This window comes from Schistocerca gregaria, chromosome 10 (assembly GCF_023897955.1).
Source record: "Schistocerca gregaria isolate iqSchGreg1 chromosome 10, iqSchGreg1.2, whole genome shotgun sequence".
Classification (NCBI taxonomy): Eukaryota; Metazoa; Arthropoda; class Insecta; order Orthoptera; family Acrididae; genus Schistocerca; species Schistocerca gregaria.
Window position 1 is genome coordinate 224,650,892 of NC_064929.1, and position 68,897 is coordinate 224,719,788.

General features: G+C 37.8%; 1 protein-coding gene across 1 annotated transcript; it reads right to left on the reverse strand.

Annotated features, from left to right (window-relative positions):
• Positions 1–9,802: 9,802 nt before the first annotated feature.
• On the reverse strand, positions 9,803–60,489 carry LOC126293260 (transcription activator BRG1-like). The gene is made up of 9 exons (XM_049986376.1): positions 60,380–60,489; positions 55,712–55,838; positions 55,100–55,288; positions 37,118–37,210; positions 25,528–25,641; positions 25,170–25,399; positions 14,219–14,345; positions 10,505–10,682; positions 9,803–10,204 (listed from the first exon to the last, which is right to left on the reverse strand). Exons 1-9 carry the CDS (start codon positions 60,487–60,489, stop codon positions 10,029–10,031), a joined length of 1,344 nt encoding a protein of 447 aa, XP_049842333.1. The 3' UTR covers positions 9,803–10,028.
• Between the last annotated feature and the right edge of the window lie 8,408 nt (positions 60,490–68,897).

Genomic DNA, 68,897 nt, shown 5'->3' on the forward strand with positions numbered 1-68,897 from the left:
CTAAAAAGGGATGACTGTTTGGTGCACTCTATAATTAATAAATCACATAACAGTCACTAAGTGCATCCACTTTCCGAGTGGAAGCCAGCCTGATTGTTATAACTGAATTATTTGGACTATCAATGATTGTTTTATGAGATATTTTAACACAAAATCAAATATAAAGAAAATTAACTTCATTTTCAACAAAATATACTTGAAAATATTTTGAATCTGATGTAAAATGCTAAATTCATTGTAGACTTGGTCCATTAAAGTCAACATACGACAGTCTAGCTTTTGGAATTATTCAAATAGATAGCACAATGCTTAACACAAAAACACCGGGAATAGACTGCTGTTATCTTCAGTCAAAAATACCATAATACAGAAATAATTACAAATGCTTCTGATATCAAAGTTTTTTATGCAGCAAAAGACAGTGTCAGGTTGCAGAAAGAAGGTCTATTAATGGTTCAAGTAAATATTTGTTCAGGACTTGGGTGTTGTGGACCCTCTGAACCTTGTGGCTTATGGTCAGCAAAAATGTTGCTTTTCAATATTTTTAATGACTCTATGGCATCAATACAGTGAACAAAAACAATTGCAAGTCAGCATCCATGGCTTGGCAAACAGAATATGTATTTATACAGTTAGTGAAACAACAGTGTGATGCCATCTCTTTTCTGTACACAATATATGAGAACCACAGAGTAGCCAGCATATAAACCTTATTTTCATTATTATATTTTGAGGTGCATGCATCCACATGCATGAAACTTTCTATTATATGCAAACCAATGCAGGTCTTCTGGTTCACATCACCATCTGTTTCAATATACTACAACAACTTCCTCATATTTAAATGTGTATAAATATTGGCCACATGTTTATGGTGGCAAAGCACCAACCAGTCATAAAAACTGAGATTCCTCTTCTGTTAGTTAATTTATGATTGAGACACAATATAAGTTACAAATCTTCTTTTTTCACGTTTTGTATGATTTGTGTCACTAGCTAGCTTCATTCAAAGTTTGTCATTCATAAAACATCCATAACTGATAAAATTTATAATATTGAAGTGTTAAAGAACCATTAACTGAAGACAATTCTGTTCAGTAGCTGAAGAAATGCTGCAGAACACTCCAGAATTCAACAGGATAACATACTGGATTGTCTTCTGTATCATTGCTTGCATAGGTTATTAGTACTTCTGGAGGTGCTGCCACATTACCAAGTAAATTAGATTCCACATAATGTAGCATCACCTGCAAAGATTTTACGAAGTTATACTGCCAAGAAGAAATTTCTTTTCTACAGTTTATAACTAGGTTTCATTCTAAATCTGCTGCAAAGCCCTCTTTCATGCACTAACGCTAGACACACTACAGTATGATTGCTGTGTTAAGATAAAATAAAAGGGTGTAATGAAGGAAATGTAATGATAAAAAAGCTAACCATTATTCAAGAAGCATTAGTACAGGTCTGTTACTTAGCTGACACTGATAGAGAAAATAAACATATCTACAACTACACCAAAACCAGTGAGAGTAAAGGCTCTGAAATTTGTAAGTGATAAATAAACAAATTTCTTTCTTCTGGAAATACACTAACTACAGTGTGAGGTGATATCTGGTACTCAAAACATTTACATTTATAGCAATCTCTTCATTCCTTATTAAATAAAAATGCTTAGTTGTACAATAAGCAGTGAACTAAATAAACATTCCAGATAAATAATATGTTGCAATTTGCAACTGCTACTAAATTACAAGTCATTATTGCTAAAATTCTGTAGAAATATATAAAAATTGCAGTACATACAATCATATTTTTAAGTTCATCCCTCTACCTCAGAGTATACTGTCTAACACAAAGTTTTTGTGATCGGCACCCAAAATTAGCTGTTTCATTTGGTACTGTACAAGAATAGTTACACCTTTATAAGCTACAACTATTACATAGATATTTTTATAGACCACTTACAATTTGAATACTTATGCCACCATTCACAGCACATAATTAACTTTCGATATTCCTCAGAGGTTTGTTACACATGAAAAGACTGGGAAACAAAGAAAAACTAAATGAGGTTCTTCCTAATGACTAATCTCTGATGTAGTCACATCAGTTAACTCACAGGAATAATGGAATGTTGGCCAGAATAGGTGAGCAATTAATTAGGACACAAAAAAGAATTTTAACAACTGAAAGAGTGTAGTTAGGACAGTTAGCCAATAATCCTCCAGCAACAACGTAGAGACAAATGAATCAAAGTAATACTTTACACCATGCCTTCGGCAAACTTGAGAAAATTATTTGAACTATTTACATAGTTATTGTTTAGCACTTATAATTACATTTGAAGTTGTAGTTGTGTTGGTGGTGGTTGTGGTGACATTAAAATAATACTTGTGTTGGCAATGGTAGAAAGGAACCTCCATCAACAAGTTTAACATTATACACAGTTTCATAAAAATGAGCAAGCAACTAGTGGCTATTGTCTACAATAAATATTACATAACATTCCTTATGTCTTAAGCTGAATTACTTGGGTGGCTGACATAAACAGATGTGGCAGGTATAGTTCCAGCAGAACTCATTTACTCTCATACTATGAGTTTTTATGCATATAAAGTTTCATTTCAGTTTCTTATAAGTTCCAATTTAGTTTTAAAAGAAGAATCACGACTGAACAAATGTTGTGTGTGATTGAATTAAAAACTAACGTATCACCAAGTAATGCTGTGGCTGAATATGGATATAAAGCAAGTTATAATAGGATTATGTAACAATAATAAAATCTTTATGAATTGTGGGGGAATACTATTCCTAGATGACATAACAATAGGTTGGTTCTTCAGTGAGATAGGCAGGAATTGGTGAATGAGGGGGTGATTGTTTTTTTGGATGGGGAGGGGAGGAGTGAGAGCAGCACATTGTGCATAGAGGTGATTCCTTCTTGCCCTAGCTTTGATAACTGCACTCCCCCCCACCCCACCCACCCACCCACCCCCACAAAAAAACTGCTTCACCCAACTAGCCCCCCTTCTCAACCCTGAAAAAGTACCCAGGATTCTCATGATCTTTCTTATGTTTCTATTGACATTATAGGGAACAGTACCGCCTGAAGGTAAGTATTGGCCACTCTTTCCACTTCTTTGTGATTTTAATAGTTTTATGATTTGAACTTCCCTCTTTAAACAGCTGTAAGCTTACAGTGTAACAACCTGCTTATATAGAGGTGGTCATTACAGTTGGGCCCCAAGACTAGTCAAAGATGTATAGAGAAAGGAACCAACCAATGCTTGTTGAAGGAACTATGCCAGCGTTCAAGATAGTGCATCTCTGTTAATTTTTTAAATGACTTAATGCAAATGGTACATGAATTATTGCGCTATCAGCATTACTTGATAAACAAAATTGGGAATGCCAAATGAGAAATATTAAAATAAAACAATACACAAAACAAAATGCCTTAACTTCTAGAAACTCATCAACTGCAAAGTATAGTGAACTCTTCATGTTTCTAACCTTGCAACAAAACTACAGGATCACACTTTTCATCTTGACCACTGTACACACTTTACGTATTTAAGCAAATGATACAATATTGTAACTTTTTTTGTTCATAGTGGTTTTCTCTGCTTTCATTAGTTACAAATAATTACATGTGAATATATCTTTAGGAACATAATATACATAGTAATGCCACACATAACAACTAAGATATGTCCATATCTTTCTTGCATTACTTTCTTATTTCACCATAAAGTAAAGCTATTATCAACTGAAAGGTTAGTTTGAACACTCCAATGCTTCAGTAGGCATGGTCCTGTCAGTGATGGTGTGCCCTTGCCTTCCTCTGACCTTTAACCCTTTCAGACCCCTGGTTACAGTCATGTACATAAATTTTTACTGTGTCTTAGTTGCTACAGAAGAATTTTTTCCAATGAAAACCTGAGGTACACATTTGTGAATGTTCAACCTTTTCATCATGTGCATCAGCAGTGCGCAGCAGCTCATGACCAGCACATTACACAGACGTGATTGGTTTGCTATATTCCACTGTATAATGAATACTGTTATCGTTATTTTGCATGGTAATTACTGAATGACCATTTTACTATTTTTTACAATACAGAATATTTTGTAATTAGTTATTTTAGTTCCTAAAATAAAGCCAAGTATACAAAGTATGTTTTAAAAATGGGTACATATTTTTGTATAAATCTTGCATCTGAAATTATTAAAAAATACCAGACAAAATTCAGGTCTGAAAGGGTTAAACTGACATACACAGCCAGTTATAGGGATAACTACAGTTTAATACAGATTCTATACCATGGTGCACTGTGCATTTTTCACAATAACAAATTGCTGTCAGAGTCGATGTGTGACAGAAAAAAAATGTTGCAGTCAACTGAGGGATTGGACACGTATGACCAAGCAACATCATATCAAAGGAAATGGTTAATGCCATACATTCCGTGTGGATGCCTGCAGCCAATTCAATAAATGATTTTTCTGAATGTAGATAGTGTCCCGCCTAACTTACAAAACCCTAATATTTCATAATGATTCTGGAAACCTCTTAGAACAAGATAAAAATGAGAAGATATATAGATACATAAACTGGACATATCTCATAAAGATTTAATTAACTGATGAGATGACACAATGCAAATCAAAAGTTATGCAACCATTATTATCCACAAGTTAATTTTCTCGATGGACAGCATGCCATGACAGGTCAATATACTGTGGGTAGGTCTGCCAGAAGTTCCACTGCAATTTGCAACTTCCTGAGAAAGCAGTACTCTGGTCTAGTTGATTGACCTTCAGGGGTAGTGGACTGAAGGAACTCTGGCAATGGTTTTAAGCCATAAGTTATGCCCAGTTACTATTATATCTGCAATTTGCTACATGAAGTTGGCCTTAATAAACAATAAAACAGACCTTACAATCACTGCTGCGTCTACTAATTTTATTTAGTAGCAATAAGTGTCGCAAAAAATGATAACCAACTCGAATTAAAAGCAGAGCATATGTCATATTATAGGGAGAGAATATTCAGGTGAGTTTTATTGTAAATGTGAAAAACAAAAACAATATCACAGAATCTGAAGGAATATCAGTGTCTACAAATACTTGGGAGTTTCACGACGAGTACTGGCGCACACGTTCCAAGTTACTGGTGCTGTGCACACAAGTCCATTCAAATACTTTTTAAGTAAAATGTGTGATCTGTCATTAAGTTTATTAAGATCTCACTAGTCATATATGTCAGACCCAGAAAACATTGAAGATGAGTGTGTCTCATAGAATAACGGCAAATATCCAGGAAAATAAATTTTGTCAAAATATGGATGCAGACTATTTAAAGAGTGCAAAACCTCATAATCTTGATGGAATCCTTGCAATGAGCACACACAGACCACTGTATTGGACCACCTCAAGAAGACGACTATGCCAGTCAAAATACTCTCCCAGAAAATGAGAAAAGAACACCTTGACCCAAGTGACCAAGGTGTGTCACACTTGCACAGGACACTACAAGAGGACAGTGAAGTCAATGATCAAACATACTGAGGACAAACCAGGAACTGTGTTTTCAACTGTGGAATTTTGCAATATTTACAACAATTGCTCACTTCCAGAGCCAGTAGCTGCCAGTTTTCCATGGCATACGGAGCTCCACGTGTGTCTGCAAACACTGTTAGCATGCTGCAGCGTGAACGTGAACTGTTTGTGCAATTGATGGAGTTTGCGTGAGGGATTATAATGGGTCTGTGGAAGGCTGGGTGGTTATACCACAGAACTAGACTATATGTGGGGAAAGAGATCTCCACTATGTACAAGTGTTGTCGCCAGTGATCAGCAGAAGGCGCCCATGCCTGTCAGTTTCAGTCCAGACAGCAGCAGTGCCCAGATGCACACCAAGACCGTCACATCTTACAAAGTGCTGTATCAGACTGCACCATGACTTCACAGCAAATTAGTGACACTGTTGCTTTGGGGGTATCAGTAAGGATCATTCGCAACCGTCTCCGTGAAACAGCGCTATAATCCTTCGTGAAGTTCAGATGTCTTTCACTCGTGCCTCAATATTGTGCAGCCCACCTCCAGTGGTATTGTGACAGGCACTTACGGAAGGATGAATGGAGACTTGTCTGTATCAGATGCACATAGGGCCAACACCCAGTGTCATGGTGTTGGGAGCCATATATTACAATGACTGTTCTCCTCTCATGATCATACAGGGAACATTGAACAGTGCATGCTACAACCTAAACATCATTCAATCTGTCATGCTACCCTTTGTGTACCAACAAGGCGATGTGCTTTTCCAACATGATAATGCACATTCACATGTATTCCATGCCACCCAACTTGCACTTCAAGGTGTATGTCAACTACCCTGGCAAGCATGAGCCCCATATCTGTCCTCTACTGAGCATGTTTGGGACTCGATGAAACATCATCATCTTGTGTGGTCTGCAAGATTAGTGGGAAATCTCGACCAATTGAGGCACCAGGTGGAAACTGCACAGCAGGCCATTCTCCAAGACTACGTTCATCACCATGGGAGAACTGCGGCCTGCATTGCTGCAAAAGGAGGGTATACAGGGTGCTAGTGCTGACATTTCGCACGTCCTGTTGACTGTACTCAGATGCGTATCGCTCTGTCAGTGTGATCATTTGTTGTATACATCCTAAAGTGTGTGTCAATAAAATTTCACCCTGTTAGGTTGATGAATTCATGGTGATGTTTTTTAATTTTTCAGTAATGTCTCAGAATCATTAGCTTGCATGCAGATTCAAAAAAACAGCATCAAAACTTTTTATGCCACTGAACGTATTTGGCAATTTCTATACTAAATTTAGTATAATTTGAATAGTCACAAGAAAGTTTTCAACATCAGCATACTTCAGACCTCGCAATCTGCTGATTAATAATGTTCCATATACCATGTTCACATAAAGGATGTGACCTATTTCCTTACTACAGAATCAATTTATTATATAAATGCACTAGCCCCTAATATTAAGTGAGAAGGGTAAGTGTGAACATCTATTCATCCTAATGATGAATATTTAATCACTGATGAAGATTTCATGAATTGAGAAATGTAAGAAATTTCAATGCAGACAGCTCAGACATGTCAGATACTAAGCATATTATCACCTACCTGGAAGTAAAAATCTGAGATGCAGCTGTTACAAAAGTAGAAAGTAGAAGTTAGCACTTCATTTCAGAAAATCAGATAAAATTGTCATGTTTAAAAAAATTGTTTGATAAAGATTCATGAGTTTGTCTTATTAAGAAGTGTTAAAAACACAATCGTGGAAAGAAAGAAACATGAGTGATTCTGAGATGAAGTTTACGAAAGTAATCATAACAATCGGAAACTTTTATTTCACAGAAGACAAAAATTCCAGTGAACTATAATAAGCACTAACTTTATTCCATTTCTGGTAGCATAGAATTTAATTTTGTCTCCTTACATAAACATATGTGAAGGGGGATGTTTTTATTCTCTCCCTCTTCTCAACATCTAAGCAGAGCCAAGACAAATGTTACTACTCCACATTATACTTAATGTGTGCTATTCACTTAATATTTGTCCTCTCTTCTCATCCCATTTTCTTTACAGTCTACAAAGGATGGGAGCATCAAATATGCACTAGTTTACAGCATCCAATTCAAAAGCAGTTAATCATAATTAGGTCACCACACATCCACGGGTGAAGAGGTGAAGGAAAACCAGTTCATGGAAAGCACCTGGAACATTTTTATTACATACCTATTACAATCATTTTGCAGAAAAGAATCAGAGTGTAATCTCTATTTGACGAATCTCATAACTATTAAAGAAATTTGCTTTATTTTTTGAGATGATTTTCTAATCTCACTTTGCTTCCAAGGTTTGAAATGTCTTATGTGATCCCTTCAGTGGATGAAAGCTAAGATTTCAGGACTCACACTGTAAGCAAGCACAAAAACATTACTTTCCGTCTACACATACTCTCAGCTAAAAGTATTCAACACAAGAAGCACATGGCCTACGAATCCTAATACGAACATGGCCAGGTGTGCCCTGGCACACCACCTCTTAATGACAACAGGTTACAGCAGCTCTTTCACATCCAAGTACACGTGTATTCCACTATAACAAGTAGGAAATTTTTGGGGTCGGGGGTTTGGGGCAGTGGAGGGGGGGGGGGGGGGTGAGGTGGAGGGCAAGGAAAGGAGGGAGGGCCACCATCAGTTCATGCATCACAACTAGTAAACCATTTAACAACACTGTGTTGATAGCTAATAGGAAATATATTCCAAGCATGGTACCAATGCAAAATAAAGTAACAAATTTGGTTATTACCACATATATTTTGTTCAGAAAGTTACATTAATTTGTATAGAAACATTCTGGAACAAAACTGTTTGAGCAGAAATTTGCAAGATGCAACAGATCAGTAAATACAGCTTCTGTTTTGCTTTTGACGTCTCAGTAATGAAAAAATTACTTAAGATGGCAAGAAAATGTACTATAAGGCTTAGTAAGAATTATTCTGCTGAGTCAGAAAAGAATTCACATCATTGGTCAAAAACTGACTAATGAGTCAAGCACTGTAAAGATTTATGCAACAATCTGGTTTTGGAAATAACTTCTGCCATGTAACAAGGTCAACTTAAACAAAATTTTTGTATTTTAGGCCAGTTTAGTTCTTTTTCTCTTCTTGCCACTGAGCAAAGAGGTAGATATCAACTATGTAACATTTATTTGTGAAGCAGCACACACAAAGAAATAAAACCATCAACTCATTCACTCAACTGCAATATGTTAGTAAAATTACTTTATAATTAAAAGCCGGTTTCTATACCACTTCGATCCCAGCAGTAAGTTTCACAAGAACAGATCTACAATAATGGTTCCAGCAAAGATGTAAAACACAGTACACATCCAGTTGCCCAAATGAGCTTTACTACAGATGACCATCACACAGTTTACCATATTATAGACTAAGTTGTATTAATACTCTACTGGTATTACAAATACAGACAGTACAGTTTGTATAACAGTAACTGCCATACTTACAGTCTACAATGGTATAAAACGCAGAGCAGAACGTAAAATTAATATATATTATATATATATATATGGAGAACTTATTTTTTACTTCTAAGTGGTTTTGCATATTTGGTTCAAATTATTATTTATTAGTCCAAATCTTGTTCCCTAGGAAACACATCACTTTTCCCACAAGACATTGAAATACGAAACATGATAGCAGCATATAGCAAAGTGACTGAGTTGAAGCTCAAACTATATTTGTAGCCGAGGGGTACAGGTCATGCTGTTATTCTCATTTTCAAAGAGTAAATAACAGTGTAAAGCACAGAAGAAACAAAATTTAGGAAGCTTGAAATGTATTATTAATTTTTTTTTTCAAGCTACACAGATTCTTCTTTTCATAATATCACAGACACCTTCACTATGCCAACGAATTTACATAGTATTATTTCACACAACTACATTAGGCATAAAATTATTTTCTTTTGTTATAATTACTTCCAAAACAAAAGCAATCTTTTAAATAAGCAGAGAATGAAGAACCATAACAACAAATGCAATTAAAACATAAGAAAGAACAGTTGCAAGACTAATATACAGCACAAAAATTTATTTTTTGATTGGTATTCAAGTTATACAACCAAAAATGATGCAAATTAAAATCTGCTATGAAGCCAATGCAGTTTTTATTAACTGCAAATAAATTTTCACAAATCAAAGTTTTAACCAAAAAGAACAAAACTCAATAAGAATGTAAGCCTTTTAATGTAAATAATTTTACAAAAGACAGAAAGGTTCACAAAGCAATATCTGGCATTATAAGTTTCCACTTTTTATAATACTGGGTGACATTACTGCCATACACTATCTAAAAATAACTGGGATGGCAAACAAATATTCTTACATGCAGTACTTGGAACTGTGATGAACATCCATAAATGAGCTACAACATAAAGGCTAAAGATTCCACATTTAAACAGACGACACTTCTTCTTCTTCTTCTTCATCACTCACATACTTACGTGAACTACGTTTTCTTCTACCTGATGTTCGAGCCTGAACTTCAGTTTTGCGAGTAGTATTCTTCAGCTTTATCTTCATTTTAACAGACGAATCTGCATCGGATATTACTTCTTCCTCAGGAACTTCTAGAAAGTAAACAAATATTGCTCTTAGTGTAGTTCAGTTTCCCAATATGAATAAACTATAGATTAACATATGTATAACACTGTAAAGTCTCTCTTCAAATTAAACACAACAAACAAAATGGGAACAAGCTTGTTCTTCAAACAGGGAAACAATGTAAAGTAAAGTAATTGGAGAATGCTCACAGACTGCAGAAGAGTGGCTGATTATAAACATCCTATAAATAAAGGGCAAAATTAGTTCTCACATAGCTCTAGTTTTATTATTATTATTATTATTGTTATTATTACCACTACAAGTACCTCGTGCTCTTTCCTCTTCTTCAGATTCACCTTCATGTTCTAGTCTCTGCCTTGCATTTGTAAATACTGATTGTAGAACTATCGAATCCTCATGAATCAAAGATGCTTCTTCATTGTATGTTTGCGCATTCTTACATAATGTCATAAACTCTTTTTCCAGTTCATCAAAGTCACTAAACTGAAATCAGTATATTGAACAAAAGGTTACAATAGATATCAGCAAATAATTAAATATGTCTATAACAATATCTCACAGAAACATGCCACTAATTTTGGTGCATTCCAAGTGCAGCATTGGTCTTCTCCCAATTTCCCCCCCCCCCCCCCTCTCCTCCTCTCTCTCTCTCTCTCTCTCTCTCTCTCTCTCTCTCTCTCTCTCTCTCTCTCTCTCCCTCTCCCCCTCCCCCCCCCCCCCCCACACACACAGTGTAAAACTAATGTTAAAATATTAAAAACTAATGTTAAAATATTAAAAATGACTTAAGGAATTACCTAAAATGTATGCAACAGGTAAATCGTTACACCACCTATTCTGAAATGGAATGAAGGAATGGTGACACCAAACCTTCATATGTGTAGCACACTCACTCACACAGATAGAAAAATGCATTATGTCCCTATTTATCAATAAGCAGAACATTTTCAGATAAATTTAGCATACTATAAATGGTGTGTCATGAGTATCAAATAATAATGACGAAAAAACAGGTTTCCTTAGTGTCTCATGTACCATAAGGTGCATAATACAGAATGCACTATGATGAGCTGATCAGTGATGCATGAAAGTAACTCATTGCCACACTGAAGGGCAAAGTACAGGAATTTCAGGTGAGAAAATTCATATGCAGAGCATTGTGTGTCCTTCATAGTTATTAATTTTGATTACCACGTGAGATAAATGCAATTAATTTTAGATTTCTGGCGAGGAGAAACATTCAAGTAATGTGGCATTGCTAAGAGCAAACTACAAAGTTGTGCATACCATTGCAACAAGTGGCATGCTGTTCTCAATGCTCCACTTGTTCAAATCATGTTTGCTCACCAGCACACAGTGCTTAATCATATGAGAGGTACAGCAGTTTGAATTAGCTTGCCTCTCCAAGCAAACAGTTTCTCTTTAGATGTATGACATGGTTGTAGATCTTGAAAATCAACGGAAGCAGAAAGGTCAGACTTTTATTGTTTACTAACTATTACTTGATAAATCACAGATGTAACAGACAATGCACAGCTTGCAGTATTTATACGGCATGTTGACTCAGAACTTAAGATTTTCTAAGTGCTATTAGATGTGAAACCAATGTATTACACAATCACAGGTGGTGATACATACAATGCAACATGTTACTTCCTTGCACATGTACCTTGAAAAATGACCACAAGAGGAAAATCACAGAAATTCATGCTTATGCAGTTGTTAGACCTACACTTCATTCACGACTGCAACAAAAAATTATCCCCACCCCTCATTGAAATAGAGATTGCAGAGAATAAATATAAAAGTAGGACCATAGCCTGAAAGTGCCAGATTCAAAAAGTGTCTCCTAATATCTGCAATTATAGATGATAAACATAAACTGTTTAAAATCCTCTTAGGGAACAACCTACATCCTCTAGTTACATGTAGCTGGAATGTCTTCATTAAGAACAATACACATAAGCTAGTACATAAAAACTACAGATTACACTTTAATATAACAATTTCATTCACTGAGTGATCAACTTTATAACTGTGCTGGGTAGGTGGATTGGGCAATTTTGCATTGCTCTTCTGCAGGGATACGATCCCTGTGGCAAGGGTTTGGGAGTGGGAGTAGCATAGGGATGGACTAATATGTTAAGTAGGATGTCCCTCATTTCAGAGCACAGCAACAGGTAATCACAGGCCTGGTGAAGGACAGATTTCAATTGTTCCAGTTCACAGTGATAATGGGTGATGATGGGGGCACTCTTTTGTAGCTGATACTTGGGCATGGTGCAAGGATTAGGGATTTCCCATGCCATATCCTCACACACCCCTAATCCTCCAACACACCCAAGAATCTGGTACAAAGGGACTGCCTCCTTGTCACACAATTTTACCTTGGTCTGGAACAACTGAAACATGTTCTTCCCCAGGGTTGTCATTATCTATCATCATGCCCTGAAATGAGGGACCTCCTACTCCAGATTCTTCCCACCCCTCTGGAAGTGATATTCCATCTCCCACCCAACGTACACAACATCCTGGATCACCCCTATGCCACTCCTATGACCTGCCAATCTTCCCATTCGGCACTTCATACTCCAGTCCAGTCACAGGCTTATCCTAACTACTGAGAGACAGGGCCACCTATGAAAACATACATATCACATTGCCATCTTTGCTGCAATCATTACACACCTTTTTGTGTCAAAATGACAATCAACTAGCTGTCCACCAGAATGAATGTTCACTGTCAAACTGTGGCCTAAAACAAAGTTGACCACCTAGGGCAAAACATGTAGCTCAGCACAAAATGCTCAATTTCAATGGATGCTTTACAACTCCGGTCATCTGGGTCCTTCCATTCACCACTAGCTTTTCTGAACCATGCAGATGGGAATTATCCTTGCAACATATTCTTTGCTTCTGTAATGCTCCTGGCTTCAATCGCTCGTAATCCACTGTCCCACACCCTCCCAACAGTTTTTCCTTCCTCTGTCCTATCATTCCCTCCCAATTCACATCTCCACATCACCTTCATCATACGCTGTTCTCCACTGGCTCTTGCACTCACACATCACGTGCCTAGTGCATACACCTCCACCCCTCACTCCCACATTCCTAGCCAGCAACATCAGCTGCCCCCTTCAAGCCAATAGCTACCCCCCACCCCCCTTCCTGCCTCCCAAATCTCCCTCCCTCTACCCACCCAGTCCATCTGTCGAACTTTAATCACAACATTGTGCATCCAGTCCATAATATGTATGGGCACAGATTCAACACTTCTATTTGGTGATGGTCTCCTTTCCTCCTAAATTATTTACGAGTAACAACTTGTGTCAGAAAATGAGATACACCCCTCATTCCAAATTTTAATTTTAAACCTGCAGTAGAGTTTGTGCTAAAATGTGCAGATGTAGCACAGTGGAAATAGTGTATCACAAGTCTTAAACTGTAATGATCCATATGGCAATGAGAAAGGCACAGATTTGCAGCTTGTATTCTGCCCAGATACAGCACTGGGCAATTTAATTACGTTTCAGATTATTATAAGGTGCAGACCCAGGACTTGAACCTCAATCTTTGCTTTCTGCTGGCAAAGCTCTACTGTGAGTCATTTGAGCACATGTCACAGATTGAGTCCAAACTTCAATCTTCTGCTACGATTCTGTTGCTTTCCAAGCCCCAACCATTTTTCACCACATTTGGTAGTAGTGTTCTATTACAGATTAGACAAGCAATAGTTTGGAAAATCGCAAGATACGTACTGGAAAACTGGAGCTTTAAGTAAGTCCATGAAGTGTGATAAGTGGCTCAGGACTGCCTGTGAAGGCAATGGTCCAGTTTAATCTGCATCTACATTTATGAGATAAGCACTGATACATGTGAATAGTTTAAATTGTGAAAATAATTAGTTTTTAGTCTAATATCTGGAGTTCTCCCTCAATTTCTAAAAAAAAGGAATAACTTTTTGTTTTTAAAACAGATATTTACTTCTGACATGCAAGTAGCATCAGCAAATCCATTACCTTATTTTCATCGATTCTCTGAAGAATTTTCTTGATATCCAAAGGTTTCTTGATTATTTCATAATAATCGGGCAATTCTCGCCGTGAAGGAAGTTTCATGAATGGATCACTGAGCACACGGCCATCACTGAAAAATGATAATCAGGCATCAATAAAAGATTTTATTGTATTTCTAGGGACTCTTAAGAATTGTCATACGTATTCATCAATAAAAAATGGTTCAAATGGCTCTAAGCACTATGGGACTTAACATCTGAGGCGATCAGTCCCATAGACTTAGAACTACTTAAACCTAACTAACCTAAGGACATCATATACATCCATGCCCGCGGCAGGATTCGAACCTGCGACTGTAGCAGCAGCACGGTTCTGGACTGAAGCGCCTAGAACCGCTCAGCTACAGCTACATGACTGGCTGCTGTGTGAACTTGTGTTTGATGTGTGGAAACAGAAGTATCAGTTTAGGTTAACTGAGAAAACCATTCAAAAATAACCGAACTGGTATCACAGTCAATGTACTTCTTCCTATAGGTAGTTTGTAATTCCAATATTCCAATAGCCATGGGTAAGGAAAGAAGTTAGCCCTTATTACAATATAACACACAATTATTTTCTCAACAATTAATGGAAAATATCTGAAACTTTTTACGAAAAGATACATAATCTCCTATGAAAAGGGGCATAATTTTAACAGAACAACTCACTTTAGAAAGCATAAATGATAATTAAAAGTAAAACAACTTTCTTACAATAAATATGGATGAAACAAATAAGATGAAAACTTGAAATAGAATTTTATAATGTTCTGGCTGAGCAATATTGTTAGTAGGCGATACTTAATTTCTTCTCTAGCTTCCACTTATACAAAGAAATTTATTTTGATTCTGTAGCTGAAGCGAAAATCTTACTTCAGACTGATAAGCTTTGTTATTTAATTCACTCTCATTTAATTCCTCATAGAAACGTGTTGTATCAATGCATCCTATTTAGCTGCCTTTACAGGCAGCATAGCTGCAGTGGTTCAATTTTGTTTACATTTTATCTTACCTTAGATCAGCTTATTTGGTGCACAGTGTGCTAAAATCAAGCAATCAATATTTTAATAGTGTAGCTCAATACTGCCAGAAGCACTACTCTGGTTCAGCTCAAACTACTAGAGACAATACATAATATACATAAATGCAATACATAATCAAAGGCACATTTATCAGCTGCTGTGGTTCATAAACTTGCAGGTCACATTGTTGTTGTTGTTGTTGTTGTTGTTGTGGTCTTCAGTCCTGAGACTGGTTTGATGCAGGTCTCCATGCTACTCTATCTTGTGCAAGCTTCTTCATCTCCCAGTACCTACTGCAACCTACATCCTTTTGAATCTGCTTAGTGTAGTCATCTCTTGGTCTCCCTCTACGATTTTTACCCTCCACGCTGCCCTCTAATACTAAATTGGTGATCCCTTGATGCCTCAGAACATGTCCTACCAACCGATTCCTTCTTCTGGTCAAGTTGTGCCACAAACTTCTCTTCTCTCCAATCCTATTCAATACTTCCTCATTAGTTATGTGATCTACCCATCTAATCTTCAGCATTCTTCTGTAGCACCACATTTCGAAAGCTTCTATTCTCTTCTTGTCCAAACTAGTTATCGTCCATGTTTCACTTCCATACATGGCTACACTCCATACAAATACTTTCAGAAATGACTTCCAGACACTTAAATCTATACTCGATATTAACAAATTTCTCTTCTTCTCAATATTAACAAATTTCTCTTCTTCAGAAACGCTTCCCTTGCCATTGCCAGTCTACATTTTATATCCTCTCTACTTCAACCATCATCAGTTATTTTGCTCCCCAAATAGCAAAACTCCTTTACTACTTTAAGTGTCTTATTTCCTAATCTAATTCCCTCATCATCACCCGACTTAATTCAACTACATTCCATTATCCTCGTTTTGCTTTTGTTGATGTTCATCTTATTTCCTCCTTTCAAGACACTGTCCATTCCATTCAACTGCTTTTCCAAGTCCTTTGCTGTCTCTGACAGAATTACAATGTCATCGGCGAACCTCAACATCTTTATTTCTTCTCCATGGATTTTAATACCTACTCCGAATTTTTCTTTTGTTTCCTTCACTGCTTGCTCAATATACAGATTGAATAACATTGGGGAGAGACTACAACCCTGTCTTACTCCCTTGCCAACCACTGCTTTCCTTTCATGTCCCTCGACTCTTATAACTGCCATCTGGTTTCTGTAGAAATTGTAAATAGCCTTTTGTTCCCTGTATTTTACCCCTGCTACCTTCAGAATTTGAAAGAGAGTATTCCAATCAACATTGTCAAAAGCTTTCTCTAAGTCTACAAATGCTAGAAATGTAGGTTTGCCCTTCCTTAATCTAGCTTCTAAGATAAGTCGTAGGGACAGTATTGCCTCAAGTGTTCCAACATTTCTACGGAATCCAAACTGATCTTCCCAGAGGTCGGCTTCTACTAGTATTTCCATTCGTCTGTAAAGAATCCACGTTAGTATTTTGCAGCTGTGACTTATTAAACTGATAGTTCGGTAATTTTCACATCTGTCAACACCTGCTTTCTTTGGGATTGGAATTATTATATTCGTCTTGAAGTTTAAGGGTATTTCGCCTGTCTCATACATCTTGCTCACCAGATGGTAGAGTTTTGTCAGGACTGGCTCTCTCAAGGCCGTCAGTAGTTCTAATGGAATGTTGTCTACTCCCGGGGCCTTGTTTCGACTCAGGTCTTTCAGTGCTCTGTCAAACTCTTCACGCAGTATCGTATCTCCCATTTCATCTTCATCTACATCCTCTTCCATTTCCATAATATTGTCCTCAAGTACATCACCCTTGTATAGACCCTCTATATACTCCTTCCACCTTTCTGCTTTCCCTTCTTCGCTTAGAACTGGGTTTCCATCTGAGCTCTTGATGTTCATACAAGTGGTTCTTTTATCTCCAAAGGTCTCTTTAATTTTCCTGTAGGCAGTATCTATCTTACCCCTAGTGAGATAAGCCTCTACATCCTTACATTTGTCCTCTAGCCATCCCTGCTTAGCTATTTTGCACTTCCTGTCGATCTCATTTTTGGGACGTCTGTATTCCTTTTTGCCTGCTTCATTTACTGCATTTTTATATTTTCTCCTTTCATCAATTAAATTCAATATTTCTTCTGTTACCCAAGGATTTCTAGCAGCCCTCGTCTTTTTACCTACTTTATCCTCTGCTGCCTTCACTACTTCATCCCTCAGAGCTACCCATTCTTCTTCTACTGTATTTCTTTCCCCCATTCCTGTCAATTGTTCCCTTATGCTCTCCCTGAAACTCTGTACAACCTCTGGTTCTTTCAGTTTATCCAGGTCCCATCTCCTTAATTTCCCACATTTTTGCAGTTTCTTCAGTTTTAATCTACAGGTCATAACCAATAGATTGTGGTCAGAGTCCACATCTGCCCCTGGAAATGTCTTACAATTTAAAACCTGGTTCCTAAATCTCTGTCTTACCATTATATAATCTATCTGAAACCTGTCAGTATCTCCAGGCTTCTTCCATGTATACAGCCTTCTTTTATGGTTCTTTAACCAAGTGTTAGCTATGATTAAGTTGTGCTCTGTGCAAAATTCTACCAGGCGGCTTCCTCAATTCTACCAGGCGGCTTCCTCTTTCATTTCTTTACCCCAGTCCATATTCACCTACTATGTTTCCTTCTCTCCCTTTTCCTACTACCGAATTCCAGTCACCCATGACTATTAAATTTTCGTCACCCTTCACTATCTGAATAATTTCTTTTATTTGATCATACATTTCTTCAATTTCTTCATCAGCTGCAGAGCTAGTTGGCATATAAACTTGTACTTCTGTAGTAGGTGCGGGCTTCGTATCTATCTTGGCCACAATAATGCGTTCACTATGCTGTTTGTAGTAGCTTACCCGCATTCCTATTTTCCTATTCATTATTAAACCTACTCCTGCATTACCCCTATTTGATTTTGTGTTTATAACCCTGTAGTCACCTGACCAAAAGTCTTGTTCCTCCTGCCACCGAACTTCACTAATTCCCACTATATCTAACTTTAACCTATCCATTTCCCTTTTTAAATTTTCTAACCTACCTGCCCGATTAAGGGATCTGACATTAGTTAGCTTTAATCCCTGTAAATCTCCATGTGTTAACTACTAATTTTGTACCAGGAGGGAAAAAAAAGATACAAACTGTCCTTTACATTGTAGAAGAGCAAGAATTAACTGCTGTTAATGAACGGCTTGGAACTACATTGTTCAAATACAAATAACTTCAGTCGGCTGTCCCACAAATCTAGTATCTCAGGTCTTGTCTGCAGTACTCCAGCAGCTGCAATGCAATAGCAAACTCACAGTGGGGCATAGGCTGGCAGACGAGACAATCAAATTGAGGAAGGAAGACATGGCAAACAATTGTTTACCAATAGACAAGTCTTAGAGAACACCCAAGCTGGCTATATTTTTCATCCCCAACACTAATTAATACAGTAGAGATTATTCCATTAGAGCAGGGTTGGCCATGGTGTGCAAAACTGCATGTGTGGACAAGGTGCTGCACACCTGTGGGATGGGGCTCAGCCTACCTCGGCACTATCTCGCATGCCTCAGCTTTATTGGGTCCATCTCAGTGTAGCGCAACATATTATGTGACACTGTGATGCAATGCTGTTTTTCCCAGCATACGGTATGGTAATTTTCGATTGATATGACTTTATTCTGTTTGGCAGAATCATACTGCCAACTCTGTTTTTCCATATTATTTTCTAGTTGTTTCAAGGAACTTTGAAAGTACAGTGGCTGTTGCAGTGAAATATACACTCAAAAAGAGGCTGTCTAGTGAGTTAGTTACATGTTTCACAGATAATTTGAATGATTCTTTTATCAAAAGTTGTGGAAGGAGTCAGTTTAGAGTATATTTATTTATGTTTAGTTAACATTCAGAGATATATTATTTTTTTGTGCTACTCATGCAACTACACTTAAAACTTTTATTTTTATTTTTTATTTTTTAAAATAAAATACAGGCTACCATTTTCAAACAGAAATTTTTTTACTGTATATCAGATATTTTATGTTATTAGTCAAATGATCAAAGGTTTTTATTGCTGCATATTGAACTTCTTTCTGAGCCTGTGACAGCTTTAATAATGGGTAACAAAGGTTGTTTTTCCCTCTACAGTTTGATTCACGAACAACGATAGTTCACTCAGATCACAGTACGGATAGGGATTTTATTGTTACTGGCCCCAAGTGAGAGCTGTGATATCTGAATACACATGCTTTCGGCTTAAAAAAAAGTGTCTATCCTGCAAATTCTGTCTCTCACTTGCCTATGTAGAATTTGTCGCTTACCACGAGTACCAATGATGATAGCTCACAACAAATGGGATAATAATCCATGAAATAAATCACTATGAACACATCTAATCTCACATTGGCAATGACATTCACAGCAGAGCACTCAGAACACTATTAAATGCTCATTAGCTGTCAGGGAATGTGTGAGGTTGGGGTGCAGAACAAGCCTAAGCTCAACCACCACCATTTGTGACTCCAGCTATAAGTGTTGTAGGTATGGACCTCACTATTCTCCTTAAATTGTGATAGATTATTTATGATGAATTTCATCAGTGTATATATGTGTTCTGATATGTAGCTCTTTGAAGAGGTACCTACATGACGTCCATGTGTGAACACCACAAATTATTCTTAATGCACAATCAATACTTTCTTTCTCAGTGGTGAGCTACCCAAGAAAATTATTTCAGTAGACATTGTTGAAAAGAAGATACGAAAAATACATCAGAAGGTTAATCCATTTGTTTACAAGATTAGCAATTATACAAACATCAGAAGTAGCTGAACTTAAGTGTTTGATAAGCTCAGTAACACGCTTCTTCACTTCAAGTTTTCGTCAAAAATTTGGATAATTCTACCCTATTTTGTGACTCCAGCTCATGTGCTACATCAATTGTTGGTATGAATATTTACAGAACTGAATATATGTCTTTTTCAAAATTGAGTGTGAGCCCATTTCCTGAGAACCACCTAATAATTCTTTGGAAAATATCAATTATATTCTCTTCTGTTGTTTTCTCTCTAATAGGATTTATTAAAACATTAGCACATCTGCAAAGAGTACCAATTCTGCTTGTTGAATGTGACATGGAAGGTTATTCACGTGTGTAAGGTATGGAAGTGCACCAAAATTGAACCCTGTGGAACATTTACGATATAATTTTTTTTTCCCCCCGCCATTAAAATTTTCTACCCTTCCAACATTATTTGAATTATTCAGCACAACTTTTTGCATTCTATTTGTTAAGTATGGTTCAAAATAGTTGTGTATAAAACTGTCAGTTTCATAAAACTTGTGTTTCCCTAAGAGGGCAACATAATCTACACAGTCAGTTGTCTTGGAAAGATTACAAAAATTTGGACTGGTGATATTTCTTTTTTTTAACGTTTGTACTATTTGATGGGTGAATGTATAAATAGCATTCTCAGTTGAGCAACCCTTCTGGAATCCGAACTGAGGTACGCTGAGTGCATTGTTTTTACTTTGGTGATGAAAGAACAAACACATTGTTGGATCTAAAAGGTGCTGTGCTGCACAGTGAGCCAATCACAACATGGGCAAGCCATGCAAACCACTATATTTCTTCTGTTTGTATTTGTGTATATTTGCTTGTAGAAATCTAATTTATTTACAGTCCATCCACTGTTCCTTATTTTTAGCTGGCAACCAATGTCATTAAAAGCAAACTACAAAATAGCACTCAAGATTGCCAGATCAAATAAACCTTTCAGTGACAGCAAGTTGATGAAAGAATATATTACTCAGGCAGTGGAACTCTTTGGGATGTACAGAAGTTTTGTGGAATTAGTGTTTCACAAAAAACAGTAACTCGTCATCAGCTGTCATGGCAGCACATGTCCACAGGCAGTTAAATGACAATGGCAACAAGTTCATTGAGTTCTCCATTTCAGATACAGCACAGCTTGTGAATTATGTTAGTGGAGGCAATAGCAATTCACACTTGACAGAGGAACTGTTAGACCTGGTGCCACTGAGAGAGACAATAAGAAGGATTGACTAGCTGAAAACTATTAAAGAGGCAATTAAAGCGACTGGCCTGAACTGGAACATATTAGTCTCAGTTACCACCTACAGTGCACCAGCAATGATGGAGTGCAAACTAGGCTTGCGACATTGCTGTGGAAAAAAAAAAACCTACAATGCTCAACAGATGATTTGTACCAGATTCATTTGTTTTGTATATCAAGAAACATTTTGTGCTAAATTTGCAGGTATGGCACATTTCATGAAATTAGTAGTCTGAATAGCAAATTTTCTGAAGTCACATTGGTTATTACACCACCAGTTTCACCAGTTTTTGATCAAAGTGAACGTAAGGTATGGGGACGTTATTTGCTACTGTGAAGTTTGGTGGTTAAATCGAAGGGCCAGCCTGGAATTATTTTACAATTTAAGACCCGATATTGTGCAGTTTATGAAGGAAAAAGGAAAGCAGGTAGCAAAATCAGAAGTTCCAGATTGGACTGCAGGCTTCACATTTTTAGTAGACTTGACTGCACATTTGAACAGTCTCAGTAAAAAGTTGCAAAGAAAATCAAATTCTGGAAGGCACAACTTCTGACAACTACATCACCCATTTCTCTTAAGGAAACTATGAACTTTGAAGAAGTACAGGAACAGTTTTCAAAGCAATTTCAGGACATTTTCAACCTCACGTACGTGTTTGAGATTTTTTGCTGTTTCAGTTGAAAGTGTCCATGCACATTTGCAGATAGAACTGATCAATCTGCAGTGTAATTCTTGATTGAAAGACAAATTCCTTTGCATTAAAACTGTCCAGAACTCCTGCAAAGGTTTTCCTCGGGAAGAGGAATGACGCTGCAAAAGTGATATTAATGTTCAAATCAACGTGTGTGTGTGTGTGTGTGTGTGTGTGTGTGTGTGTGTGTGTGAAGGTTTTTTCCCCAATAATGAAATTAAATAAGTCATGATTATGTGTAAATCTCAGTGACAAAAACGTACAAAACTGTTGGACACTGTCTGTGGGTCAACATTTTGTGTCAGATTTAAATGTTATTATAGCTTCAGCAAACCAAAAATAATAAATAATGGTCAATATTTTGTTTTGTTTGTGATATACTTTGTTGAAAATGCCAGTAGAGAAGTTCTAGTTAATGAAATTGGTTTCTTTCAAACTTATTTAGAATCATTTATTCCACCCTTAACATCGTGTTATAGAGACTTTGTTTTTGCATATTTCTATATCTCAGCTTAAATGTTGAAAGAATTCCACAAGAAACATAACGGTGTCCATAATATTGCTGGTGTAACACAACTGTAAACCAGACTTTATTTTATTTCTTTTATGTTTGGTGTATTTCTTGTACTGACAGTTAGCAACAGTATAATATTGCTCTTCATGATATGTTGTATTAGCTTGAGATTATCAGGTTTCGTATACCTTGTTTATCATAAGAATAAACCTGATGCAAACAAACAAAAACATGATGATTGGTCAGCAACCATAGTACAGGTACACTGGAGTTACGCTCTTGGAAGTAGGCCCTACTCCTATATTAGATATCTTATTACTATGTTATGGTAAATGAAACTTTAAGATATTCTAATGTATAGCAGCCATAAACTTTTTCTTAATCATATTTTAGCTTGTAACTATTATTTCAAATATCGTGTACAGTTGCAGTCCTCTACTTTTGTACTTTGACTGTTGCACTGTTAATACGTGGTGTGAAAATGTCTGATGCTGCTTCCTTCTCTGTAGTGGAACATGCGTGTGGAACGCCATTAAAAAGTGGCAAGAAACCAGTTGTTCTTAATATTTTTCAGAAGTTTACAGATATATTCATCTTTAAACTTTTCTGAGAAACTGTATTTACTTAAGTCAAGGTATACTTGAATAAGGGATGCATAGCTGAATCGGTAGTGTTGTAAAATGGTGACCAGTATTAATCCATTGTACTAAGGTTTATATCTCGCTTTGGTTGTTCTTTTTTCATTCAGTTTAGAATACCTACATCTTTTAAATGTAAACTTCATCAAATATGTGCTAATTAACACATATTTAATCACAATTTTAATTAAAATTGCACATTTTCGTATTTCTAATTGCATGGTGCACGTAAAATTTCAGTTTTCCTTGCAAATATAAGTTCTTAGTTATCTATATTCTGTAAACGATTGCTAATAAATATTGTTTAAATTCAGAAAACACTTTTAGGACAAAAATGAAGAATCAAATACTCATTATTGGACCACAGATGCGGTCTTCACACAAGCCAGAGTGACAAGTGTTGTGGAAACATGGACAACAATAATTTTCACAGGACTGAGCACACCATTCAAATGCTGCATTTTTATGGTTGCCACTATACCATTGCAACATGGACCCAACAGAACTGATCTGGAGCCAAGTTAAGGGATTTATCGTGAGCAATCACAAGAAATTTAAGCAGTCAGATGTACTGGAGCTAACACACAAAGCTTTGTCTTACATCACTGTTGAATGCCGGTAAAGAATGGAATGTCATAAAAGAAGAGGAGAAAATGTATTGCTTAGTTGGCTTAGTGGATTCTGTTGTTGATTGATTCATCACCAATGCAGCAGATGACAGTTCCAGTGCCGAAATGTATTTCTGAGATTTGGATATGGAAGAAATTGAGAGATTACCAAATGACTGACTGTAAGTAATACCTTCAGTGGCTTCAATATTTAACTATACGGTGAAATCCTTGCAATAGGCTTTTGCGTCACAAATATATTGCACAGAAAAAAATGACCCAGTGTTTAAGTTAGGAATTTTCATCACTCTTTGTTTTTAATTACAATACTGTGGTAGCTACAAATGAGAGCATGCCATGCTTTTCATCTGGGCCTCTAAGTAGCGTGTGGTATTGTTGGAGTTTTGCTGAATATTTTTCATTCTGTTTAAAAATTAAATGACATTTGAAGCTATATTGTTTCTCTGCTGGTCTCTCTTTATGTCGTAAGTGCAACTGCTCACATCACTGCAGGTCAATTGGCCCAGCTGTCTAGCCAGCATAGTCCATGTTAAATTTGATGGTAAAGCATTTTATAAATAACTAAGTATAAAATGCATTTCATTTATATTCTCCTTTGGTATACAGGAGACCTGATAATAGTCTGAGGACTGAAACTGGTTGTAATAAAGAAGTATTTATTATCAGCTCCTGGTGGTGAAATATGAAAGGAGGAGGGAAGATTAGAGTTTAATATCCTGTCAATAATGAGGTTATTAGAGACAGAACACTAGCTCGAATTGGGGAAGGATGGTGAAGGAAATCGGCCGTGCCCTTTCCAAAGCCACCATCTAGGCATCTGCCTTTAGCAATTTAGGGAAATCACAGAATACCTAAATGTCAATGGCTGAACAGCATTTGATCTGTCGAACTCCCAAATGTGAGTCCAGTGTGTTAAGCACTGTGCCATCTCACTAGGAGTGAACTATGACTTCTGCAGTAGCATTCATTGCACACTGTAAATTATCGTGTTGCGACAATAATGAAAAATCAACAGTCTCGAACTCTAAACCTCAAATAAAATAGGCACAGGATACAGAACATCTAAGAAATAGACTTAGATTGGTGAACATTAGCCCCACAGTTACTTGTAGTACACACAATTTTGCAGGGCACATGTAATGTCTTCCAGTCACTGTTAAACAGACTACAGTAAAGTCAGTGACAACATATTTCAGAATCTCAGCACTGCTATGTTTTCTCCTCAAAATAAGAGGGAAAAAACCTATTTTGAAATAATATGTACAGCTTTAAGCTGAATATTATGATGTATTTTGTAATTTTACTACCACATAATGAAGTTGTATTTTGAAATTACCTGTCAGTGTATTTGATGACAATATTCATAAGTTTTCGCATCCGTCGTTTAAGCTGTGGGTCAACAGCGCATGACATAGATGAAGATTTACGCTTCTTTGGCTGGATAGGTATGGACTCTTCCTCTTCTTCCTCTTCCACTTTTCTTCGTCTCTTACGTGTCCTTTTTTTCAGCTTCTCCTCCTCTTCCTCTTCCTCTTCTTCAAATTCTTCCCCACCTTCATCAATTGCCTGGAACAAAAAAGATGCTACAGAATTCAGAGCCCGTTTTAAATAGGTTTATTTATTTTTGAAAATCCAAATTTTCTCACTTTTGAAAATGGCCCCCTCCTAAAAAGCAATAGAAGCAGGACACTTACCTTCAGCCATTCTTTTTCTGTCAAACTGTCACTGTAGTCAACTTCTTTTCTTTGGCGAGACCCTCGGCCTAAATAACGATCTTCCTCCTCCTCTTCAAATGTCCACCTCTCCACCTACACATAATTTAGGTCCCATTACAAATAAACTTTTGAAACATGAGTTATTTTGAACTATTACATATTTTAATGATTTTAAAACTATGGTTCTAATAATGATGTGGTTTACAAGAAAAAAAAAATATTTTTCATTTATTCAAAACAACAGCTACATAAAAGTAACACCAACACCAAAATAATTTTATTGCACAGTTCCACGGCATAACTCTCTCTCGCAAGTCTGGTACACATTTAAAATAGAAAAATGCAGATTATACTGCCACATCATTATCACAATGAAGTCCAAGTCTGAAAGTATGGTCATCAAGGAAGTATAGCTCTTAGCACTGAAAGCACGTTTATAATGAACACCAATGTATAGCAAGAAAAGAACAGAACTGAGCTCCAGGACAGAGAGTACTGATACTCATACAAACACTGAATATTCCACAATATACAAACATTACAAAAATAAAAACTTTCAAGAACCTTCCAGAAATGATAAATACTAAGTAATAAACAACTGTTGGAGTTCAGGTTTTGGCAACCTGCAGCACAACAGTCAGCGATGCTAGCCATTATGCCAACATGCATGCAGCACAGCTTGCAGCATTGCTCCCTGTGCTGGAGAAATAGCAATCCACTGTTTCAGAAGTTTTCATTTGAGCTGATTACAGCACCATGGATCTAGATCTTGTCAATGGCTCTCTATATGGCAACACTATGGAATCTAGTCATGTTGTCACATACTCTTCACTATTATCAGCGTCAAATGTAGACCCTCTACAAAGAACATGATGATGTCTCTGTGCTTCCGTGTTCTTGCTGAAGGGTCATAATCCTTGACTTCATATGTGACACCCAACAAGCAACGAAGGGTAGTATACAGCCCAAACTAGCATTTTAGTGGCCTTTCTGGTAGTCCCATTTTTGGCACAGGTGTAAAAATCCATACCAAGTCTCTCAGGCTTGATCTAACTGGTCACGGTTTGCTGTTATAGCACTCTAGGTCATTCTAAAGGACATACAGGGTACGTATGCAAGCCAGCTGTCATGCTTCTGTGATACTGGTGATGAGGTGTTTCATGTAGCCATACTGAGTATTGTCTGGTTGAAACAGAAACAGTGTATCCATTGTCATTTTGACCCAAATGGCTAGTACTGTATCCCAATCTCTCTCTTCGACAGCAATGTACATCAAGAGGATATCTGCCAAAATCTTATTCAAGTGTTCCGTGAGACCATTCGTCTGTTGATAGTAGACAGCTGTCATTCCGTGTGTGACATCGTAACACAAAATTATCCATGACTAGGGACCCATGCAAAACTTCCACATTTTTATAGTTTTAAATAATGACAGTATTTGGAGTAAGTGTAGCCACTGGGATAAGGGTTGTTGTCGATAGGAAGAGAAAACATTTTTACAAATGACCCAAACAACATAAAATAATAATCATGAATTAATGATACATCCTTGTATGTACACTTCTGTGTGCCCAGAAAATGTGTTTTGCATTCAGAATGATTGTCCTACCTCGTATGACGAGCAGAGATCAGGGACTGTCAGTAGGGCCACATAACCTATAGCTTTAACTCGGCAAACATTTTCATTTACAGTAAGCATGTTAGTCCAAAGCAGCAATACGTAAATCACAATACAAGGTGGCAATGATAAATGTGTTTGTCAATTCAGAAAGTTTGTTTGCTTACAAAAGGCAACTTATACGACGGGCATAGATAATGGACTATTGCAGTGGACATGATTATTATCTACGACAATGCTGTGTACAAATTATCCAGTTAATAAATAGTTTAAAATAAATAAAACAGTATTTGTAATAAAATAATATCAAAAGGGAGTCTCTCATCCATGATTAATAAGTTATCTTCATAAAATGTAGATATGGAGCTGGGCATCTATGGTGCCCTTCTGCCTATGATAGTTAAAAGTCTCTTTTACGTTAAAATTTCCACAAATACTAAGGTTTAATGAAAAATTGGTATGTAATGTCAGAAGCCAGTTAAAAAACCTTTTTAACAACAGCTCATTTATCCCTGTAAGATTAGTATGCGTTGTGAAAAATGTATGTTGACTTGAGAAATGATAAAGATGATAAATAATAGTCTCATATAGTGCCTAATGATTGGTAGATACCTGGCCAGTAATACCTGTATCTGATTCTGTATAGAGTTTTCACAGCTCTTGGGTGACAAGATGTTGGAACATCGTGGAATTACATAAGGATAAGTGGCTGCATATTGAACTGGAATGACAAGCAACTATTTCTACCCAATTAGATCACAGTTACTCTTACATAATATTCTGTTTATTAATTTGAATTCTCCTTTGGTCAGCCCCTCCAACTTCAAGGCTTCTACGGTTTTCAGCAGCGCTGGATCTTCGCTCTATTCAGCAGCAATACCATTGAATGTGGCAATGACTCAGATTTGATCTGTGTTGCTGTGTTCCGCTAAAGGTTCCTTGAAAGACAGTCAACAACCTCATCCTTGTGTTTGTGTCTGCTTTTGTATACCCCTGAAACCTTAGTGCCCATCTCACCAGTTGACCTGACAGATCCATCTACATCTGTACTCTGCCAACCACTGTGAAGAGCATGGCCAAGGGTACATTTCACTGTACCAAGTTATTAGGGCTTTTCCTCATTCCATTCATGTATGGGGTGTGGGAAGAATGGTTGTTTAAATGCCTCTGTGCATGCCGTAATTAATCTAATCTTGTCCTCACAATCTCTATGGGAGTGATATGTAGGGCGTTGTAGTTTATTTGTAGTCATGATTTAAAGACGGTTCTTGAAACATTGTTAGTAGATTTTCTTAGGAAAGTTTCCGCCTATCTTCAGGTCTGCAGTTCAGTTCTTTCAACATCTCTGTAACACTCCCCTGTGAGTAAAAAACACACACACAGACAAACACTCAGAAACCTGTGACCATTTGTGCTGCTTTCTCTGCGTACATTCAATATCCTTTGTTAGTCCTATTTGGTACAGGTCCCACACGCTTCGCCAACATTCTAGGATGTGTCGCACACGTGGTTTTTCAGCAATCTCCTTTGCAGACTGACTGCATTTCGCTAGTATTCTACCAACCAACCAAAGTCTAGTACCTGCTTCACCCAAGACTGAGCCTATGTGACCGTTCCACTTCATGTCCCTACTCAGAACGACATCCAAGTATTTGTATGAATTTACTGAGTCCAACTGTGACTAACTGATATTATATTCACATGATACTATGTTCTTTTGTTTTGTGAATTGCAAAATTTTACATTTCTGAACATTTAAGACAAGTTGCCAATCTTTGCACCACTTTAAAAGCTTACTCAGGTCTGATTGAATATTTATGCAGTTTTGATCAGCCTGGACTTCCTCCAGGTTAGTCAGGCAACATATAAAATGTTCATTAGTCACAACAGTGAATGGTTTGCAACATCACTAGTGCTGGAACTTCTTGATTGCTCCAACAACTGCAAAGCACTCTTTCCAACAAGAGCAAGGCACTCTTTCTCTGCTTCATCTCAGACTTGGAGATGATGTTAGTGCCTCCTTGGGGATAAAGAAAGATCTTTCTTAAACCTCGTTCCAGGAAAATTTGGCGACTCCCTGCAGTAGTTCTTGCAAGGGACAACATACCTTAGTACGAAGGTCCTTTATGAATTGACAGTCGTAGGCACATATTTGGAGAATACTTCTCTGGATCAAGACAGAGACCATCACCATTGACTAGATACACCACAATTTTTGTTTCTTGGGCACTAAAGAGGACTTTTTTCAAATTCAGGTGGAGGCCTGCAATCTGATCACCATTCAAGATAATCTTCAGGTGGCTTAGGTGTTAGTTGTAGAAGCAGGTTGTTCATCATATGTTTGGAGGTGACTGGAACATTACATACTCCAAACAGCATGTCTTCAAACTCATAGTGGTCATCAGGAGTTATGAAGGTAGGTAGTCTTTTCCCTGTCAACCTCATCAGCCTTGATCTGCCGGTAGCCTGTCTCCATATCCATTGTTGAGAAATACTTTGCTTCTTTCAACCAGTCGACCAAGAACTCTGAAGGTTCAACGACATCTCTCCGCAAGTTCTCCACTTCCTCCTGAATTATCCACTGTTCAGCCAGTGACACATTAGACGAGCAAGGGCTTAATGGTGGACGATTCCCACTGATGATATAATGTTTTATCATTTGCAAATCTCAGCACAATCACTTTCACATCACAGAACACAGTCTGCTATAACTGGCAACAATAAAATATTTGAAATTACAGAAAAGGAGGCCCTTGAGTATACTAGCCCCTGGACAGGTTGGTCGCTGATGGTGGCATCATCAACCAGATTTCCTGGATTTCATTCAAGAAGGATTTTCATTTGTGGCAGCCTGACCTCTACACATGGCCATCTCACTTCATATTCCTGCATTTAGGGGGTAGGTGAGGTGCTGATACCTCTATACAGCAATGGGGAGTGGCTACGGATACTGGGGAGCTACCTCATCCAGGGTATGACAAGTAGACTATAATTGTCTGTACTTGATTGGTCTTAATAGAACTGTTGCAATATTTGACATATGGCAGCTACTAGCTGTCAAAAACTTGTCTTATTTATCTGCAACAGCATATAGTGTGTCAATGGCATCTATAGTGGGCACATACAAGTGTGTTTTTTCCAACTCCAAATGTCTGTTCTTCTACAGGGCATTATACATGTTGGAGGACTTGGTTGTACCTACTTTGGTCAAGTGCTGGATTGTTGTTTGATGGCTGTGGCACAAGTCAGATTTGGCAAAGTCCATCTTCCTGATATATTTTACCGGTGGCAGAGATTGGTGCTCAAAGTCAGTACACCTCTTCTTCATCATTCTCTATTGCTTCCTGATGGACGAGGTTGACATGGCTGCCATCTCTTGTTTACTTGGTACGACAGTTCTGGCTGCCATAAGATGCTGTACGTCTCCTCTTACACAAACAATCATGACACAACAACATCCAGTCCAAATCTAAATGCAGAGTAGTCAATGAAGTACAGCTCTCAGCAATGAAATCATGTTTATTATGAACACGAACACAGAGCCAGAACAGCACTGAGCTCCTGGACAGAGAATGCTGCTATTTATACAAACACTGAATATTTCAGAATACACAACCATTAGAAAGAAATTTTGAAAACCTTCGAGAAATTAGTAAATGGTAAATAATAAATAATTGCTGGCTGTTGGGTTTGAACTGCTGACCTACAGCACACCAGTGAGCGATGCTAACTGCTCTGCCATGCTGCATGCAGTACGGCTCACAGCAATATATATTTATTATGAGATTCAGCTCATTGTCCAATCGATAGCAACCACCTCATAATCCCTTAACAACAGTGTCTGCAACACCACTAAAGAGACTATTTCATGCACAGCCCCACAACCACGATATTACTACTATTCCACTAGTGTGCACCCAATCACATGCATATTCTCTCTCTCTCTCTCTCTCTCTCTCTCTCTCTCTCTCTCTCTCTCTCTCGCGCACACACACACACACACACACACACACACACACACACACACACACACACACACACACACAGGGGGCGGGGGTGGAGGGAGGGGGGGAGAGAGAGAGAGAGAGAGAGAGAGAGAGAGAGAGAGAGAGAGAGAGAGAGAGAAAGGAGGTTATTGTTATTGAAAAGTATTTGAAGCAAATGACTGAAGAGCATGTGGAATTCACATTTCCAACTACTTACTGTTTAGTGAATGCAGCACAGGAGATTCATTCCAAACACTATTCTATTCTCAAACCAGGGATTACAGCCTGGACTCATCTGACAACGCAGAGACATTTGAACTTTCAGAAAGAGAAGACACACATCTGTCATTCAATGAGACATCCAAATCAACACTATCATGTACTAGTAGTCACTAATACAAATCATGTCAACAGTAAATTTTACTGTTTGACAATTAAACTGGATATAATCTAACTATGAAAGGACATCAGAAGTAATTTACGCAAGTCATCAAACCCTAAGACCATTGCTCAATTTGAGGAATGCATTGTCACAAGAGAATACATGTTTCAGGTTTCCTGGGCACAGTTCTGCTGCGGTATGGACAACAGGCATCACAGTGTGGGAACGAAATGAGGTGGCAACTGGAAATGTCCTCCAAAGCTGCTGTACATACGACAATATGATTATTGTGGGCAAAATTTCTAAATTGCTCACAGATTCACCATGAAATTCTGGCAGTATAAGGAACAAATGCATTGTCACATCCAGCCATAGTGATATGGGTCCAAGAGTTAGTCCAAGGCTGCACAGACATATGTGATGCTGACCAAGAAGGAAGGCCACTGACATTGACCACATACGACAATGTCCAGGAATACATTTAACCAGTGTCTGTTATGTTGGACATGTCTAACAGCACAGACATCTCTTGTGATGACACAGCTGGTGTCTATATTTATATGAAACCCTTTCCCTTTCATTCCCCATCCTCTATTTCATACAACTGTTCAGGCAGCTGAGGAATAGATTTGCAGTAATCGCAGATTTTTCTACGTTGAAGACATTCACACAGCAGTTCTCAAATGACTAAGGAGTGGATTTCTATTGTTGAGCAACTGAATGATTGGTCGAACGTCCTGGCCCTCATCTTGGTGACTATGCTGAAAAATAGTGTCACATATCTGTGTCACTTTGAAATGTAGAGCGGCATTTAATGAAAGTCACTTAGACTGCCAATGTGTAACTTACTGTTTGAAGTCCTCTGGAACAATACCTAAAAATAACCAATCAATAACTGAGCAGATCATTACTAGATACAATTTGAAGTTTTTTTTTATTTCAGTCACAATTATGAAGAAAAAACCATACTTATACTATAAAACTTTCAAAGTTTAGGAATTTCTCAGAAATTATATACTGCTAAATTTGCTTATCAAATAAAAAAACCCTGAAGCATCTCAATGTTTACCCAAAAACATGCAATAGTTCTCAGTTACCATCCTGGGTCAATGCATACAATGAAAATATTTCAATAGCTTTCAAAATACTGGATATGTAATATAACTCATTTTATATTTTTGCTATAATTTTATTTGACCAGATAATTTGTGAAAAAGGTGTCAAATGTTGCTCACGATTGGTGCACTTCAATTATAACAAAACTGTCCCTAATGACAATGACACAAAGTAGGATAAATTTTTAATCAAACAACCCTAAAATTCTGGAAGATGTAATTAGCACAAGCAAACTTCTCATATTGTGTAGTGGACGATTGGTATTCTGGCACTTTACTAGAAACATGATATGAGGATTGTTTCAATAGTCCTTATTTAAAGTCTTGATGAGAGGCAAACATATAATTTCCTTGTTTACAAGGACAGGAGAAAACTAAAACTAAAATTATTTCCCTGCAGTTGTCAAGAAATAGAAAAAAATTGTAAACTTAAAACAAGCACTTAGGGCTGGTAGTTATTACACACCAGTGCCAATATCTATGATAAAAAGACAACTCACCTGAAGTTTGAAAATTGACTGAAAGTTGCACTCTTCCACTTATGGGGAAAAAAGCCTGATAAATATGACATACAAAGGCAACTACTAACGTAGAAAAACAAAATGAATGCTTTAGATCTTGGTATCAAAATAGAGATGAAAGACAACAGTCTACAAGGACAGTAAAAACAAAAAGAGAAACCATGAATTTTAGCTGGTTATGTGCACAAATTAATGACAGAATTAATGTACAAAAATACCAGTTGGATGTGTGAAAAATATGATTGGAACTTAATGATTCTGATAACATTTCTTCAAATTGTATGAAACTGTATACATATAACAAGTAAAGACAAGGAGGATGTGTGTCAAATGTGACAAGCAATGAAAGATTAACATTGCAAAGAAACCTCTCACACATTTTAATTGTTTTTTAAAAATGTATTTTGTTACAGCACTCAGTTAACAAAAATGCATCTGACTGACCTTTACAAGATTCTTTGGATGTAATTTCATATGTGATGGTTTATTTTTCCATCAAATGTATCATGTATATCCTTCAATCAAAACCAGTCAGTGTGACCAGTTATAGTGCCCATATGAAACTATTTCAGTCACCATATGGCTGAACATTACTGATGTAGACTTATGCTAGTTCAAGACAAATGGAATGTGAGAGTCCACTTTTTTGCATCACACCAGTCAGGATGACATAAAGAGAACCATAATGCCTGTTTCAATCTCTAACATTTTCTTTACTATCAATACTGGACCAGTCATGTTTCCATTATTTAAAACAGTATCTTGAAATCACTCAATTACATGTATTACAAGCAACACTAAAAACTACTACAGATAGATCTGATCACTTAAAATGTCTCAAGACAGACTTGTTCAAGAGCAAACCTAAAATTATTTTCTTTCTGAGAATATCAAAACACAAAATATAAGTTCACTATTCATTCATATCCACAGTTGGTAACCTGCCAAAAAAGTTTACTAATGATTCTGTGATTAACACAAATTTCAACATTGTAACAGACAACTAATCAAAGTAATCATATAAATTTGTCAACTTCAGTTAAAAGTTGTAGAAAACCCTTTGATATTTTTGAACAGTTCTTTTTATAGGCATGAGAAAATAAATGAGAATCTCGGGCACAAGGTAATATATCTACATGACAGAATAATCACTTCTACACGCTATATGCTTCAGTTACTCTGTATTCGATAGTTTGTTGCAAATTCAGCTATGAAAGACACTGCAATGCTAGCAATAAGCTTGATATCAGAAATGAAATATATCTGTAACTTGATTTAAATCAACCTAATGCTTTCATGCAGTACTGTCTTTAATATGTAGCTGAAAAAGCCTACAAATTTCTTAAGAGATCCCGAGAACCTCACAGTCTGGTACTAGGTAATTGCAAGTGCACTAGAAAAATCCTGTTCCAAACATGAATAGATACGCAATGTTTAAATTAACTAACCTATGGTATGTGAAACTCCACCCTGTAAAGAACTGTTAAGTACGGAACACAATTCATTCATTCATTCAATCACTTTGTTTCGTGAATACCATCAAGAAAGTGGGTCTTCAAGACCATACATTAACAAAGGAGAAGTAAATAACAAACTTAATCTGTATGTTATATTAACAATAAACTATTGCTATACTACTTAATACAATCTGTGCATAGGTCAGCTACTTATAACCTTGAAAACTAGAAGGAAAGCTGCTACTCTGAAAAAAGCTGCTGCTTCCTAGGTTATACTGTATGATACAGCTAATGTTTATCTTCTATTGGTATCTTAATGTTCATTTGATTGCATTAGGATTTTTAAAGAAAAGTGTCCTACATCTGTAACAACAGAGGCCTGTACCCAATTCATTACAACTTGTCAAGCAACTTTGCAGTGAAAATTTTTACTTGTCATGTAGTAAAGAGAAATTTTCAATCCTTGCACGTAAATGATCAGATAATTTGTAGTAAGAGTGGCTAATAAAAAATGTTATTAATTTTTTTGTGAAAATTGGTAGGAATTCCCAATTTCTTGCTTTACACAAATGGGAGCTTGTTGAATGCCTCTGCACCAGGATAGCGAATTCCACTCTGAATACTATAAAAGGACACAAAGTCTACATAATTTTTTTTATCTTGTTTTGACTGAGCTAATTACAGTAATTGGTTTTTATTATCAGCAACAAACACAATTAAGGAGTACATGTACTGCGAAATTAATGTCACAATTTCAATATCCTTAAAGAAATCTCTGCATGACGTGTCGTTTGCTACTTTACACAATATTCTCACTACTTGCTTCATCTGAATAAACACGTCATTTATTTCAGCTGCAGTGTTAAAGATAGTAGTTCTACAAAGGGTGTTCAAAAAAGTTTTGTACAGTTGTCTCTAATTATATATATAAGACAAGACAGAGTGGCAATAAGCTAAATCAGCCAACACCCTTGTCTTCAGGTCAACTCACAGAGATACTACTAGGAGCTGAATTGTAATTTAATATTTTATTTATATTTTCCATGTTATTTTAATTGTATTTGCAGAGCTAACATAGTGTGCTCTCTTTTATACAGAAAAATCACTCAAAAATGACCCAACAGGTAGAAACTAGTCATGAACAAATAACATAAATACAACAGAAGTGGGGAAAATGCCACCCTCTTTTACTTTACTATGTGTTTACTCAATCTGAACTTGTTACCCAGTTGGACACCAAGGCATTTCACACACAGGGTTTCATTTAGTGTATGATAATGTCTAATCTTGGTGCCAGCAAGTCATTTTTGCTAGTTTGAAACTGCATAATAAGAGACTTTATGTGATTCAGACAAACTGTTTGCTGTGAACCAGCTGTATGCCTGTTCGGCTATAGGCTGAGCTGTGTCTTGTAAGTTGGGGTTGGACCTTGATTAGAATACTTGTATCATCAACACAAATTGAAGTTTCTGAACTGAGCTTTAAAGACTTTGGAAGGATGTTCTGAATGGACCAAACTCAAAACACTGATTTCTTGTGTGCTTTGGACTGTAAAGTAAAACTGACAAAGGGAGTAGAAAAAAATGTGAAGCGCAAAGAAAGAAGATAAATTTTTACACTCGGTAGACAAAGCCTATAGTAACATATGGTAGACATGGCAGTACAAGTACATAGACAATGAAACTTCCTGGCAGATTAAAACTGTGTGCTGGACAGAGACTCAAACTTAGGACCTTTGCCTTTCGTGGGCAAATGCTCCACCATCTGAGCTACCCAAGCATGACTCATGACTTGTCCTCACAGCTTCAATTCTGCCAGTAACTGTGAGGACGGGTTGTGAGTTGTGCTTGGGTAGTTCAGACGGTAGAGCACTTGCCCGCGAAAGGCAAAGGTCCCGAGTTCGAGTCGCAGTCTGGCACACAGTTTTAATATGCCAGGAAGTTTCATATCAGCGCACACTCCGCTGCAGAGTGGAAATCTCATTTTCTACATAGACAATGCATAGTAATACTTCCTTAGTACAATAAAGTGAAATTTCATATATGTCTAATAAAAAACAGAGCATCACAAAGAAAAAAAATTCAGAACTTTTCCTGTTACCTGTTTCAGTCAAGAATTACCATTAATCTCATTCTTTCTTTCTCAGCATAAATTGCAAAGTTACATTAACTATAAAAATTTACAATAAATAATAAAGTTATTCTGTAAAGCTCCCATATTCAGACTCAGTGAGTTTCATAACACTAAATAACCATTGCTGCCCTAAGTAACAGCACTATGCACCTATTCAAAACAGAGGGAACGCCTTTACAAGGCATCCTACACACAGACAGAAAGAAAAATGGAATATTGTAGCTTCAAACCAATAACTTGCATACAGACTGGCATCTGTTGTTGTTGCTGAGCCAAACATTATAACAGAATTTACACTCACTGAGCTCTTCTTTGTGAATCCATAACATTTTCCCATGAACATATAAGCAGACTCACTTTATACATGCAAGGTCCTCTCACTCCTGTGCGCTTTGCCACACTATGGGAGCACAGGCTGCCTGCATGCCCGCTGACTGCTTGATCCCATGTCTACACATTGGGCGTCATGCAAAAAGTCACATTTTCATTAGAAAAATCTTATCACTAACGCCTTCTCTTACATATACTTGGGTTCAAATTTTATAACATGACATGGAATATGCTGTTGCATGCTATGATCACATTTTCAACAATGATGAAGATCATTTCATCTTTGAAAATAAAAAAATGTGCTCGATGATGAAAGGCTTCACAATTAGATAGGTTTTTCATCAGTTGTATTCTCTCTCTCTCTCTCTCTCTCTCTCTCTCTCTCTCTCTCTCTCTCTCTCTCTCACACACACACACACACACACACACACACACACACACACACACACACACACACACACACACACACACACACAAATATTGTAATGGCTTTGTGTGTGTCACATCAAAACTTCAATCGAGATGATGGATGAAGATTTTTACACTATTTCAGAATATGAGTCCAGTGCCTTAGCTTCTTTACCACCTCAATTCGTAAGGATTCCAGACGGTGGGAGGCAAATAATTATTACCACAGGCTCAGACCAAATGTACATCAGGATCTCAGAAATACCATAAGGAACAACATGTACAGGATGCTTCATGCAGATAAGTGTCTGAGGAATTCTATAATTTTCAAAAAATTGGAAAAATTATATGTGCGATCAAATAAATCATGTTTGACAAATAAAATTTTGTATAATAGGATACAAGAGACACTAGTACCTAATTAATACTTTTCACAGAATTTTTCTCAGTAACAGAACACCTTATATCAGTACATCAATGAAATGAAAGTCTTATACACAATCACTTTTCGAAAGACAATTGCAGAACTTGTAAGTAAATGTGGAAGCATTTAGAAGCTGAAAAGCAATGAGCAAAATGTATCTTTCAATGAATGGATATAGATCTATAACATTCTAGAAATTAATGACCAACTATAATTGGTGAACCATGAAGGAGGTAATGCAAGGGCGTCATTAACCCTATATCATACTGGCTGGTAGTCCATGATTATGTCTTCCATCACTGAGATACTCATGCAAAATGTAGCAATTCTTATGAAAGCTCAGTAAACAAAAATTTTGGAATGGAAACAGTGGTAATGGTACTGAGGATAAGAGTGGGAAGGGGGATATGTGGCACAAAAGTTCCTTTAATTTCATTGCTAAAAAGAAAAAAAAAAGTGTTCCAATTTAGAGCTGTAACACACTAAGCAGGATGGCTGAGAGCTGAAATAAGACTTAGCAGCCAGCTGATGATCAGTTGTAACCAATCAGCTGAGCCAGATGGACATGGAAGATGTTATAACTGTTTACGTTTTGTCTCAAAAAATTGAGTTCATGCTTACTAATGGTGGGTCACACTAAGGGTTTATTTTAAAATTATTTTAAGGATCTTCAAAGCTACTCTGTATGTTTTTTTTTTAACTATACTTGAATGTCAGTGAAATCATTTGATAACCTTTTAGTAAACATAACAAATTTATTCTACTATGGGAACTGATACTCTTACGCAAATTTGTATAACTCCACAAGAAAAACTGTTAATTATTTGAGGTGAATATAAACAAAAACAAAAATGATAGTTTATTGCTAATAATATTTGAAAATAACTGAAGGTTTTGGGGGTAAAATGTTGATTGTCACAGTTTAATTATTTCTTTTTTCATACCAAATCTATTTGTTCACGCAAAATTCCGTGGTAACTAGTAACAGCAAAGATTTATGGCATTAACTAATAATGATTGAACAGACAAGGACATGTGTAATTAAAAAAATTCAACAGCAGTGAAACAAAAAAACTACAGAAAATATCAGTCTCGAAAGTCATTGTACATTTTGTTTTGGGTTGCAAACAAGGTCTGGCTACTTTGAAAAGTGCACCCAGATTGAAGACAGCCTCATACATTCTCACAAGACACCCTGTTCGTAATTGGCTGTGGGGAGACACCTGTCTTCCATGTAATCAGATATGTTATAATGGCTGCTGCAGCCAGGAAATCCTAACTACACAGCCTATGATGAAACATCACCGTTTTATTGGCTGCCACAGACAGGTTGCCTAGCGCGTTATAGGGCTTACTGCCAAGATTTTTGCACAAATTCTTAGGCAAGATGAAAATGCCTGTTTCCACTAACAATGTGCGCATTAGGAAATGAAACGGTCATCTGGAGCAAATACATACTCAGAGGCCATCCTAGTGAAGAACAATCATCAAATAATTGCAGCATATAATTTAAATCATCCAAAAACAACAATTCTGTATCGCTGGCACATGTAACAAGAAGGGCCACAAAGGAAGGACATTCTAAAGAATTACGTGTTACTTTGCAACCTCAATGTCCACACTGAGAGACAAGCTGGAGAACTTACAGAATATGGTACATCAAATAAGCACAATCAAATGACCAATTAATTCAAGATGAAAGTGCTAGAGCAAAAACCCACTGAGAAAATAGTGTTGAGCTCCCAGCAGTCTTTTTATGAAGGTGCCCATGGGCAGTTAACATATAAAATACCTAGCAGCCAGCAGAGACCTTTATCAGGTTCTCAAATCACTTTAACTGTCAACGAAGTCGATCATGCAACTGAAAAATAGTAATTGTTCAAAGCTATAAAAGAATTTAGGAACAGGCAAGAAGGAAAAATTTTCTTGACATAGTATCATACAGCTATTAGAGCTTTAAAGGAGACGAGTTAATCAACGACTTAGAACACCATTTGAAATTGGTCTGGAAATGGATTACAAATCTCTCCCTTCTTTAACCTTATGTGACTGTTCCATAACTTTACAGAGAGAACAAAAGAAAAGAGCACTATATTGGTTTTGAAAAGATTGGCAGAAATATCTATTGTCCCATTAACAGAGCAATTTCAATCTTCATCTGGATCAGTGTAGAGACAACATTTCATCTAGTACTCTGCATCCTTGGCACCAATCACACAACAATGTGACCCAAATATCACCATAACTGATTCACATTCCTGTAGCAGAAAGGGACACAGCTACGTATATTATGGAGGTAATTTTCATGTAGAACAAATCAAATTGAAATGTCCCTATCTGAACTATAAGATATATTTATTGCTTGCTGTTTCATCTACACAGTCATAATAACCAAGTAAAAAGTTTTCACACATTCCAGCAATAGCAAATATTCAATGTTTGTAGCATTTGTTATAATTTAGATACCACAAAACAAGCCATTGGAGTGGAGGGGTGTGGGCAACTGATAATCAAATACTTATATTCAAACCATAATGCCTTCCACTGGACTACTTGCTGTACCCATTTAAGTACTTACTGAACATAATTTAACAAGGGTGAGAAGTGGGCAAGAAATATCACAACTTCAACCAATGTGCAATTTTGAAACAGTGGTATGTTCCAGTATGTTCTTGTCAGAGGGGTATGGTGGAGGTCTACACACACAGGAGAGAGAGAGAGAAAACCAAACAGAGAGGGAGAGAGGGAGAGAGAGAGAGAGAGAGAGAGAGAGAGAGAGAGAGAGAGAGAGAGAGAGAGAGAATTGGTAGAGATGGTGAGAGACATATGTGTTGCGTGGAGGCTCAGGCAAATAACAACTGCAGAAAGGTGCTTCAATAGATTGTAGTATGAAGTGAGGAAGGAAGAATAAGCCTTAACACCCTACAGGTAAAAAGGTCATTAATACTTGGAGCACAATATTGTATTAGACAAGGATGGAATAGGGACAGATGGGACCCCCATTCCACCCAAATAGAAGTCCAATACCTTGATCACTCCATCTTATTTGGTATTCAGCTGAACGTACACTGAACATCAGGAAACAAATTACAATGATAATTGCTTAGTGGAATAGGGCCTTTTTGAAATTCTTACTTAGTTTATTCAAATCTCAAACACATGGCACCATTCTTCACTAATGTTACACAAATTTTTATCTTGCAATAGGTGAGTCTGTCATATCAAGAAAGAGGTTGTTTCTTCTTTTTTTTTTTTTTTTAAAATGTCACAATATGATTTTAAATGTAAATAGCATGTGAGAACACAAACTCTTCTAATGAATTTGTGAACGTCCTCCATCAGTTTGAAAATGTTTCATTTAGTTTCTAATATCTGGAGAAGATTACTAAACTGTGTCAGTAGTATATCTGAAGTTTGAATTAAATACAGTTAAGATCAGTGAACTTGTAGTTTTTTAAAAACATTTGTGAAGTGTTTCAATATAACTTCATCCCCTTCAACAAAATTCTTAATCTTTGCCACTATTTCTTTACTATCATTTTATAATGCTGAAAGGGTACAGACAGTAACAATGCATTTGCCATAGTTTATATACAAAATATGCTATAAAATACTTGTTGGAAACTTGTCTATTCTGTAACACTGTTTTTCTCAGTTTATCTTGCAGGTTTAATTATATATAACACAAAGTGCATTAAACAAAGGCCTCTGGCCATTCTGTAGTTTAATCTCTTACAACCACCTTTGTTTCATATCCACATTATCCTTATTTCCTATCACCATCTTGTACTAAATTGTCTCCTTCCAGCCTAACCTAGACCTTGGGCTATACCACACATCAGTCTTGTCATCACAACCAATTTTTGGAGAGAGTGTTATTATGCTCGAACTGTTTCAGGCAACATATGTATAATGTTAAAGGTTGGAGGGGGGCATTTTTACACTTGAACTTTTTCAGGTAACATATGTATGATTTTAAAAGGTATGTCATATATTGACAATATAACAACTTGTATATCATTAAGCTCAAGGCTGTTGGAAGCAAGAAAGGGCACTCATAGGTAGCAAATCAGACACACAAAGCAAAAGTGGTCGCATTTAGGTTATCAGAGGTAAACAGCAATGCTGCGAATTGCAGATGCTCTGGGCAGCTGTTAAAGGGGAGATGTTTCACTTCAGAGAATTAACTGGTAACGCGATCCACTGTCTAGACGCTATTGTAAGGCATCACAGTAGAAGATGCTCACAAAAAGAAGCATCTTAATAGATGCAGAAACCTTCATACCTGCTCCTGAGAATTGCAACATCAGTGGATTTGTACTGGTTAGAGTGCTACGACAGTGGCCCCCACTTATGAAGGGCCTCTGGGCAGAGCCAAGTGATGCAAAACACTGTTGTTGCTGGCCACAAGAGGAAGGCAGTGACATCTGGCTTCCAGCTGAACACAGTTGATACCAAACCTGGAGTGTGTTAATGTAAAATCCCGATACATCCATATCTACTGAGAAGGAGAAGGGGGAGGAATCTGAATGTGGCTGGGCAGAGGCATCCTGGAGGTGCAGAGTCACTTGTCAGATTGGCTTACGCTTGTAAAGTGCCAGTGGATTGGTAAGCTGACTATAAGAAACCCATGTTTTTAAAAACCCATGTTTTTGTATTCATTCAGAGCTCTCACTCAGCTCACTGGGGTGCCAACTTTGTGTCACTTGTTGCCAGGTTCAGTAAGCTGCAACAAGTCTGTCTCCCTCACTTGGAGTGCTGCTCTCATAGTTTGTACTTAAAATGCTGCTAGTGTTCGCTGGTCCTGTCAGCACTCACTCCATGTGCTCAGACACTGATTACTGTTGGGCAACCAGTTGCACCCTTGGCTTTTTTTAATGTTCAGAATGAGCCTTCAGTTTTGTAGTTGGTTTCATTGCTAATAAACAGTGTTAATCAAATCCCTGAGTATCCTTGAGCCTCCAGCTGCAGGCATCCTATCAATTTTAAAATCTGTGCCTCTCATAGGGGCTTTGTAACAGTGCTTGGCACTGTCTTCACTGGAAGTTTGTCTTTCTGCATTTGATCCCTATCATTCAGAAATTGCAGTCTGACCTGTAACCCCCTGTCTTCCCTCGACCCTGTGTTAGGACACAACACATATTCTGCATTTTTTAATCACTGCAAATAATCATTCTGCTGAAAAATGTGAAAGTAATATTTAAAATCTCCACTGCTGAAGCAGCAGCAGAAGTAACAACAAACTATAAAAGGGCAGAAAGATTTTGGTGAGTCTGTTACATGGGTTCCAGTCTTTTGAAAGATCTTGCTGAAGGAAGATTAAGAATATAATGTCCCATCAACAATGACTCTGCTGGAAATGGAGCATAAATTCAGACTAAGGATACATTAATCAACTCTTTAGGTTTCAGAAGGTGCAAGAATGCAAACAAAAAAAGAAATATATTAAATTCAGAGCAATTCTGATATTTAAAACAAGGCCTTTAACTCACAATTTTTCACAGTCATAACAGTAAAACCATCATCAAAACAAAGGCTTGTTGGAACACTGTAGTGCTTTACTAGACATGGTCCTGTTGAAGATAGTATGCCCTTGCCTTTCTGTGACCTGTGATCTGACTTAGCCAGTGAACTCCAGATGGCAGTGAAACTTTTCTTTCTCACTTATACAAATCAACAGAGGTGAAAGAAGTGAGGTGACAGAAAAAAATCCCTTGGACCAACTGAGAATCAAGCCCAGTTTAAAGATATCCAAACAGTTTTAACACAAGGAGCATTTATAGCTCCTTTTCAAATCAACTCAGGAAAAAAATGCTCCACAAATTTTAAGTGGATGATATTGAAATCACAATAGTCAAATTAAAATTACTTGATAGTTGACACTTAACATATTGGCACTGGTTTCCTTCAATCAGAGTGCCCAATGTCATGCCAGAACCATTCAGTGTTGCCAAACTGCCACAGTAGTTTGTTGATTCACTTCCAGTTTATTGGCCGGCTTTCTTTCTTGATGTGTTTGGATCCCTAATCATGCTCCTGGCACTTTTATTTCGTATTTCATCACACATGATAAGCACAACAAACAAAGAAACACACATGCACATGTATGTACGCACATACTGCCCCCCCCCCCCCCCCACACACACACACACATACACAATAATGCTAATAGATAGCACTAACGAAACAGTAATGGATGCTTCCGCACAAGATGCAATTCAGGCATACGTTAGATAAAATTCACATGACACTGCATGAAGCCAAATTTTTGAAGGCTGCAATTCATTGTTGCGACTGGATCACCCCAGCTATATACATGGCTACTTAACCCAGAATTGTGGCATAGGGCAATCAGTGTATGAAACTGACATGTAGAATGTTGTGGGTTCAAACCTCATCAAATGTAGTGGATTTTTTTTAAATTTATAAACCCAATCAAAATAAACTGATTATTATTTTTATTTAATTACTGATTTAAATGTAACTTTTGTATTTCTAATACTCTTCAATGTCATTTTCATCATCATAACAACTTTTTTTATTTGCCCTAATTTTTCTTCCTATCACCCTTGTTTCATCTGGAATCTGACTGTGTCACTTATAAACTGCAATGAAATGCCAATGAGGACTCCTCATCAGTTGGTAACATGGCAGCTCATGTAGCCAGTGTGAAGATAGTTTCAGGTGGCCGATGATAGTAAAATATGACAGTTTGCTTTTTAGCCCTTAGATTAAATTTTCTGTCTTAAGTTTGCTCATAGAGGTTAAATGTAATCACCGTGAACAAAGCGATCATGATTTTCGTTCTGCCGCAGATTTATCTTGGATACATTGCACATCACTAGGTTGTGGTCAGCTTAGAATGTGAGTTTAAATTCAGGGCTACAAAACGTATTGCTTGCCGCAGTTTAGTAATTGGTCACTTAAAATCAGCTGTTGACAGAGTGTCTTGCATTTTCAACACATCTTGCCATGGCCACTTCCACCACTACTCCAAGTTACATGCTAATTGCCTTTGTGAAATGACCCGTCATGTTTCTGTGTCACCTATAACCAAGTGATAGCCAGCAGCTTATTTGGCAACAATGTAGGGGGAAGTAACAGGTGTCAACTATCAAGTAATTTTAATCAGACTGCAGTCACCTATCAGATGATACAGCAAGCAATAATTATATTACACTGAAGATTGAGGACATTCCAATCTAAAACCTGTCAGATGTTCTTCTGGAGTAGTATACAATGCTCTTGATAGTGTACCTAACTTATGCATTCTTAGCCCACAGCTCAGCACAATCAGTACACAAATGCTGATTTTTTTACATCAGAATCTATGCTCATTTTTCAATTATTTTGCTATATCTAGTAATAGTTTGAGACATACCATCTCAGAGGATCTCTGAAATGAGTGGAAAAATTCCATGTCAATGATGTATTTGTATACTTCATCTGACATGTAGCTGTGACATATGAACACATATCAATTTCTCAAAGCGAGTGTTCAGCTGTTACTAAGCTCAGACAGTTTTTCCTAGTTTAAACAGGTGGATAAATGACATAATAATAATTCAGTTATATATTAAAATTAAAAGCTTCCAAATTATTAACTGGCAGTGAACAACAATCAGTCAATAACTACACTGTAAGCATCAGACACTAAAGCACAGCACCATAACAGTCTACAACCAGAAGTTATCCAAAATGTTCATGCAAAATTCTACATTACAAATGAAGCACAAGAAAATTCTGTTTGCAGTAAGCCAATAATCAATGAGAAACACAAAAGTAAACAACATTAACTGTACATTTATTCTCTATGTACTAAACTTATCACCCACCACCATCTGAAGTGTTCAAACACTTTTGCGGTGAAGAATCAGAGAGCAATAATAATTGAATGAGTGAGTTATCATTAAAAAATTCCCAGAGAAAGATATTGAACAAATAAGGAAATGAAAACCATACCGATTAAGCACAGCCCAAGTTTTTACAGTCACTTAATGAAAGTGACTTTTATGTTATCATTATTAATAAAATTATTTTAGATTTCTTATTCATTTAATTAGATATAAAATTTAAGTATACATTTTATGTACACAGAATTGTAGACTAGTGTAAGAGATGTATTTATTTCTATTACACATCACACAGTTAAACAAATGTGCTGTGGTTTCTGCCATATATAGATGAAGTTACTGTAAAACTTTACAGTTCAATTAAACATATGCCATACTTATGCTGCTGAAAAAAAAAAAAAACAGAATTCAATCATAGATCTAAAATATGCGACATAAATGCACTTTTCTGTTTGACAGAGGGATAACAAAACTGCCTGAGAGAATTCAGCCGTATTTACACTTCCAAAGTAAATCTAAAAAACAGTACAGTGATTTATTTAGCCTAGTAACCCCCCCCCCCCCCCTCCCAATTTCTCCTGTGAACCATGGACCTCACTGCGCTGAGTGCATCTCAATGATGGAGGTAGCTGCACCACATGTGCAACCCCATTACAGGTACATCTATAGACAGCTATGACTAACAAAGGTATGATCAAAAAATAAGATGAATGAATGTTTTTACCCTAATTGCTGATGTTACAACCATTTGATGTCATCTGCCCAATAGCATGATCTGCTGATACTGGCAGTGTCAAGTTGGAACAAATTCTATCTTGTCAGTCAGCACACAGATGTTACAATAAGGTTGTGTTTACCACGTCTGTCACACATCATAAATTTTGTACAACACATCAACATTAAGTTCTGCTTCAAGTTGCAAAAAAGTGCCAAAGAAACTCATGAAATGTTTAAATCAGCGTAGAGCAACAATGCCATAACCCTGAAGACTGTCTACAAGTGGTATGAATGATTTAAAAGCAGAAATGAGTCAGTAGAAGATGAGCAACATTTGGGACTTCCACTAACCTCAAAAACAGAAGAAAATGTGCAGCAAGTGGCCAAAATTGTTTCTTCAAACAATCAAATAACTATTCATTAGCTTATCAGGGAACTTATCATCTCGTATGTGTCCGTGTGAAGCATTTTAACCGATAATTTGCAAATGAGATGAGTGAGTGCAAAATTTCTTCCCAGACTTTTGAGTGATGTACAGAAGATAAATCATGTGTCAGTTTGCACAGAGTTGAAGAATCATCTTCATTCAGATCCAGACTTTATGTCCAAAACTGTAGTTGGAGATGAAACTTGTGTCTATGAGTAAGACCTTGAAAATAAAATTTAGAGTTCCCAATGGAATGATCTTGAATGTCCCTACCCTAAGACAGCACATCAGTCATAATCAAATATCCAAGTAATACTCACTGTTTCTTTCAATATTACTAAGGGCACAGTGCTATCTGAGTTTGTTCCATGGGTAACAATTGTAAATGCCAAATTTTGAAAGAGCATCCTGCAACATTTGCCAAACAATATATGAAGAAAGAGACCAGGAAAATGGGCCAATGGCTTCCTTCTCAGTCATGACAATGTGTCGTGAAACATCTCACTTTTGATTTGTGTGCTTTTGCCTGAAAAAAGTGTTCCTGTCTGTCCATATTTGCCTTACTCACAAGATTTAGCTCCATGCAACTTCTGGCTCTTCCCAAAAGTTAAAACACACTTAAAGGAAAACGTCTTGACACTATTCCTGACACTGAGAGGGACATGAAAGACCTGCTGAATGCCCTGCCAAAAGAAACATTCCATAAATGCTTCCACTCATGGATTCAATGTTGGGCTAAGTGCATTGCTATCCAAGGACAGTAATTTAAAGGAGAGTAAATGAAACTCCATATAAGCTCATTCCTTTGTTTCTAAAAAAATTATTCACCATATTTTTTTTATCATACCTTTTATAGTTCCTGAAGAGGGGTAATGGCCTTTTCAATACTTGCAGAGGTAACAGTCTGAGTGATTAACTGACCTGGCAATGTAACATTAATCAACATGGCCTTGCTGTGTAGGTACCGTGAACAGCCAAAAGCAAGGGGAAACTACATACATTATATTTCCTAAAGACATGCAGCTCTACTGTATGGATTGATGATGATGGCATTCTACTGGGTAAAATATTTCTCAGATGTAACATAGTCATCCTCCCAGATCACCTGGCACGAACTAATAAGGAGTATGTTGACAGGAAACACAGATATGGCATTCTCTGGCTTAGAGTTTGGAATGTCAGATCCCTTAATCCAGTAGTGGGCTAGATAACTGAAAAACACAAACTGATGAACTGAAAATCATATAGTGAGATATAGTAAAGTGCAATGAGAGAAAGATCAGGACTTCTAGTAACGTGAGTAGAGGGTTACCAACATGAAATAAAACATTGATACATCATGAGTAGGCCTAATAACAAATCAGAAAATAAGAAGGCAGGTGAGCTACAATGAACAGCTTAGTGAACGCATTATGATAGCCTAAGAGAGAAAGACTACACCACAGCAGTACAAGTTTATATGCCTTATGGATTCACAGATGATGATGAAAGAATAAGAATGTATATGAGATAAAAGAAGTTACTCAGATACCTAAGGGAGACTAAAATGTAATTACAGGGTGGCGCACAAAATGTGTTACCATTTTGTTTTTGAATATAAACTTTATTGTCAATACAATCTGAAAGGAACATATACTACAATGAAGAGCCATCCATGGAGATTTGTTCTAACTCAGCACATGCTCAATATGTCCACCATTTCGTTTCCTAACTTCCTTCAAATGAAGCCTGAAGTTAGTGATTACCTTACAGCACATGTCTTCCGTAATTTCACTGCAAGCTTGAAAAATAAGTCTTCTGAGCTCCATTAAATTACGTGGACGTTTTGGGAAAATTTTTTCCTTTAGGTACCCCCAAAGAAAAAAGTTACATGGATTGAGGTCTGGACTATTGAGGGGCCAATTTTGTCCGTCATTGAAGTGACCTGGAAATCTGAATGAAATGATCCGCATGTCGAAATGCTTGTGTAAAAACTCCAACACAGTGTTTGCAGTATGTGGTCTTGCTCCATCTCGCATGAACCACTGTGTGTTGAAAGGCAAGGCAGTAGCAAGAAGCTGTGGAACGAATCTATTGTGAAGTATGCTCAAATAATGCTCGCTGTTCACAGTTTCTTCAAAGAAAAAGGGTCCAATAAGTCTGTGACTGGAAATTGCTCCCCACACTGTAATCCTCGGAGCATAATGTTGTCGTTCATGAAGCACTTGTACGCTTTTGGGCCACTGAAAACCCACATTTTGTTTGTTAACCACATTGTCTAAATGAAAATGCGCCTCGTCTGAAAACTAAACGTTGTTGAGAGTTTCTTCCCTATCCTCTGCCCAGGTCATCTTGTATGGGTACATATCCAGGTCACTTAAGAATGCATTGAAAGGAGCGTGTGGATATTCCCAGTTGCATTGCTGCCTTTCTACATGATTTGGTCGGTTGGTTGGTTGGTTGTTTGGTGGAAGAGACCAAACTGCGAGGTCATCGGTCTCAGTGGATTACGGAAGGAAGTCGGCCGTGCTCTTTCAAAGGAACCATCCCAGCATTTGCCTGGAGCGATTTAGGGAAATCACGGAAAACCTAAATCAGGATGGCCTGACGCGGGATTGAACTGTCGTCCTCCCGTATGCGAGTCCAGTGTGCTAACCACTGCGCCACCTTGCTCGGTCTACATGATTACACGCTTATGCTGAAGGCTCTTTGCTTTCAATACTGTTCTCTCCTGTACAAATTTATCGTACAACCTGTGGATGGTCTTCTTGCAAGGGACCCATTGTGTGTTAAACTGTTGTCGAAAACGCCTCTGAGTCACAACAACTTTCAGTTTCGTGAAAAAGTAACACAATTGCCGATCGTTGCAGTGTCGTCAGTCTTCCATTGTCAGCCATTGCTGCTTACTAGTCTCCTAGCGGCAGTATCGTGAATTACACGTCATTTCGTAACTCATTTGTTTTTCCAAGCTCTGCTGGTACTGCTGTAGAGATCCCAGCAGGATATCTAATGTGCGTCGTAAATTGTAAAAGAAACAGTTGGTAACACATTTCGTGCGGCACCCTGTATGATGGGGACTAGAATTCTACAGCTCGAAATGGGAGAGAAGGAAAAATAGCAGAACATGAACTGGGGGAAAGGAATAAAAGGAAAAGTTGCCTGGTAGAATGTTGCACAGAGCACTATCTAATCATTACAAACAGTTGGTTTACAAATCATGAGAGGAAGTATTATATATTGAAGAGCTGTGGAAACACCAGAAGATTTCAGATAGATTGTATAATGGTAAAAAGGCGATTGCAAAACCAAATTTTAAACTGAGCATTTCAGGGGCAGATGTGGATTCTGACCATAATTTATTGGTTGTGAACTGCATATTAAATTGCAAAAAAAGTAGGAAATCAAAGAGAGAGCACTTGGATAAACTGTAAGAAGCACTGATTATGGAGAGTAAGGCAGTATTAGGGAATGAATAACTGAAATGGGGGAACCAAAGACAACAGAAGATGAATGGGTAGCATTGGGAGATGAAATAGTGAAGGCAGGTAAGGATCAAATACACAAAAAGACAAACCCCAGTAAAAATTATTGGATAACACATGCGATAATAAGTGTCACTGATAAAAGGAGAAAATATAAACATTAAAAATGAGATTGAAAGTGCAAAATGACAAAGCAGGAATGGTTAGCGAAGAAACACAAAGCTGTAAATGGCTATAGGAAAGATAGATGCCACATATAAATTACTTGAAAAAAATTCTGGACAAAAAGAGAAGCAGTATTAAGAACTGAGACTGCAAGCCAGTATCACCCAAAAAAGGTATGGCTGAAAGATGGATCAAATATAAAGAAGAACTTTACAGAGGAAATGAATTTGATGACAATGCTGCAGAAAGGAAAGAAAAGAGGAGGAGGAGGAGGAGGAGGAGGAAGAAGAAGAAGAGATAGACGAGAGATATGATATTGCGACACTGAAACACCTGAGTTGAAACAAGATACTCGAAGTAGAAGCCATTCAATCAAAATTATACAAATTCTTGGGAGAAAATACCATGACAAATTATTCCACCAATTATGCAAGAAATATGAGAGGGGAAATACCCTCACACTTCAAGAAGAGTGCAGTAACTCCATTTCCAAAGAATGCAAGTGCTGACAGGTCTGAATACTAACAAACTATTAGTTTAATAAGTCGTGATTGCAGGATGAAGAAAAATTTTAAAAAAATTGAAAATAAAAATACAAGAATTGAGATTTGTTCATGACACTGTAATTCTATCAAGGCCAGCAATAGATTTAAAAGCAGTTTTGTGGAATGGATAGTGCCTCGGAAACAGGTTACTGTATTTACCCGATTATAAGATGAGGTTTTTTCCCCAAATTCGTCATTCAAAAATGCAGAGTCATCTTATATTCACATATTAAACAACTGCTGCTGAGGTAAATATTTTTATGGTGCTTAAAAGATTAATACTGGGGTCATATTATATTTAGAGTTGAAGATTTGGCTATTGAGGTTTCATAAAAATTTATTTTTAAGAGTTCTGAATGATAGAGATTAGCATACAATACTTTCATTCAAATAGGCTGAAGATTTTTCAGTATGCTGAAGTGCTTTTGTTCGATCAACTGCTAAACATTTGATCTTCGATCAATTGCGTAACATTTAACTCGTGGTTCTAATGCAACAGATGGATATGTGAGAGATTATGAACTAGGCACTACAACAATCTAATGTTCTACTTAAAAAAATGATAATTTTGTGATACATAGGGGGAAATAGCATTAAATTCTATCAACTCACAAACTTTTGTTGTATTTGAATCAGTTTGCAATAGAAGTTTTCATATGTGTATGGATATCACATACATACATTTATGCTCCTTTTTAAGAAAAGGTAGCACTCAACACGAAAATCTTGTCCTTAAATGATTCTGAACCCAAGCCAGTATTTAATTTGGTTATAAGAAACTAATGATTTATGAAGTGCGTTGCAAATGAAAATTCAGTAGCTGATCACATATTAGAATACTTTGGGAAGACATTACCAGCTTTTAATCAGGTTTAGAATTGATGGTGACATCCAGACGAAATGAGAAAGTAAATTGATCAAGAATTGAATACCTAACAAATGAAACAAATCACATTAACTGACTGCAATTGTTATCAGAAGAATAAATTATAGTGGAAAGACCTGTTGTGGAGATAATACCAACAGACATCACCAGATCGTGGGACAAGCAAAACTTTGAGAGCTGGAATGAATCGTGTTTGGGATCTTTTATTTACGTGTTAGTCACTGTTGTTACATATGACCTGCACCCTAGAAGATACAGCCGTCTGTGTTTCACTGTTGCTTAAGCACTGCACTATGGAAGGGTTGGTGGGGCAACAGTGACAAAATCTTAGCTGAGAACTATAATGAGTGTGGGGTTGGGAGTTGTGAGTGGGCAGTAAATTCTGTCTTGCTGCCAACCATGGGAATCTACACTGTGTAGTTTAGGTTTTTATGAACATTTTACCATGTTTAAACTGCAGTTTGCCTGAATCCATTTGTACTCAGTATCAAATTGGGTTTAAAATTGGCCAAATACTCAACAATAGCATACATTTTTGCACAAGATGCTAAAAGTCTAGGCTGCATCCAGTCACATACTTACGTGTTTTGTGTAGCAATGGGGTAGACATTCAACGTTTGGTATGATACAAATGGCAGGGGGTATGTTAAGCTGCTGGTTCTACACAGGCAATGAGAGAGTGTCTGGGCAGAGAATATGTTTTTGTAGCAAAAGACATTGTAACATTCTCATAGTCTGCAGAGACGAAAAATCCACTATTCAGAAGAATATTAGATATAAGTCTCACAGCTGCCCTGATAACGATGATGATGATTAAAAATGGTGGTACCACAAATTACAGGCAAAGAAAAGACGCAATGAAGATAAAAATTAATGTAAGCAATTTCTTTTTGTTTATTTTCTTTCTCCTTGTATTATCAAAATGTAGACAACCAATAAATGGCAAAAGTTTAGAATAGGTGTAATGGTAACCTTTGGTGCATATTGCTCATGACAACAAAAGTCTGTAATTTTGATAAGTCAAAATATGTTAAAAAATCATTTTTTATCAAGGAGCCTTTTAAAAAAATGGGGCTTCATCTTATACTCGGGTAAATACGGTCTAAGATGAACTTCAATGAAAATGGGTGTTGGCTAATCGAATGCAGTCAAATTATGTTTGGTGATGCTGAGGGAATTATATTTGGAAATGAGACAGAGTGGTAGATGAGTTTTGTTATTTGAGCTCCAAAATAATTTAATAACGAAAAAATAGAGAGAATATAAAATGCAGACTGACAATAGAAAGAAAATAGTTTGTGAAGAGGAATTTGTTAACATCAAACATAAATTTGAGTGTAAGAAAATCTTCTATTTCTCTGGTGTGCAGCCTTGTGTGGAAGTGAAATGTAAATGATAAACAGTTGAGACAAGAAGAAAATAAAAGGTTATTTAATATGGTTCTATGGAAGAGTGCTGAGGATTAGGTAAATAATGAACAACTGCTGAACAAAATTGGGGAAAAGAGAAATTTGCAGCACAATCTGACTAAAAGGGACCAGTTCATAGGACACATCCTGATGTAGAAAGGAATTGTCAATTTGATATTAGAGAGAGAGAGAGAGAGAGAGAGAGAGAGAGAGAGAGAGAAGGGGGGGGGGGAGGGGGGTTGGACGGTGGTAAAAATTGTAGAGGGAAACCAAGGAATGAATACACAAAGCAAGATCAACTGGATGTAGGTTGCAGCAGTTATGCAGAAATGAAGTGGCCAGCATGGGATTGATTACCATGGAGAGCTGCATCAAACCAATCTTCGGATTGACTTTTGAAGTGACATCTCATGACAGTGATTGGAGCTACGGGCTGGTCAGCTAAAGAGGAGGCGGTATCTGGCAGGAAGAGCAGTACAGCAAACAACTGCCACAACTTCAGAGAGCACCAAAGCTTGGTCAAAATCTACACATCTTCTATACATATCATAAATTAAAGTCTTCCGCCATGTCTTTCAGTCTACATGTAAAGGCTAATCTCAGGAACTACAGTAGGGATCTTGGTATGATTTTCACTAATAGACTGATTCATTAGGAAGATTTGCATACATAATTTATTACCATTACGCCAGGCAAGCTGTCTGGCCATAGATACTTAAGTGTTAAGCTGGGGGCGTATCACTACTCTGAATACAAGATTTAGTATAAAACAGGATTCCCTTTAGAAATTATATGGTACTTTTAATGCCTTGTTTTTACATTGATATCTGTGTCAGTGAGCCTAATTCCTACTTTTTCATTAGGAATTAATACCAAAATTAAGAAAGTTAAGGGCTTCAGGTTTAACCTTTGTATGAATAGCTTATGTTCTCAACTTTTTAGAAAGGATAATATTATTATGAGCAGAGTGGCTTGTGTGGCCTCTGAAACTCAATTCAGTAAAATGCAAACTAGCTTAATATTAGCCGAGTTTTTTCCGCATATAAAAATTCCTATCTTAATATGTTTGAACACAGGTGATGTATTATACTGCTTGCAAGGCATACATTAGAAACTCACATGTTCTGGCTAACCAGTTGCAATGGTACCATGTAAGTAACATGGCACATGACAAGTACTACTACCAACATATTTACAAGCACTTGATAAGGAAACAAAGTATTAACTTGTAAAAAAAGGGGGTTGTTTGCACTGTAACTTTGGAAAAATAAATAAGAAAGTACTTCTTACAGGCAGCATTAGCTGTGATTATCTGTAACTGCAAGTATGAAATCTTTTTACACAAAAATTTATAATCAACCAAAGCCTTTTTCTTTCCAGTTATAATAAGGAGGAAAAGTGTAATCTAGTTACCTCCCTTATTAAGTTTTTAGTAATTTCCTTTTCAATTAGATACAGTTGTATCTAATTCTTGATACGAAAATATTAAAATGTACTCAAGCAATTGAAATAGTAGTAGACCAAATGATTTGCAATAAGGTAAGTAACTTATTGATATTATATTAAGTAAATTATTATTATTATTATTATTATTATTATTATTATTATTATTATTATTATTATTTTTGAAACTGCTTTATAAACTGGAACCTAAGTTACTTAGCATTTTACAAATTATTTTCAACTGCTGCCTTCCAGTAATCTAAGAACCTACCTCATCATCATCCTTCACTAACCAATCAGGCAATTCAGCTTCTTCCACTAAACGAGATTTGCGATTTGGACCAAGTTTTGCCTCTTCTCGTCTGCGTTCCAGGTCCATGCGATGAAATAATGCTAGTTCATCAGCATTTCGAGCAATCATGTGGTTGACAGAATCATCATCTGGAACTTCATTTTCCTCCTACAAATTTTGAAATTTCAAAATAATATTACAGAGACTAGTTAACACATGACATTAACATACAACAAGAAATGTTTTTATCATACAATCACAATGCACTAAATATCTGTTGAAAATTCCTGAGTTTATTATTTTTAGAGCATTTACTTACACCAGCATAACAAACTTAACTATGGCAACAGGCACTGTACAAAAACCAGTGAAAATGGTTCTACGCATTTCATGTTGCATAAACTGCAAAGGCTGAGCTACAATGGGTCCTAGACAATTTTAGAATCTTCTACACTAAAACACATAAGATAGTACCACACTAAGCAATAGATACTTGTTAGTATTCTAGGATAAATTTAAAAAGGAAGTGACAATACTTCCTGAAGTCTCTGTCCTCAGCAACTAAATTAGTCACACACAATGAGTATATACCAAAAATCTCAATAATATTGTTACATAAGGATAAACCATTATCAAGCAAAATCTGAAGACTTCTCCCACATTCATCTCATTATCTACAGAAGTGGAAAGCAAGTCTACTAACAACCTGATACTAACACTGACATTCCAGAATACAAAATATTGTCAGTTAAAATGAGACACACTGCATTGAAAAATCACTTGCCAAGCATATAATAAGCTTAAATAACACTGGAATAGTTTATAGATTGTATTGAGGTTTTCCTAGCAGACAGAACTCAGTATGTTGTACTTAAAGGGGAGTTACTGTCGGGATGTGGAAGTAAATTTATAAGTACCCACGGGCAGTCTTATACGACATTTATTGTTCACAGTCTTTAAAATACAGAAAACAGTCCTTTGAATAATAACTAAAAATAGTAACCACACATTCCATAAAGATCTGTTTAAACAGCTGGGGATTCTAATTTCCTGTCTACCAGTCTGTTATGCACATCAAAAATAACAAAGGCCATTATTTCACAAACAGCAGTTCATGCAACAAGAGCCAGATTAATCTTACATTTACCAATAGTAAGAACACAAAACTGAATTATCTACAAGGATACTAAACTTTACAATAAAATGCCCAACGAGATCAAAGAGACAACTAAAAATAAAAAGTCAGTCACAACATACCTCTTAAATAATAAATACTACAAAAGTAAAACGTTATTTAGATAGCACAGAATAAATGGTGGTAAAAATTGCCTTTTTTCATAATAAGCAACTGTCATTCTATTGGAAATTGTTGCAGTTAATGATTCTTACTGTAAAATCCTATGTCCAGGATCTGTGATGGACAGTTCTAAACTCTTTCCATTTTCTCGATCTCAGTTTCTTATTCATTGAGGTGAGGTGCTGACTTACTTTTTCAGGTGGTCCAAGGGAACAACATGGAGAATTCAATACAATAGTGGAATTATGGGGCCAACAAAGTTTGTGTCGGGATAGGGGGTGTGGGGGTGTGGAGGAGAATGTGCTGAGACTGTACATGCAATGTAATGTAGTGTATGTTTTGGTGCGGTGTAGGCAGTGACTATACTTCATTCATCATAAGAATAAACCTGATGTAAACAATCACAAATGAGATGATTGCTCAGCAGCCATAGCTCTTGTACACTGGTGTTGTTCTACTCTTGGAAGTACGTCCAAGTTATGTATTAGATATCTTGTTACTATGTCAGTGTAAATGAAACTTTAAGACATTATAATGTATTAACAGCCATCAATGTTTTTCTTAATCATGGGAGCAGATGGACAGCGAGTAGAGCAGCAGATTAACAGAGGGCGGAGGAGCAGATTGACAGAGATGGGTGGGTATCAGGAGATGGACAGAAAGAGGGGAGAACAGGAGCTGGTCAGAGAGAGAGGGGAGAGAAGGAGACAGACACAGAGAGCGACACGAGAAGATGGACAGATAGAGTGGCACGAGGAAATGGACAGATAGAGTGGCACGAGGAAATGGACGGAGAGAGGAGCACGAGGAGATGGACAGGGCGCAGAGAGGGAGAGGGCGCAGAGAGGGGAGAGGGCGCAGAGAGGGGAGAGGGCGCAGAGAGGGGAGAGGGCGCAGAGAGGGGAGAGGGCGCAGAGAGGGGAGAGGGCGCAGAGAGGGGAGAGGGCGCAGAGAGGGGAGAGGGCGCAGAGAGGGGAGAGGGCGCAGAGAGGGGAGAGGAGAAGATGGACACAGAGAGGGGAGAGGAGGAAATGAACACAGAGAGGGGAGAGGAGGAAATAGACAGAGAGAGGGGTGGGAGGAAGTGCACACGGAGAGGGGAGAGGAGGAGATGGACACAGAGATGGGGGAGTAGGAGATGGACAGAGAGAAGGGCAGGACGAGACAGAGGGGGGAAGAGCAGGTTGGCAGAGAGAGGGGGGAAGAGCAGATTGGCAGAGAGAGGGAGGAAGAGCTGATTGGCAGAAGAGGGGGGGAAGAGCTGATTGGCAGAAGAGGGGGGGAAGAGCTGATTGGCAGAAGAGGGGGGGGAAGAGCTGATTGGCAGAAGAGGGGGGGAAGAGCTGATTGGCAGAAGAGGGGGGGAAGAGCTGATTGGCAGAAGAGGGGGGGAAGAGCTGATTGGCAGAAGAGGGGGGAAGAGCTGATTGGCAGAAGAGGGGGGGGGGAAGAGCTGATTGGCAGAAGAGGGGGGGGGGAAGAGCGTATTGGCAGAAGAGGGGGGGAGAGCGGATTGGCTGAAGAGGGGGGGAAGAGCGGATTGGCTGAAGAGGGGGGGGAAGAGCGGATTGGCAGAAGAGGGGGGCGGAAGAGCGGATTGGCAGAAGAGGGGGGCGGAAGAGCGGATTGGCAGAAGAGGGGGGCGGAAGAGCGGATTGGCAGAAGAGGGGGGCGGAAGAGCGGATTGGCAGAAGAGGGGGGCGGAAGAGCGGATTGGCAGAAGAGGGGGGCGGAAGAGCGGATTGGCAGAAGAGGGGGGCGGAAGAGCGGATTGGCAGAAGAGGGGGGCAGAAGAGCGGATTGGCAGAAGAGGGGGGCGGAAGAGCGGATTGGCAGAAGAGGGGGGCGGAAGAGCGGATTGGCAGAAGAGGGTGGGGAAGAGCGGATTGGCAGAAGAGGGGGGGAAGAGCGGATTGGCAGAAGAGGGGGGGAGAGCAGATTGGAAGAGATGGGGGAAGGAACAGATTGACAGAGAGAGGAAGAGATGAACAGAGAGAGGAGATGGAGGAGATGGTCGAGAGAGGGGATGGCGGAGATGGTCGAGAGAGGGGATGGCAGAGATGGCAGCGCGAGGGGATGGCGGAGATGGGCAGCGCGAGGGGATGGAGGAGATGGACAGAGAGAGGGAGGGGTGGAAGTGATGGACAGGGATACGGGGGTTGGATAGAGAGAGCAGGAAGGAGAGGTGGATATAGAGAAATTGGATCGGTAGAGGAAGAGAGAGTAGGAGGTGGATAGTGTGCGTGAGTGTAATAATGTGGAGAGAGAAGGGAGGATGAGGCGATGGACAGACACCATGGGGGAAGGAGGAGATAGGTGCAGAGTGGAGGAGGACAGATATAGGGGAGGGGGAAATGGGCAGAGGGTGGGGGGTGTAGGAGGTGGACAGAGAACTGGGGGTGGAGGAGGTGGACAGAGAACTGGAGGTGGAGGAAGTGGACATAGGGCGGGAAGGGGGGGGGGGGGGGGCAAGAGGAGATGAACAGAAAGGAGGGAGGAGAGGATGGACTGGCAGAAGGTTGGTTGGTTGGTTGGTTGGTTGGTTGTTTGGGGAAGGAGACCAGACAGTGTGGTCATCGGTCTCATAGGTATACGGAAGGATGTGGAAGGAAGTCTGCCGTGCCCTTTCAGAGGAACCATCCCGGCATTTGCCTGCAGTGATTTAGGGAAATCACAGAAAACATAAATCAGGATGGCCGGACGCAGGATTGAACCGTCGTCCTTCCGAATGCGAGTCCAGTGCCTTACCACTGCTCCACCTCGCTCAGTGACTGGCAGAAGATTGGAATAAATAAATACCCAGGCTACACCCGATTTCTCAGGTAGCTTATTGATAAAATAATATTACTGTTTGCAAGAAATAGTTAAATTTAAAGAATTTTATTTCTTTTTTTAAATTGGTTATGATATTATGTCTGATATTTTTTAAATGATCAACAGATATACAACTAACTAATAATATGCATAACTCATCTGTTGGATAATCTTGTAAACCCTGTGAAGCTGTTCATGGATGATTATACATAAATGGAATGCCACAAAGTCGGTCGAATGTAGTAAACCTTGGTGCACGGACTGGGAGCTGATCTTCAGCACAAACTAATGTAACAGCAAAAATGGGCACAAAGATCAGTTCTTGTTTAGTTAAAAGATTTGTTCTCACTCACTGCACAGTCATAACCATAACATACTCACAAGACTACATCCAAGGAGACTCAAAGTTGAATGACCACATAAAAGTAAAAGGCAGACGCTAAGCAGTGGGATTTATTGGAAGAATTTGAAGAAAATACAATTCACCCATGAAAGTAGTAGTTTACAAAACAATTGTTTCGCCAGTTTTTGAATACTGCTTGTCAGTCTGTTGTGAGAACGTCAACATATAGGATTATTAGAGGAGCTAGAGAGGTACAAAGATGAGCAGCTGCTTTGTCACAGGTTTGTTTATTAAGTGTGAAAACAACATGAAAAATCTAATCCACCGTCTGTTGCAAATACCAAAAGAGAGGCATTATGTGCCATGGAAAGGTTCACTGCTAATTTGGAGGCTGTACATTCTGAGAACAATCATGAAACATATTACTTTCTGCTACGTATATTCCACAAACACTTACAACAAAATCAGAGAAATTTGAAATCACTAACACTTATTCTTCCCACAGGCCGTTCAAGAACGGAAGAGAAAAGGGTAGCAAAGAACAGTGGTACCAGTAGAACCCTACGCCACACACCTTAATGTGGCTGACTGAGTATAGGTGTAGATTTCATGGTATTTGGTGGCACACACAAGGAAAATGTGATAAAATGTAGATTTAACATTTTGAATACAATCCACTCATAGTCCAGTAATTCTGAAATTTCTCTTGGCCTCTAAAACATCCAGGATGGGAAAATATCCCAGTTAATAGGTAATGACAATGACCATTAGTTGCTACCTTCCATAAATCTCTCATCTTTTTTACGAATCTTCTTTCCATCGATGGGTATAGTACTTGTAATTGAGGAAAAGACAAAACACTATGAGCAGAACACACTCTGAGGGATCACTGTCACATGGTACATGGTAGTTCATTCGCCTCTCACAGGTGATAGAATATGATTCTCATCTCAAGAGTTTCTCTTGCCATTCTAATCCTCTCATGGTGAACAATGTATAGAATCTTCAAATTATAAGCCCTTGATAAGGTATACAGTGTGTCTCTATGGCCAAGCTATGAGCCCACGACAATCCTACAGAATAGGAGCAGAGAGTGAGCTTCACTTTAGTTCCTTAAGGTGTGACACTTAAATAAAGTTTTCCTGCAATAGGAGGCAATGAAGCATCACTGGTGCATTAAAACTAAGTTCTGTGTCCCTTACCTGCAGTTTAGATAGACTAAAAAAAGGACATGCAGTATTAAAATCAACATTGACAGTTCTCTCTGAAGAGAGTTTACTAGACATTTGAGTTCATTCCTGCAGACTGTTAATATTCTGTTACAACTGACCAGTAAACCTCCGAATCTTTAAAGAATCAAACTCCCACGTATAATTATAGCTGATGTATTGGTTCTGGAAGAATCAGCAGCTTTATGGATATTTAAAATAATTTTCATTTTTTTTTCAGTCTCAGTTGCACATTTTTAATTATATGGCAAGTTTTTTATCACTCTGGATCACCTTCAGATCTAAAAAATTAAAACTAAATATGTACTACCTAATATTTTACAATAAGTAGAAAAGAACTGTACATAAATGTTCAACCTCCTAACAGAATACTTTGTTTTGCAATAGCAGTCAGTGTTTTAAAAAGGTATCTGGTGGGGAGAGGGAAAGAAGAGCAAGAAGTGGAAAAATGGAGTGAGGGTGATTGCGAGAGCAGAAAGAAAACAAGTAGGGGGATCTTGCTAAAAATTGTAAAAAGTATAATTATTTAAAAATTCTCATTAAAATGTTAATAGTGTGAGATGTGCCTTGAATTCAAAGAAATAGTATTGACAGCAATTGAGAGATTTATATCAAATGAATTAACAAACAATGGAGCTAATCCCCTTGCTACACAAAATGAATCAGGACAGTATTGCACAAAAAAAAACATGCAAAATTTAAACAAACACAAAATCTCCAAGATACGAAATTTAGCATGGGCTTCAATGGGAGATGCTTAAAATAGTTTCCAAAATGAAGATTTGTCTTGAAACCTGGGAAAATCCAAAGTGACTGGTTGTATGGAAAATATGCGGGCAGCAAGACACAGTCAATGCCTTTTCTGCACCATAGCAATGGAAATATTATCAATGCCAAAGCAAAGTTAGTAAACACAGCCTTTCAAAATTCCTTCATCAAAGAAAACAAAGTAAATATTCCCGAATTCAAATCAAGAGCTGCTGCCAACATGAGTAACTTAAAAGCAGATATTCTCGGAGTAGTGAAGCAACTTAAATCACTTAATAAAAGCAAGTCGTCTGCTTCAGATTGTAGACCAATTTTGTTCCTTTCATAGTATGCTGATACAATAGCTCCTTACTTTACAATCATGTACAACACTTGCTCGACAAAAGATCCGTACCCAAAGACTGGAAAGTTGCACAGGTCACACAAAATCCAAGAATGTTAGCAGGAGTAACTCACTAAATTACAAGCCCTTATCATTAAGGTCGATACGTAGCAGGATTTTGGAACTTATTTTTTTGTATTACCGAGAAATAGGGCAGAGCATGTCACTGACATGATAAAGGATTTGAGGTGACACCATTAAAACAAAGGTGTTTTTTGCTGCAGCAGAATCTTCTCATGAAATTTCAATCATCAACTTCTTCCTCCGAATGTGAAAAATATTTTGTTGATGCCAACCTACATAGGGAGAAACAGTCATCATAATAAAATAAGGGAAATCAGAGCTCACACAGAAATACAGAGGTGTTTGTTTTTTCCGTGTGCTGTTCGTGATGGGAATAACAGAGAATTATTGTGAAGATGGTTCGATGAACCCTCTGGCAGGAAACTTAAGTGTTATTTGCATAGTATCCACGTAGATGTAGATAGTAAAATTACAAAATAGAACAGGGGGGGTTGAGAGTAGGGAAAGAAGACAGGAAGAAGTTAAATGTAGATAGTAAAATTACAAAATGGAACAAAGTGGGGTCGAGAGCACGGAAGGAACTAAAATTGCAAAATATCAAAACTGTAAAAATTTTCCATTAAAATACTGAAAGGGTATATCAATAGATGTGTAAAACTGGAAAAGGAATACAATAGTAAATTATTAAAGTGAAAGTAAAGTAACTAAAACTGAATCAGAGCAGTGAAATATTATGTATGAAATACTCAAAAACATAATCTCTTGCCTGAGAAAGCACAAAAATTAACACTGTATAAAAATTCTCATTAAACATTAAAAGTACAGAACAATGGGTGTACAAATAATGAAAGATGTAGAGTACCTAGAACTGAATTAAGTGTCATTAAATAACAAAATTTTTAACACACTGAAGAGAATTCTAAAAAAATGCACTGTTACTAAAATGGTTCAGCTGATATAATGTGTTGCCAGGTTCTTGCAGAGGATAGGTAGAAATCTCAAGTTCACCAACTTTGTCAGGAGATATCCCTTAGGTTCATTGTGCAGCATTTCCAAGTGCATATAAATGGTTCCAACAGTGTACTTCCATGTTAGATGATGTTTGTCAAACACCGTTTTACCATTGTGAATTGATGCATGCTATTTGAAGCATGTTTCAAACGTACTGCTATGTAAACTTTTGGGCAGTTCCATGCTTTAGTTTACACACCAGCTGCTGTGATTCAGTTCTGCACAATTTGTTGAAAGACTGGACATTTTGAGTGAATTAGTTGGTAAGTTGTTTATGTGTGAACTTTCTTGTCGTACTCCCAGCTACACGTGGCATGTTTCATGAACATCGCGAAACATTATGGTGAGTACTCCTTTTCAAGAAGCCCATTGATTGACTTGATGTAGCAACTCACACGTAGCTGTGGGTCAGCAACTGTTTGGAAGATGTAAGTCTTTCAGGTCAGATTGGTGAACTTCTGACCACTTTTGTGCAGAGAAATTGTAGTAAAAGAGTCATTAGCTTGTATTAGCTGTGACATGACATTCATTTGTTGTCGTTTGGAGGGATTAGTTTGATTACAGGTCGCGCTTAAAGGACACATGCACGGTGGCCAGTGGAGGAAGTCAGCAGCTTGCTAGTGGTCAGCAGTAGATCGCATCATGTGGACTTGTCAGTTTCAAAAAGCTGGCGGTTACGTGACATCATGAGGGTTTACCCCATCCCAACATATAGCTTTAAGACAATGCTTTATCCACGTTTGCACTGATTACACGCAAACACAAATTAGTACAACAAAGTATGATATGGCAAATGGAAGAAGAGTTGGGACCAATCAGCTGAGATGCTGATACAATTTATGTGAATTTTGCAACAAAAGATATTAAATAAATAAACCTGCAATATGTGCAATTTAGTGAATAAATTATAAACTTTGAGCCAATTCAGTTACAGAGTAGAGCGAGGGCTCATTTTAAAGGTCTCGTTGAGACGCAATGACTGGCACACTTTAATAATTTGCAGCATTAATATTTCACTGGTCAAACACCAATTTTATTAGTTTGTTGCTAATAATTAATTAAAACAAATACTAAATGACAGATACATGTACAGCAAGGCAGTGTATGATAATGAGTTTTGTCATACACATTTCAACATGATTAGTTTGTGATCTTTGTAATGATTATGATATGTTGTCTTTGTTTGTTAATAATTTTTGCAAGGTTTGCCCATATCTGTCAAACCTTTGTATATATGTAAATTCTGAACAGCACATCAGAAAGAGCACTTGAAATCCATATGGAAAGTGGTGTCTTATAAAGAGCTGTAATTTTATTTAGTGGCACAAATGGTCAAAAACTGTTTTCAAACTCTGCAAAGATAATTGCAAAACATTAAAGCATTAGTTCTGGGAAAATAATTAAGATTGCTCTTCTATGTAGAAAGTTATGCAAAGAACTGGTGATCAATGGAACACAGTTATGTGATGTAGGTTTGGGAGTTTCGGATTGAAGGTATTTAAGTGGAGTTAGCGCAAAGCTCCAGGTCAGAGTTCTGCGCACCTTTACCGATGCCGGACCTGTGACGCTCAACACGGCACTTTGGTGATAGTTTTTGCAGTTCCAGAAGTGTTGAACTTAGCTGAAATTCATGTGTGCACACAAATGGAAAATAGAATTTTTCGCAAAGAATCTGGACTTAGGATGTTTTCAGTGTGGAACACAGTAGGGACTTGTGTTTTTCACGTGTTGTGTCTTTTGGTGATTGTCTTTGGAAATGAAGGGGACATTGCTGCAAAATCATAGCTGTGGGACTCTATTTACATTTGACTGCTGAAGCGCTACTATGGGGCTCTGTTTATTTTTGAGCATTCCGAACTGTGTTTTGGGATACCAGTGCGACATAGTTTTTGATATGGTCAAATTGGGCTCCAATTATTTTCATCAAATTTAGATGATTGATCAGTGCCACCATACTTTAACTGTGTTTAAACCAGTCGGGACTATTAATATTTTGTGGCACCTGACACTTACGATTTTGCACTAGTGTCGAGTGAACTGATCCATTTGCTAAATTTCAATCGATGTTATTCAGCATTCAACAACTTTTATTAAAATTTACAGCATGTTCAGTTTTGCTATTGGGGCCTCGAGCAATAATTAAAATGGCACATAGCTGTTTGGAAGATACCACAAGTGAACTTTATTCAGTTATAAATAAGTACTTGTGAATTTTAAGGAACTTAACAAAGCGTTCAATTCGTCATTCGACTGCAGCCTCCTAGACTGTACCCTTGTTAACATTTGTACTTGTCAGTCAGCAGCATTGAGAGTATTTTATTTATGCACTTCAACAGATGTTAAGTGCATGTGTCTGGCGACACAAAGGGTAGGTGATCATCCCCGATTTAGACGATACCAACCAGCAAGCAGAAGCATTGGCAGCCCCATTCCCAGTCCACCGACCATCGAAATTGGGGGCTCATCCGAGACTGAAGCATTTGCAGGCCCATTTCCCATTCTGGCGATCATCACACAGTTTTAGTTGGACAGTAAATACAGACTTAATAGCCACTTACAACACATTTTGGAGGCAATAAAGCCTAATTAGTTGAACTTTAAAACACTTTCAAGCTACTTCTTTAGAACCCAAATGCCTGAAGTTTTATGAAGCTACAGATGATGCCTCCAAGCTCTAGTTAAGTCTCTTCAATGCTGCTTTTCATTAGCTGAATAAGTACCAACCGGTGCAAAGTGAAGGGGACAGATATCAAGAAGCTTACTGAGGTAGGTGGACTGAATGATAGGGAAGATAAGTTACAGAGTTATAGCCCACTCTGCCACATTTGGTGCAGTTAGTGTCGTGAGTATGGAAAGAAACTTGCAGACATGGAGAAAAATAATACGTCTGTTATAAGTGGCGAGAAGGAGGTGGTAAATCTGGATGAGTCAGTACTTGTATGAGATGCGAATTTAGTTTTAAATTGTCTCAGATTAAAGATAGTGGCTTTCAAAATTCAATGTCTGTTAATTATGGATCAATTAAGGAACAAACATTTGACCAAAATGAAACTTGGTACCATTTAATGTTACACAAATAAATAGAGTGGCAGTATAAGAAGCTCATAGGCAAAACAAGATAATGTCTGTAATGTTATAAAGTGTTGTGCAGCTGGTTAGGGACAATAATACTATTATTATGTAGTGAACTAGAAAAAATAACAAGAGTATTATGAAAGGAGTAGAATCTGCAGTGAATGGTTTGGTTTCTGAGATTAACCATGGATTTAGTAAACAATCAGCAGTATTTGAAACTAACATGGAGATTTTTAAGGATGAATTACAGGAGGATCTGGAAAACAGACTATCTGATTTAAGAGATTCATTGAAAATTGATGTGGCACAACTTAAGGATAGTGTGAAGGGACACATTTTTCAAGTAAAACAATAATATATTATTGTAACTGTGAAAAGTAAGTTAACAAACCACATAAACCAAGTTGCTGATGATAGCAGTTTGGGAAGGTGAGGTATAGGTATCGGTATACGTAAATAGTATTGAAAAACAGCATAATGATACTGTTTTGGGTATTAAAATTAAGAAGGAAGGTGACAAGTGTAAACTGTTTGGTGTGCAAATGTATATGAAAGAGTGACTGATTTGGAAACCAGCCGGACAGAATTAAATAAGGTTGTAAGTGATAACTTGGAGAATCATGATAGGCAAAAATTTGTAGAACAAAATGTTACTCTAGCAGTGGTCACGTACTATCTAATGGTGCTTTTTTTAAGATTTGACAGCAATAAAATTATGTACCCAAGGAATTCTGGAGTGACTCTGAGGATGTACTGTCTTGGTCATGGAATGGTAAGCAGCAAAAAGGCTTTTTCATGTCTAATTTCATAGGAGAAGCTCCTATATGGGGAAATTTAGCTGTAGATAAATATGGCAGCATAGAAAGTTTAAACAGGCTTTCTTCAAGGAATACTAGGGAACAATTAAACAAATGGAGCTGCTGAACAGTTGTTAATCAGGTGAAAAGTACAACCTAAGAAAGATACTATTAAGACGTTCGTCCCCAAGTGAGCACCTACTTTGTCTTATATGAGTACTCAATTAGAGACTGTGCAGACTGTTACGGGAATATAAAACTAACTGCCTTTATATTGGAGAAATAAATAATTTCTGCACCCAGAAATGACATCAATAAGTTAGTTTGTTACTTGGAGAGATTACAGCACTGAAGGAAGAGGAAAGTTCAAACAGGAATTATATGTCTACAGTTACACAAAATGAGAACAATATAGAAGAAGATGTAAACAATGGAGTACAGAGATCTAATAATGTCAGAGAAGGTACAGAGGGTGAGGAGGTTCTACTGGAGGTAGAAATGATGATAAGGAAATAAATGACAATTACCCACATCAGCAATTAGCTGAGTGAGCAGAGCAACATCCTAGACAGCCAATAGTGTCCTCCCTGCTGCCGCTGGATAAGCAGCAGCCAGCAGCAAGTCGTATACTCTTAGCTCACTTATTTGTTACGTAGTTGAATTCTTAATTTCTTTGTGTGTTTTTGGGTTTTTGCATTGTTTAATTCATAAATTTCGGTCGTATTGTAGTATTTGAGAGTTGCAGCATCGCGTTTTAGTACCTGAATAGTGTAAAATCGCGTAGTCTCCTTCCAACGCCAAGCAGTGTGTCAGCAGTGCGCAAGTAGCAGCACTACTGCATTTGCTAGGCTATCTTTTATTTTAATAACAGTTTAAATTTTGTGTCAAATTGTTTGTGCTCTCCGTAGATTAGTTCAGACGTTCTTTGCACAACAGTTTTTAGCATGGATAGGGACTGCAACTGCTGTGTTCGGATGCAGGCTGAGTTGGCATCCCTTTGCTCCCATCTTCGGGCAGTGTTGGCTTCGGTCACACAGCTTGAGTCTGTTGCCAATGGGCATCACTGTGGGGGTCCGGATGGGGATTTGTCGGGGACGGCCAGCTTGTCCCACGCATCCCCCGATCGGACTACAGCTGTGTCTGCCCGGGATACTGCCCACATTAAGGCTGACCCCTCACCCGTGGTAGTCTCAAGGTGTGGCAGGGGGTGAAAGACATTCCGGAGGGCTAAACGGAAGGCCTCTCCAGTTTGTATGACGAACCAGTTTCAGGCACTGTCTCCGGCTGATACTGATCTTCGGCCGGACATGGCTGCTTGTCCTGTTCCAGAGGTTGCCCCTCAGTCTGCAAGAGAGGGGAAGAAAACCAATGTGCACTCTGTGTGCATACTGGGGGGGGGGGGGGGGGGGGGGGGGGGGGGGGAGTCGTTCTAGATGGGGAAAGGGCCCTTCCGGATGCCATGAAGAGTACAGGGTGCACCCATCTGCAAGTGGTCGCTCATGTCGGCACCAATGATGTGTGTCGCTATGGATCGGAGGAAATCCTCTCTGGCTTCCGGCGGCTATCTGATTTGGTGAAGACTGCCAGCCTTGCTAGCAGGATGAAAGCAGAGCTCACCATCTGCAGCATCGTCAACAGGACTGACTGAGGACCTTTGGTACAGAGCCTAGTGGAGGGTCTGAATCAGAGGCTGAGACGGTTCTGTGACCATGTGGGCTGCAGATTCCTCGACTTGCGCCGTAGGGTGGTGGGTTTTCGGGTTCCGCTGGAGGGCAACAGCCTCAAAGGGTGTGGGGCAAAGTCAGGACATGCGGGGGCCAAGCAGCAATCGGTATTGTAATTGTAAACTGTCGAAGCTGCATTGGTAAAGTACCGGAACTTGAAGCACAGATAGAAAGCACTAAAGCTGAAAACGTTATAGGTACGGAACGCTGGCTGAAGCCAGAGATAAATTCTGCCGAAATTTTTACAAAGGCACAGACGGTGTTTAGAAAGGATAGATTGCATGCAACCGGTGGTGATCTGTCTCGCGTGTGT

Coding starts and splice junctions, on each gene's coding strand:
- LOC126293260 (XM_049986376.1), bottom strand. CDS start 60,489: ATGAACTACCATGTACCATGTGACAGTGATCCCTCAGAGTGTGTTCTG. Junction 55,289..55,711: donor CAATATTATTGAGATTTTTG/GTATATACTCAT, acceptor CAAAATTTGTAG/GAGGAAAATGAAGTTCCAGA. Junction 10,205..10,504: donor AGAAGAGGAAAGAGCACGAG/GTACTTGTAGTG, acceptor TTTACTTTCTAG/AAGTTCCTGAGGAAGAAGTA.